General features: G+C 52.5%; 2 protein-coding genes across 5 annotated transcripts; both read right to left on the bottom strand.

The window, feature by feature from the left end:
* Positions 1 to 5,216: 5,216 nt before the first annotated feature.
* Positions 5,217 to 26,577, bottom strand: TMEM201 (transmembrane protein 201). 3 transcript variants are annotated; one of them, XM_036349470.1, is made up of 11 exons: positions 26,346 to 26,576; positions 20,292 to 20,412; positions 19,539 to 19,733; positions 18,253 to 18,429; positions 16,533 to 16,885; positions 15,548 to 15,751; positions 10,643 to 10,875; positions 9,147 to 9,218; positions 8,321 to 8,620; positions 7,799 to 7,933; positions 5,217 to 6,866 (listed from the first exon to the last, which is right to left on the bottom strand). In XM_036349470.1, exons 1-11 carry the CDS (start codon positions 26,456 to 26,458, stop codon positions 6,769 to 6,771), a joined length of 2,001 nt encoding a protein of 666 aa, XP_036205363.1. In that variant the 5' UTR covers positions 26,459 to 26,576; the 3' UTR covers positions 5,217 to 6,768. The 3 variants fall into 3 exon arrangements, with proteins under 3 accessions (XP_036205363.1, XP_036205362.1, XP_036205364.1); XM_036349469.1 differs by lacking the exon at positions 5,217 to 6,866 and adding an exon at positions 6,873 to 7,518 and having other exon boundaries at positions 26,346 to 26,577; XM_036349471.1 differs by lacking the exon at positions 5,217 to 6,866 and having other exon boundaries at positions 7,802 to 7,998.
* A 3,697-nt stretch (positions 26,578 to 30,274) lies between these two features.
* On the bottom strand, positions 30,275 to 58,802 carry SLC25A33 (solute carrier family 25 member 33). Of its 2 annotated transcripts, XM_036349701.1 has the most exons (8): positions 58,490 to 58,802; positions 56,233 to 56,289; positions 47,387 to 47,566; positions 36,828 to 36,905; positions 36,064 to 36,164; positions 34,481 to 34,547; positions 32,222 to 32,502; positions 30,275 to 30,758 (listed from the first exon to the last, which is right to left on the bottom strand). In XM_036349701.1, exons 1-8 carry the CDS (start codon positions 58,543 to 58,545, stop codon positions 30,556 to 30,558), a joined length of 1,023 nt encoding a protein of 340 aa, XP_036205594.1. In that variant the 5' UTR covers positions 58,546 to 58,802; the 3' UTR covers positions 30,275 to 30,555. The 2 variants fall into 2 exon arrangements, with proteins under 2 accessions (XP_036205594.1, XP_036205595.1); XM_036349702.1 differs by lacking the exon at positions 56,233 to 56,289 and having other exon boundaries at positions 58,490 to 58,800.
* Positions 58,803 to 69,720: the final 10,918 nt, after the last annotated feature.

Raw genomic sequence — 69,720 nt, 5'->3', positions numbered from 1 at the left:
CACCATCCCTATTTCATAGGTGATGACACCAGGCCCAGGGGGACTAAAGGGCCCGACTTGACGCGGGCAGTGGCTGAGCTGGGGTTTAAATCAGGAGGTGCTGTTAGCCTCTGTGCGCTGGCCTGCGCCCCCCACCCCCCGATCACAGTCACTATGTAACCAGCAGCTGTTACAGGGGCCTCACACCAAGCACCTTTACACTAGCGACTCGTTGAACCTTATAGCAGCCCTGAGAGGTAGAACACAGGCCCTGTTTTTCCAGGAGGAAACGGAGTCTCAGTGGAGTAATCAGTTCATCCCAGGCGAGCGGGTCAGTAACTGACTTGTAGAGGCCGAGTTCCAGCTGCGGCTCCACATCCACATGCTTTGCACTGGCAGCGAGCTTTTTCTGCACATCTCGTGTGCTCTGGAAACATACATACATACACACGTGTTACAAACTGTAAGTGCTGTGGACATGTATCCTGTGCACAGGATGCAGGGAATCCTGCTTTCACTCTCCCATCCTGACTGCCAGGAGTAATTTTTGCCAACAGTCGGGTGTGAGTTCCTTCGGGGCAGGACGGGCTAGGTAACTGAGAGGTGCAGTCAAGATGAACATGTGGGGCTCCCTGTTCAAAAAGTATTGAGCATTTCAAGACAGCCCTGCTGGGCGCTCAGTCGGTTGCAGCACTCTCCTGATGTGCCAAGGTTGGGGGTTCGATCCCTGATCAGGGCACATGCCGGGAGCCAGTCCATGCTTGCTGTTTCAAGGGACCTGGCATATATGGCATACTGTTCTTAATATGTTTGCTCACCTTCTTGGCACTATGTGTTTTAACCAAGATCTCTGAGAAAGGTTGTTTCCCCAGGTAGGGATTTTCCCCTGAAGTTAGGGAGGGAATAAAACCTCTTAACTAGTGCCAGGTGGGTAATTAATCACTTTAACTATGAACAATCATGCTTAAGCTACATAATCTTTACTCCCTGGAATGGAGATAAGAAACGCCCTAACCTTTGTAATAGAGATTGATAGGATTGAATCAACTGGTATAAATACAGATGTAATAAGACAGCAAGAGCCGAAACCGGTTTGGCTCAGTGGATAGAGCGTCGGCCTGCGGACTCAAAGGTCCCGGGTTCGATTCCGGTCAGGGGCATGTACCTGGGTTGTGGGCACATCCCCAGTGGGAGATGTGCAGGAGGCAGCTGATCGATGTTTCTCTCTCATCGATGTTTCTAGCTCTCTATATCTCTCACTTCCTCTCTGTAAAAAATCAATAAAAATATATTAAAAAAAAAAAAAAAAAGACAGCAAGAGACAGAACTTAGAAGAAGACAGAACCAGGAGAGACAGAACCTAGGCACAGAACCTACACAGAACGTTCTCTAGAGACAGAAGAACTTCGCTGGAGAGAACATGGCAAAAGTTCCTGGACAGAAACTGGCCTCAGAACCTAGAGACAGAACTTAGCGAGAGAACATGGCAAAAGATCCTGGACTGAACCTGACTACAGAAATTGGCAAGAGAACCTGACTAGAACCTGGTGACTGAACCTGGCTGGAGAACCTGGACAGAACCTGGCTGGAGAACCTAGCGAGGGAACTTGGCTACAGAACCTGACTGGAGAACCTGGAGAACCTAGCAAGAGAACATGGACACAGAACATAGCTGGAGATCCTAAGCAGAACCTCTCTGGAGATCCAGACCAGAACTTGGCTGGAGATCCTGGCTGGAGATCCTGGCTAGGCTGCTGATCAACTGAACGCTGTCTCCGTGTCCTTCCTTTTTCGCCGACTCCGTCTACGCCTTTGGGGACCCCTGGACCTGCTGGGGTTGGACCCCGGCAGGCACATACAGAAATCAATCAGATGCTTGAGTGGGTGGAACAACAATCACTCTCTCTCTCTCTCTCTTCCTCCCTCCCTTCCTGTCTCTAAAATCAATCAATATAATAATAAAAAAAAAAATAGTTAAAGCAACTGTCCCATGAAGCAGTGTTGTATCAGTCAGGACCCCTGATTCTGTAAGTTGCTTTGCAATAAGCTTTTATTTCAGCACAGACTTAGATTTACAGAAAAGGGCAGAGTTCCTGTGTGCCCCACATCTGGTCCCCCATTGCTACCCTCTCACATTATTACAGCATCTGTCCCAATGAGGGAACTGATGTTACTATTTTTTTTTTTTTAAATATATTTTATTGATTTTTTACAGAGAGGAAGGGAGAGAGATAGAGAGTTAGAAACATCGATGAGAGAGAAACATCGATCAGCTGCCTCCTGCACACTCCCCACTGGGGATGTGCCCGCAACCCAGGTACATGCCCTTGACCGGAATCGAACCTGGGACCTTTCAGTCCGCAGGCCGACGCTCTATCCACTGAGCCAAACCGGTTTCGGCTGATGTTACTATTAACGAAACTCTACAATAAGCTCTTGTTTTTGCATAGGGAAATATTTAGGAAATCCATGCTAATTGCATACATTCTAACACGTTTGTGTGTGGTGGGTGAAGTGCGATAAAACGTGTTTGAAGGCAACTTCAGGCTGCTGACTGGTTACTCAGCACGGAAGCAAGAAAGGGACGTGCTAACTTGATCTCTCCTATCCCGCTGGGCGGAGCCAGGGGTCGTGCGGGGACATTTACACAGGCCCTTTTGTAGAGCCATCAGCGAATGCAGCGCATAGCTGGGCGGGTTTGAGTGAAGGGGCCAAATGACAATGACATATTGAAGCCAGCTCCCCCCTTTACTGTTTATAAGGTCAAAATAGAGAATCCTTGTCCCCGTGCCCAACCACAATGAATCTGGAAGCTGCAAGTTCATGACAAGCTGTTAGTGTCTCTGAATAAAAAACAAAAACCAAATCTGCAGACAAAATCCCAGCCTAGCAGACGTCTCAGCAGCTGCGGGGAAGACCCGAGGCCACAGAGCTCTGCCCTGGGGTGGCTGCTCTGCACGACTCTGCCTTAAATCAACCTCAGCAAACCATCGCCTTACCTCAGCCCCGTAACTCCTCCTGCGTCTGGTCTACCACAGCAGCTCCCGGGGATGATCTGGCAATGAGACCTGCAGGCTGGGGCCGTGCAGCCTGGAGCTGTGCTAATGCGTATAATTGAGCTGATAGTTTGGAAATACCCACTAGTATTAGAAGGAAGAGTTAGATTCGCGTAGAGACATTTGTATAAAAGGCACCCAGCCCTGGTCCGGTGGCTCAGCTGGCTGGAGCATTGTCCCATGCACCAAAAGGTTGTGGTTCGATTCCCGGTCAGGGCACATGCCTAGGTTTTGGGTTTGGTCCCCAGTTGGGGCCTGTATGGGAGGCAACTGATGGATGTTTCTCTCTCACATCAATGTTTCTCTCTCCCACCCCCTCTCTCTTCCTCTCTCTCTAAAAGTCAGTAAAAACATACCCTTGGGTGAGGATTAAAAATTTTTTTTTCTTTGAAAGGCACCAAGTGGCTCAGCAACATGCCCACCTGTCACACAGGCGCCTGGTTCTGGCTAAGATGCCTTGGGCTAAGGAAGCCCCTTCATATTTGCACATTTATTAATTTCTTAATTTCCATGCATGATGCTAAGCGCCAATATGAATTCCGTTACGTAGGGGACACCACCACAGGAAATGCTGCTACACTTGGAGGTCTTCCACTCGGATCTTTCTTGCTTCTCCAAAAACTGAACTTTGTTTCAAAATAAGCCCACCCAAACACCAGAGAACGGTTTCCACCTTTCCATTGAGGGGCACAATGAAAGGACCCCAATAAATCCTCACCCACACCCTCAGCCTGAGCAGTTGGGCTACTTCACGCGCTGAGCCAGGCAGATGAACCCCGGGATGGCACCCCCATTGCTTTCCGTAAACTCAAAAGCTCATAGGGGAGGCTGCATGGTTTCTGCCCCAGGGGCGCTATCTGTGACATCAAATGTGCTTTTTCGGGAGTAAGAGCAGCTCTGACAGCTGGAGGTTCCCCCCCAAACCTCAGGGCTTGTCCTGGGAAACCAGCCATCTCCCCTCCGAGCTCCTTAGCCTTATTAATGGTCCTGATTTGGCTTGAGGGGCAGGACAAACACGCCAGGCTAGGCTGCAGCTTCACCCGGTTCCATCCGGGTCGAGTAAGGAGCCATCTCTGCCCCCCATTCGGTTCCCTCTTACAGCGCAGAGCCAGGGGGAGCCCTGGACCAGGGGACTTTGCAGTCACTGGGAGAGAGGGCTTCCAAGTGGGCTTCCTGTGGCCCCAGGTATCTAGGCCTCAGAGGACATCGCAAGGACCCTGTGGTCAGTGAACTCGGGTGTTTATGGCGCCCCCTGCAGGCAGCTTGGCCCTGCTCTTTACCATCTAACTCAAGGTCAGGTTTAGAGCCGACCACCCACCAGCCATCCTCCCCCAGGTGCTGGGCCAGAATGAGCCCCTCACATGTACTGGGGCTCCTGCATCGTGCTGTGGGTTAATGATTCTACCTTGGCCCTGGATGGCGGTCCTGGACTTGTTAACCCAAAGCCCATAGAAACGCAGGCCCAGGCTCACCCCAGAGGCTGTCCCTTGCCCCACCAGGGGTTGCAGGCTCAGCGAAAACTGGCTCATCACCTCTGAGGGCCTCCCCAGTGCCCACCGTGTCTGTGTCTGCTGCCTGGGCCAGCTGACCTTGGCCCAGCCATGAAGCCTGGGGGTCTGCCCTGGAGGGGCTGATGGGGAGCCCAGCTGCTGCCCCCCAGGCCACTCGAGTGGGCTCAGGAGAAAACAAGGCCTCTGACTGCCCTGGGGCCGCTGGCTGGGACAGGCCTGAGACAGCGGAGCACTTCCTGCCTCCCTCATGCTGTTCTGGGACCCTGGCCCTCCTGTTTGCGCTGATCTCCTGTTCAAATCCCTGAGCCTTTCTGGGGACACGGCCACACTGCACCTGCCACCCACACCATGGGCCGGGGACCCCGGAGCCCCGCGCTGAACAAACGTGACATCACTTCCACCTCAGCGGGCTCGGCCCCCACCGTGGGGTCCTCAGGGCCGAGCTGCAGAATGAAGACAAGAACAGTTCAGAGGCTGGTATCTTTTTGATTTTTTTTTGCTTTTGTAAAAATAAGGCTGGGTTTTTTTGTTTGAATGAAAACATTAAGTAAACCCCTCCCCACCAGCCTCTCCAGGTCTTGGTGAGGAGCTGGGACCCGGGGCCTGGGAGGGGCCAGGCCTGGGGGTGGGGTGGGCTCCGTGGGGGGCTTCCTCAGAGCCAGAGAGGAAGTGCCTTTGAGAATGGAGTTTGGCTTTATTAGGCAGAAAATAAAATTAAGACGCTGACACATGCCCCTGCACAAACGGAGGCCGAGTTGGAACTGTCTCAGCAGCTGGACTCAGGCCCTGGCGTGGCCCTCAGGTCCCCGATCCCTGTGTTCGGGGCGGGTCAGGGCAGGAGACAGTAGCTCTCAGGACGAGAGTGGGGGAAGGGAGAGGGAAGCCAGAGCAATTTCCTTCCCCACGTGGTAAAAAAAATTACTAAAAAAAGCACCCAAAGCTTAAAAAAACTAACCCTCCCTGGCTGGGAGGATGGGGGCATCCTGCTTCCCAGCAAAATGCCTCCCCTGGCAGAAATGTGTAGAAAAATAAAATTAAACTTTATCCCTGAATGGTGGAGCGAAGACCCCTCCTCCTGCCCGAGCCCCTATCACGTGTTGCAGAATTCATCCAGGCAGCCACTTCCTCCCCAAGCAGCACCAATGCCTGCACGGTCACATGCACGTACATGTGCAGTCACATACACACATGTGCTGCCCCACCCTCTGTCCAAGGCCCAGGGAAGCAGGGACTGGGGGTCTGACAGCCACAGCATCATGGAGGGTCGCTGTGCCATCCCGAGGTCCCTCCCCACTTCAGGGGTGGGCAGGACCCCGGACCAGGGTGAGGGGGAGCAATCGTGCAGTAGCGGCCGAAGGGCGATGGCAGGGACAGAGGGAACGGGGAGGGAACAAAGCCAGCCAAGGTGGCCTGAAGACTAGAGGCCACACTCGGCCCGTGGTGTCAGCAGAATGAAAGGAGGACGGGGGTCTCAGCCGTGGGAAGGAGCCGGGTTCATGGCGGTGGGGTGCGGTCTCATCTGTCACCTGCAGGCTGCCCTGGGCAGTCCCACGGCGCAACCAGCTGAGGGTTGAGCAAGGCCCTGTGGGCAGCATGGGAAGGACCCTGGGTAGTGTTCTCAGGGTTAGGGCTACTGCCCGAGGCCACCAGAGGTACTAAAACGGGTGCACGTGGGCAGAAGGGAGTTTGGGGCAAGATGCTTACACGAGTCCTGCAGGCCCAGCGGAGCCGGAGACCCAGGAATTCTGAGGTGCCCACGGGAGAGCGGAGGGCAGGCCTGGCCCGGCACTAGCAGGAAGGGGTAAGGTGGGGGCAGAGGAAGCTCATCCTCAAGGGGCCGGTGGAGGACAGGGGACACAGGGGCCATGCCTCCCGCCTCCCCCGGGGGATGGGGCACACGGTACAGAGATGTGCCCGTGGCCCATGGAACGGGGCCCAGGGCAGGGCTCCAGCTGCAGGTACAATGGTGGTGGCGGCCCCACAGGCAGGGCTGGACAGTGCAGCCCCCGGGGACCGTGGCTCTGTGGCAGCACCAAACACAACTGATGTCAGCAAGATGGACGGGCGGAGGGTGGCCTCACACGCCCCCCAGCCCCGCAGTCCATTCCGTTACGTGAGGAGAAGGCATTCTGAGGAAGAACTCAGTCCGGCGGGCAGGCGGCAGTGGCAGCAGCATGCACCTGGACTCTCTGGCTCTCCAGTGCAGGCGGCCGGGCCCGAGGTCAGCGCAGGCTCTGGTACAGGTAGGCCGAGGTGAAGAGGGCGTTGGCAGTCAAGCTCACGGCCAGGAGGCCCTGGACCAGGCAGGGGCCAAACCGACCTTGGAGAGAGTAGAGACACCCAGTCAAAGGCACGAAGGCCAGAAGGTGACCCGGGGTGGGGTCTCTGCGCCTGAGAGCGCCTGGCCCACCACAGGCGCAGCTCCTTCCTGGCCCCCGGAGGCCGCCCCACTCAGAAGGACACAGCAGCCCAGGTCACGGTCAAGGCCTGCCCCTACAGGTTCCTCCTTTCCTGAGTCTGTGCCTCAGGCAGCACTGGCTGGGGCGCCCTGTGCTTCACCGTGGTGATGGGGCTGTGACCTGGCGTTACACACAGAAAACAGGGCGTTAGGGGACTAGAAGCCCACGGGCCTCCAAGGTCAGCAGGCGACGGAGATCCCCCATCCTCTGTGCCCCAGCATGCCCTTGATGCTGCCGCGCTCATCCCCAGACCCCACCTGACTTGGGGGCAGCACCCAATCTTTCCAGGGAACCTCCCTGTGTCCATCTTCGCCATCCATGTGCCCCTCTCCCAGGGCAGTGCCAGGTGCTGACAGGACTGGATCTCTCAGCCGCCCCGGGGCCCACAGGCGGAGGAGGCAGGATGTGAACTGATGCCCGGCCCAGGCCAGCACCCTCCCGGGAGCGTCTGCGAAGATGAGGTCTCCTGGAGCACTTGAATGTGGCTGGTGCAGCTGAGGAACTCAGCGTTTGCTGTTACCAAATTTTCATGTTGTTAAGATTTAAATAGCCGCCCGTGACCATGTGACCCGAGGCTACTGTCACAGCGTGCAGACCCAGCCCTAACAGGGAGGGAGCCTGCGGAGCACGGACTGCATCCCGAGGTGCTGGGCGGGTTACCTGACCGCCCTCCGTCACTAGGGGGCCCTTCGAGGGTCTTTCTCTGTCAGGCCCCAGACAGAACGGGTGATTCTGGCTGACACCGAGGCCCCATGCTGCCCTGCCCTCCCCCCAAAACAACTCAGGCGCAGACCTCTCCAGGTGGTCTCCTCAGGGCACCCTTGGGTGGTGGTGTCCACCGCGCACGTGGACGACTGCGACGAGTCGTCCTCCTTCTTGATGGAGTGGCTGCTGCAGGCGCGGCCTCTCTCCCGCATGGACCTCATGTCTGCAGAGAAGGGGTGTCTCAGGGGGTGCTCACAGGCCACCCCAGGACAGGACAGTCAGACAATACTTGAGCAAAAAAAAAAAAAAAAAATCTGTTATCAGACACAGTCTGGCAGGGCATAATACGTCTCCGATCCATCCTAAGGAACAGACCAGCCTCAAGGTCAATTGCCAAACAAGAGAAGAATATCAGCCAACAGAGAGCAATGTCCTGGAGGGTTCAAGGTCATGAGAAGCCCAGCCAGGGGCCATGGAGCTGGGGAGAAGATCAAGGACAGGCCCTGTGCAGCCTCCTAACGGGGGTCCCCACCACTGCGCTGATCCCAGAGGCGCCCCCACAGCCCAGCTGGGCTCTCCTGCCCCCAGGGCAGGGGTCAGAGGGTCATACCCACGGTGTGCTTCGTGTCCTGCGCCGGCTGCCTATGTGGGACCTGGGGTGGCTCGATGCTGAAGTGGCTGCCGTTGAGGGGCAAGTGTTCATCGGAGCTGCTGGGGGTGCTGGGGGCCTCCCCGGGCGGCGACGGGAACAGCAGCAGCTTCTGCCCCTTCAGGTTGAGCCGGGCAGGGCTGATGAGGGGCCTGCGGTGGCGCAGGGAGCCGGCGCTGGAGGCCACCGAGCCGGCCACGGAGGGCGCCGGGGAAGGGAACGGGGACGAGGGGCAGCTCCCCAGCAGCAGAGAGTAGTAATCTGGAGGGTGGAGGTGACAGACACAGTGCCTTAGCGCAGGCGCCTGCGGCTGTGAGGGTGAGTCTGCACGTGCAGTTACAGTCAGCTTGACGGCTCTTCTGTTCCTGTGACCCCAGGAGAAAGGCCAGGCTGGGCAGAGCGGGGAGGAGCCTGCGTCCGCCAGGCCCACGGGCGGGAGAGGACCGCGGAACCTCAGCCATGTCCCCTCTGCCTCGCGATTTCTCTCCAAAGGCCTGGTACTGCCCTCAGCTGAGAGCAAGGCTGGGGCAGCAACCAACTCTCGAGGCTTAAGGTCCGCTCCCCCCGAGTGCGCATCCCCACGTGGTCACGGATGAGGACGAGAGCATTCCATCCAACCCTAACGATCCGCCCATTTCACAGGAGAAATGGAGGCACAGGGCTGTCAGTCACTTGCCCAGGCCTGCACACAGGGGCCTGCACACAGGGGGTGCCCCTGCCTGACCCTCTGGAAACCCCGGCCCACACGCTGCCCCACCTGAGGCAGCCTCCCCGTCACTCCTCTTACCTGAAACAGGAGCCTCCCCGGATGGAGACATCTGAGACGGCGGGCGGCTCCCGCTGAACAGATACCCTGAGTCTGGGCGGGAAGAAAGGGCACAGGTCAGGCCTGCCGAGCGCCCACCCTCCCGCCCCATGGCCTGCTCTGCCACATCCAGCCTTCGTCACTCACAGCTCTGCCTTTCACCGAGGGCCCTTTAACCCATGTCATTTTCTTTTTGAAGGATAAACCAGGACGCAGTGCCCACCCCTGCCGTCCGCAACTCTCTCCCTCCAGATGGTTCTGGAAGGTTCTGGGATCCGCACCACCGTGGGCCCAAACCCACCACTTCCCACCCCTGGCGGGCAGCTCCAGACAACAGTCACGTGGGGAAGGGCAGCCGTAGGCCCCCGTGGTCCCCCTGCCCCAGCTGCTGCGCACGAAGGGCCAGGAGGCCTGAGCTGGGCCGGGCCAGGGCTGTGACCCGCGCAGGGACTCGGGAACTCTGTTCATCAACGGCTTCCAGGCAGGAGCGCAGGCAGCAGCCCCTCCCCCAGCGCTCCGCCGTGAGGTTAGGAGAAATGCCCAGAGTCCAGGCCACGGCGCAATCCCACCTTCGCTCTGACCCGAGGCCTCGCCCAAACACCGTCCCTGTGGCCCACCCTCTACTGACCGGGACCCCACCGGCACCAATCCCCAGCTGGGTTCACCCCACCGCCCAGCAGCAGTGGGACCCCGGGCAAGTCACGAAGGAAACTGAGGCTCAGAGAGGTGTCTGACTGACCCACTTGGCAGAGCTGCTGAGCGGCTGAAATGAGATATGACTGCACGTCAGCAAGCCCTGGGGAACCAAGAGGTGTCTGCATTCTCAGAAGATGGGGTCCTGCTCAGGGCCCGCCCCCCCACCCAAGGGCAACCCCCAGCCTGCTCCAGGCAGCTCCCCCGGGGCTGAGGGTCACCACGGAGCACGCAGAGCTCTAGCAGGAAAACGGCTGAGTTCAGTCCCCTTTCCAGGACGGGCCTGTGGGGAAGGTGAAGAGCGAGACAGCGCTGGTGACCAGGCCCAGGTGCCGGTCACGGCAGGGCCCACGGCAGCAAGCACTCAGGACGGACTTGAACTGAATCCTGCCCTCTGTCCCCTGGACCACACGGAACGGCTGGGGCAAACTTCCAGCCCCAGGTGTGAAAACAGCAGGAGTAACAACAGGGCAAGAACAGGCGGAATAAACCCCGCGAAGGGCTCCAACGTTTACTGAGCGCCTGCTGGATGCACTGCCCTCCTGAGCACTTTAAATACATCCTCTCGCTTCTCTCTCACAACCACCGCGGGGCCGGTCCTACTACTGGTCTTATTTTCTTAAGGGAAACTGAGGCTCAGAGTGGGTAAGTCCCTGGGTGGAGGGCAGCTCCTTAGTGGATGAGGCAGGATTTGAACCCAGTTCCTCGGCCTGTACACAGCTGGAGTCCCGGTGCCCAGCTGTCCTCAGTCCCGCGTGGCCCGCCGATGCCCGAGTGCCTCTTACCTGCTCGGGTCAGAGAGGGTATGGTGCCCAGCGAGAGGGCCCGGCTGAGGCGGCCTGGCAGCGAGGAGGGCGAGGCCCGTCGGGGAGACCGGAACAGCTGCTGGTTGGTGAGGGGCAGGAAGCCGGGCGAGGTGGGGAGGAAGAGAGACGGTGAAGAGGCTGCGACGCTCGGGTAGGGGATGGCCAGGCCGGGGCACATGGGGAGGAGGCCGGCCGGGTCTCCGGGGAGGTACCTGCAAGAGGCCGCGGGCAGGGAGAGGTCAGCCTGGAGGGCCCGGGAGCGGCCTCCGCCAGCCGTCCCCTCGCCCTCGGCACAGGGGGCCCGAGTCGGGGTCCCAGAGGAGGCGTGCGTTAGTTGAAGCGGAAAGCAGTCCGACCATTCACACCATTAGGGTCGGGTGGCTGGGAGCTGCAGCGTGACCCACCGCCCCGCATGCCCCCTCCGATCCGTCACAGCAAACTAGCTCCACTACGAGTCTCGGTATTAAAGTGACACTGTCGCCCTTGCCAACCTCACGCCACCCCTTCGCCTGGAAGCAAAAATGCCCAGCCCCTTGCCAGGCTCCCATAGCGGCCAGTGGCCTGGGGCTCCTCCTGTCCTTCCTGCTAGGCCCAGAGCCTCCCGACGTGGCCAAGCTTGGGGCCCTGCTCCCTGGGCCTGACTCCGGGGGTCCGACTGCTGCCCCCTGGGCTCAAAAAACAGACATTAACCTCAAGTGTCTCGTAGAGCAGAGGGGGGTGGCCAGGCTGAGGGTCCCCAGGAAGAGACACGCAGGACACAAGCCAAACTTGAACTTGGAGAAGACCCGTAAGCGACCACAAGGCCGCCCAAAAGATGGAAGGTGACAGTGTCCCTTTAACTCGAGATGGTACAAATCACACAACAGGGCCTGGTGGCCCCAAGCCAGAATGTCAACCATGCTTCCGATTAAGGCAACCGATTACAGAGGCGGGACAGAGGCAGTTAATACATTAGTCTGCTCACTGTCTGGACGGAGATGCGGGAGGTCCGGCCTTACCTCGGTCCCCAGGGACAAAGGAGCCCACGGTCAGTGTGCCGACGGATGGGCAGGCTGGCCAGGCCCTGCAGCAGAGCCCAGGCAGCTAAGGGACCCCCCAGGCCCATCGCTAGCCAAGCTGCACCCCGAGGAGTTCCTCCTAGTTCTCACCCCGCCCCTTCAACAAGCTTTGAGGAAAGTGCAGGGTCAGCACTGCCCTCCTGGAGATCACGTGACCTTCTGAATGCTGTCCAGAGTGCCAGCAGGCTTCCTGAACTGCAGAACCCAAGGCAGGGAGCATGGGGAAATCAAGGCAGGAGCTCAAGCCAAGCCGCTCGCCCCAGCCTCCACCTGCCGACCTGTCCTGAAGCCTCCCCTCCACCCCCCAAAATAGAAGGTACGATTTTACGGTTTTGTGGCAGAAGGGGGAGCTTTAGGCATGTAGAGGCAGCAAAGGACGCCGGGACCTTTGGCAACATGCTCTGATGGGGCATAAAGCTGTTCCCTGCTGGGCCTGTGCCTCCAAGAGGATCCAGGTGTGTCCTGAGCCGCTGAGGAGCAGGGCGTGCCCAGGCCCCTCCAGCAGATGCAGAAGGACTCCCCCAGGCCCCTCCAGCAGATGCAGGACTCCCCCAGGGCTTCTTGCACCCCCTCACCCCCAAGGCAGAGAGGAGAGGGTCCGAGCCAGGCGACAGGTTTCCCAGGTGGTCAGCTGGCCCAGGACAAGCTGGGTCTTGCCAACGCTTTCCACGACCCCGCCCGGTGCCGAAGACCCGTCTCGCATGATCTGGCACAGGGGCTGTCCCGTCTCTGATGCCACTAAAAACGTTGGCATGGAGGGGGAGACAGTTCTTCGATCTGACCCTCTCAGCTAGCGGATCCTTGTAAGGTGCTGAGTGTGAGCTCTGGTCCCGAATGCAGCCCGGTTCCTGGGAGCCTCCTGTTAAAGGGCCCGTCTCGGCTGGCTCCCGAGAGCTTCAAATGAGCTGACACTTCCACTGGCCAGGCGCCCAGACCGCCCGCGCTCTGGAACCCTCTCCAGAGGCACCAGCCTGGGATCTGAGTCTACGTCCCCGGATAAAGGGGTCTGAGGAGGGCCGGGTGCTTGTACAGTGTCCCATCTGACAGGGAGGGACGTTGGCCTCTCTCAACCCAACCCCAGTCCACGCCAAGAGGGGAAGGAGCAAGCTGTTTAAGTAGCAGTTTGCTGAGATGGGGAAAACCCCACCCAGCAGGGCACACAAGGACAGCTGGGCCCTGTGTCCTTCCATTTCCACGTCGCCAGCTCCCAAGCCTGACTCCCGGGGCTCGCCTGTACCCCCAAGTCCCGCCCCTGGCACAGACGCCTCAGAAAGAAAAAACAAAAAAGACTCCATACCTGACGCCCACGGGTCAGAGCAGGGCCCCGGAGGCATTTATTTAAAATACAGCATCGAACACAACGTCCGGCCGGGAGCTGCGGTTACAGGGATTCGCGGGCCACTAGACAATCATCTGCAGCTCTGCACGACCAGGGACAGACGGCACGGCAACAGGCACGGACAGAGGGGCACGCTCCTCCCGGGCCGGTGCTGCGAGGCGGAGCGCTCCTGGGAGGAGCCTGCTGGGCCCGGGGTGGGGACCCAGACCCAGAGGGAGAAGACAGCGCGTGTACCTCCCTCAGGTCGTGGGGACAGAGGTCCCTGGCAGGGGTGACACACTCCCAGCTAATGAGCCACTATCTCAGTGGTGCCTGCACTTCCTCAGCTGCTGCCGCTAACGTCAGAAGGGGCTGGAATAGGCTCCAAGTAATGAAACTTTAGGGGACTGGTGGGTAATTAAAAAAGTCACCGACTCTAAAAAGGCCAGGAAGCCTTCCCGGCTGAGGCTCATTTCATGAGGGTCCTCCCATCCCTCCCGGGGCAGGCAGACATCTGCTCAGCGCGGGCTCCTGGCCAGCTAGGGAGCTGGTTGTGGTGATTATAAATAACTTAACTTAAATACACACACACACACAGATGTCCTGCTTCTCCTTGGCGCCAAGAAAAGCAGTCATTAGCTTCCTTGAGAACAAGAGGCTCCAGAGACGAGGGCCGCGCACAGCCCAGCACACCCCTGGCTCTCACTGCAGTGCCGCCTCCCCTGCTTCAGAAGGCTGGCTGGGAAGGGACAGGCGGACGCGCCAGCAGGACTAGGTCCTGGCTCTGCGTCCTCACTCCTCCTCCACTTCCCTCCACACGCAACAAGCGGGCAGGCCTGTCTGAGGCCACACAGCTGCTGGGGGCAGCTCCTGACTCCCTGGGCTCCTCACACATGGATGTGGAGGGGCACAGGATCAGTGGGGTGGGGCAGCCTCTTAGGACCCGTGAACATGAGGATGAGTGACAGCGGGCTCAGGTGCAGCTCTTGTGCCCCCGGGACCTCACTCAGGTCTGGCCAGGGCCTGTGCCCCCTGCCCCGCAGGCTCAGCTGGTCAGGGGCCCTTGCTGAATGGCCCTCATGCTGTGTCACCTGTTCCTGCCTTCCCTGGGCTCTGACGTGCAGAGTGGCAGGACACGGGACCTGGAGGGAGTGTGTGGCGCACTCTGAGGTTCGGCCTGGCTGTCCCCTCCCCCGACCCAGGAGCCGCCGAGGCCTCTGTGGACTCTGGTTGCCCCACAGGAAAGTAGAAATTGGGAGCCTCAGCACCCTCCGTGAGGACTCTAGGGGCCAGAGGAGTAGTGACTGTGACAGGCAAGAGAGTCATAAAATGACAATGACCTAGTGCCCTCATGGACCTGCACGTCCCTGGGCTGCTTACCCCGTGCTAGCCTTGGGCAACTAGATCTTTCCCAGGCATCCAATGGAGGGGAGAGAGAACTGGGGACGTCCCGGGCATCGATCGGGGCAGTGGCAGGGCCAGCCAGTCAGGGCAGCCCTGGCCTGGAAGCCTGAACCCTGCAGGGGCAGGTGGAGGGCCCAGCCATGAGGGTTGGGGTCCTGACTTTCCAGGGCAGAGCCAGGGGCTCCCAGGAGAGTGGGCAGGGTGTGCGTGCCCTATTCTGCCTGTGTGGCCCACAGCCGTGCCAAACAGATGAATACAGGACTCTCCAGACCCCCCAACCTGGGCAAGCTCCCACCATGGCTGCTGTCCAGAACCCTGCTGACCACAGCAGAAGCAGGATTTCCTACTGTTCACCTTGAGAAGACCCTTGCCCTACAAACTCATGATCAAGGCCAGTCTGGGCCCAAGAACTGGACCCGGAGAGAGGGGTTCAGGAAGGTCTGAGTGGGAATGGGGCAGTGGGCCCAGGGGGTGGCCCAGACGGTTTCCAGCAGGGCTGGCCGGGCACTGGGCAGGACCAAAGGGACTGACCAGAGAAAGGACATGGGGACGAGGCACGGGGCTCTCCTCTGGGCCCGCTCAGCAGCATCTGCCTGTGTCAAGATGCCCAAGGGGTCAGGCCATGTGGCAAGGGCTCAGCCTGCGGCCACCATCACCAGCCGGTGCCAGGAGCTCAGAGATGGGGCTGGTGCAAGAAGCAGACAGTAGCCTCATCCCATGGTGTCAGAGCCAGGCAGGGGCTGTGGCAGGATGGGATGCCTGGAGCTGCCAGGTGGAAGCCATAAGTCACAGGCAGCCTGTGTGGGTGTCACCAGTGCTCTAGCCTTGGGGCAACGAGAGAGTTTTTGGCCAGAGAGATGGTGGCACCCGAGAGTGCCCTAGGTTGGGGGAGGACTTACTGCTGTGGAAAGAAAAGGGGGCAGGCCCGACTCCTCAGGGAAGTGCAGGGCTGGGCCAGGACGGGGGCTTGAGGCTGGGCAGGGGTGAGAGTGAGGCAGGAAGAAAGAGGCAAGACAGAGAAGTGCCCTGCTCTGGGCTGGGGGCAAAGCTCTGGGGCTGTCTGTCCATCTGTCCTCCCCCCGCAATCACTGCTGCTTCTCTGACCTTCGGGGCCGGAACCTCCGTGGGCCCGTCGCCTTCCTTGTGGCCACGGCTGCCATCAAGCCCACCAGGCAGCACAGGGACATGGTGCTGAACTTGAGCGTGTCCAGCCAGCTCGGCGAGCTGGCCTGCAGGTACTGTTCGGCCAGGTGCAGACCCAGCAGCAGGGCCCACAGGCAGGTGCAGAAGGCGTCAATCCTGCGGAGCCTGAGGGAAAGCGGGGCTGTGTGAGGGCCCATCTCGGCAAGACTAGTCCCCTCACCCCGCTACTCGCTGCCCCTTCCCCCACCCCGTCCTGCTCAGAGGACAGAATCCAGAGCCAAGAGCACACGTGCCTCTCGACCCGCCTCCAGCACTTACGCGCTGCTCAGCTCTGAGCAGGTCAGGTTCCCTGAGCTGAATGTTCCAGCCTGTAAAACGGGGCTAAGAAACCTCCCCCAGCTCGGCCAGTGTTGCTCAGTGGTTGAGCACAGATCTATGAACCAGGAGGTCACGGTTCGATTCCCAGTCAGGGTACATGCCTGGGTTACAGGCTCCATCTCCAGTAGGAGGAGTGCAGGAGGCAGCGGATCAACGATTCTCTATCATTGATGTTTCTATCTCCCTCCCTCTCTGAAATAAATATATATTTAAAAAAAAGAAACCTCCCTCAGAGTCACTGAGATGACGTGGACACTAATCGGAACATGGAGGGAAATCAGGGGCCCAAGGGCACCCACTCGACTCTCCAACAGCCCACTAGGCTGGTGGTTATCAGGAGTCTGAGGTGGAGAAGCGAGGAAGTTTGGCCCTGGCGGCCCCAACCAGCAGCGGTCAGTGGGGGCCTGCTCTGAGTGCCGCTGCCCCCTCTAAGGCAAGTCATTTACTTTGTCTCGCCCACTGGACTCCCAGCTGCTGGGAGGAGGGACAGCTGTGTTTCCACTACACAATGGAGCCCAGTCCCGGCTGTGCGCGCAGCAGGCCCTCCTGGCTCCAGCCCCACACGCACCTGATGCGGCCGGCCAGCAGCATGGCCAGCAGGCAGGTGAGCAGGCCCAGCACCACAACGCCCATCTGGTGGCTCCGCCCGTAGGCCCAGGCCTCCTGCAGCTTCTCTGTCATGTGCTCCGGCAGCAGGCCCAGCAGTTGCCGCCAGCCCTCAGCCTCAGGGGCAGTGCCGTTGTCAGGAGCTGCCGAGCCATTGCCACCAGGGGGCAAAGCCGGGGGCAGGGTGACCCCCGGGGCAAAGGGGTCGCTGGTGCCATACAGCGTGGTGGCCAGCAGGAAGGCACAGGCCAGGAAGGCGAGGGCGCGGAGCACGATGACCTGGACAGGGGCCTTCACCGCGGACGAGCAGAAGCTCTGAGGGAGGGAGAAAGAGAGAGACTTGTCAGCGAGACGGCAAGAGCCACTGCCACTGTGCACTCTGTGCTCGGGGTCTGGCCAGGGCCCCAGAGCACTCGCTGAAGAACCCACCCCGGGCCTGATGATCCGAGATGCCGTCTTGGCCAGGCCCGAGATCCCTGGACCTTCTCGGCCGTCTCTAGGCTGACCGCCAGACCCACTGACCCGGCCCATGGCTGGCTCTTCACCCCACTGGGTGGGGAGGGGTTTATCACATTCTTTAAAGAAAGCTTTTTGATATTATGATGATCTTATTCTTTCTAATACATTTTTCATTGTTTTTGCCAAATTCTCACCATAAATTCCTACTGGAATCTCAACTGGAATTATAATAAACATATAAATAACTCTGGCCAAAGCTAAGTTTAAAAATATGGCAATAAGTTGTTCAGTGTAGGAACACGTGGTGAGGAGAAAAACCACAGGTCTGAGCGCCCTGCTGTGCAAACACGGGCTGCGGGCCGTGTGGTCAGGAACCAGCTGTGGACTAGAAACCACACGCCACTGGACACAAGGCACATCTGGGGACCTGAGGGGGTGGGTTATCTCTAAATCCACTCACCACTAAATCAGATCTTTAAAACCCAGAACATTCCACTAACTGAATACTGTGATAAAAAATTAATGAGTTTTTAGCTTGGCTGGCATGGCTTAGTGGTTGAGCGTCAACCTATGAACCAGGAAGTTATGGTTCGACTCCTGGTGGGGCACATGCCCAGGTTGCGGGCTCGATTCTCTGTGTGCAGAGGCTGATCTATGATTCTCTCTCATCATTGATGTTTGTATCTCTTGCTCCTTTTCTCTTCCTCTCTGAAATCAATCAATATATATTTTTAAAAAATTAATGACTTTTAACCAACTGGTTCCGGGTTCAAATGCTGGTGCCTTGGCACACGTGGTGTGGGGCCCTCTACAAGTTACTTCACCTCCCCGTTGGTTTCCTGGCTGTGAGTGGGCGTCGCGGAGCCTGAGTGCGGCCGCCACATGGTGCTCTGGGGAAATGCCAGGTGGGGGGAATGGATGCAGGTGAGGGGGACAGGTGCAGGTGAGGGAAAGTGCCCAGACACATCGGGGCTCAAGACCGCCAAGTATGCAAATGATGGGTGGACCCCAATACTGAGCCACTCTTCTGGGGACACCCTCTCCAGCTGCTGACAGAGGGGCTTGGGGACAGGGCCCCACAGGAAGATTGTTTCCCAGGGAGAAGGGTCTTGGCTCTGGAGAGCTGCCCACCAGTCAGTGGGCCCAGCCCTCTGTGAGGGGCTTTTCTGCACAAGCCCGAGGGCTGTGACGCCCCAAATGCCCCGACGACACACTTCTCAGACCTGCGTATGGCTCTGGTCGGCCTCCCGGCGCCGGAACTGGTGGCTGACCAGCAGGGCGCGCAGCTGGCGGTTCTGGTGCTTGAGGTAGTGCTCCACGGCCGCCTGGCACGGCCGGCACAGCTTGTAGATCTGCTCCAGGTGGTGCCGGTACACCTCGATCTCCTCGTCATACCTGCCCTGCGGGCCGGGGACAGGGGCTCAGGTTCTTGGGTTCACTTACAAGTGGGGTGACCATGGGCAAGCTGTCCCCACTCTGATCCTGCTTCCTCCACTGCCCAACAGGACAAACAGCACCCCGAGTGCGTGGCCACCAGGAGGAAGGGCTGGCCCAGAGCCCAGAGCCCAGGACGCAGCGGGACCCACAGGCACTCCGGCCAGTTCTACTCCAGAGGAGGCCGCAGAAGGGGGCTCTGGGCTGACGCTACCTGGACTGGAGCAGACAGACACTCAGAGGCAGGGCCGCCCACTGGTAAGCCCTGGGTCTAGAGAGCACGAGAGGCCCCTGGCTGGGCCGAGTGGGAGCTGCAGGGTCCTTGGGCTCCAGGAACAGCCTGAGGACAGTCCAACCCTCTCCTCTCCTCCCCTCCCCTCCCTGCCCCTCCCCCTAAGGATGCAGCAACACTCCTCTCCGTTTCCAGGGCCCCCAAACATCTGTCTGCAGGGGCCAGCAGGGTTATCGTTTGATCTTATCTTGCTGGGACCAAAAGCTGCCCTGGTTGCCAAGTCACACCTGCCTCCTTCTCCACCCCCCCACCCCCACCCCCATTCCCAGGCTGGGCCTTGGGAAAGCCAGCATCTCGGGCCTCAGCTCCTGAGGTCACAACCACCGGCCTGGGGGTGGGAAGGCAGGACCAGCTAGAGGACAGGTTGCTGGGCTCCACAGGCGGCCCGGGGGAGGTGAACGCCTAACACCCAGCCTCCCTCCCCTCCACCAACTCTGGAGCAGAGAGTCCGGCCGGCAGAGGGCAAGCCTGACTCAGAGGGACAGGGGCAGGGTGGGTCTGACAGGGCCCAGCTGGAGCCACCTGCCCCTGCCCAGGGACAAACCCCTTGGGACTGGCAGGCACTAGGTTTCCATGATGTTCCCAGGCTTGGAGCCAAGAGAGCAGGGACCACGAGGAGGGAGAACGGAGGCACGCTCCCATGAGATGACACACCCGGAGGGGGCCAGCACAGGTCAGGGTGGGGAGAGGCCCTGCAGGCACTGTCTGGAAAGCCCCGGGCATGCCCCCTTGCCCCCCCCAGCAGGCTCCTTCTCCTCGCCCTACTCCCCGTTCCGGCCTCACCTCATCCCGAGGCGAGAAGGCGGCCAGCTGCTTGATCTTGGTGGTCTGGTGGTGGCTGCACCTCCTGCACAGCAGCACCTGGCTGCTCACCCACTGCTGTGGCTGCGCAGGGGTGCGGGGGCTGGGCACGCTGCTCACCACGTGGTTCAGGTGCTCCAGGTACTGCGCGGGGATCGGCTTATTGTAGTCACCATTCTGGAGGGTGGGAGGGAGAGACAGAATCAGTGGGGAGCCCGACCCAAAGGGGGCTCTGCGTGAGGCCAGAGGCCCGGGGCGGTGAGACCCCAGTGGAGCAGCTTCGCGTGTCTCCATTCTCTCTTTCCATGCAACAATCAGCTGCTGTCCTCCACAGAATTTACTAGGAACCCCCACAGGCAAGCTGCCGAGTGCAGCCCCAGGGAGCGCAGCCCAGACCAGACCCACGTGTGGTGCAGGGGCCTGCAAACGAGGGCACGTAGGGGGCGCTGTGTCTATGAACCAGGTTCCTATAGTGATGGTGGCTTGGCAGAGCTGAGTCCTGGGGACAGGGACAGTGTGGTCCGCAAAGCCTAGAGCCTCCCTAGTTCTCTGCAGGGAGCCCGCTGACCCCTGGTCAAGTGCAAAGCAGAGAGTGGGCGTGAACATGAGCCAGAAAGATCCGGGGCTCAGCCCCAACCTGCCGACTTCGGTGGTGTGCCTCTGGGCAAGTCACCTGGGTCCCCCAGGCTGTGGGGAGGGGGCAGGACGGCTGGACAAGGGCTGGGGCCGCCGCACCTCCTGGAAGCCGTTGTACTGCTCGCAGTGGGGGCAGTCCCAGCAGTTGCGGTTCCCGTAGGGCACCACCGTGTCCTGGGCGCAGAACCAGCAGTTGACAGTGGTGTGTGTCGGCTTCGTCCTGAGCACAGGGAAGAGTCGAGTCAGCGAAGACCTCTGTGCCGGCGCCCAACGGGGACCAGGAAGGAGTGTGGGAGGCAGCACCGGGAGGACCAGCAAGGAGGCCACACGGGCCTGGGCTTCTCCTTGGCCCTCCAGGTCCCGCCACTCACCAGGTCCCTGGGCTCAGCATGCCCACGAGGCGACCCAGAGCTGCTGGCGTCCGGGGGCTCATGCTGGTCAGGCCACAAGCCCAGCCCTGGCTCCCTCCCTGTGAGGCCTGTTCCCAGGCTGCGGAAATGGTGCTCCCAGAGCCTCCAGGGAGGAGAAGGGGCGGGGATTAGAGCAGCTGTGGGCTGGGGCCAGCCCCTCCTGGCGGAGGGAACGCACAGACAGCACACATGCGGTGACAGGTGCTGCCTGCAGGGTAATCCCAGCCCAGAGACCAGGGATCTGTGCTTCGGGCCCCTCCCGCCACCTCGTTGGCTATGGGTGTGATGGGGGTGTGTGTGCAGCAACTGCCCAGCAAACCCCCGGTCCTCGGAATCTAGACACAAGCAGGTGACGGGAGGCAGCTGCTTGAGCCCTGGGGTCCTGGCCAGGCCACCTCCAGCTCTGGGGGTGCCATTCGGACCCGGCTGTAGTGAGGCCACAGCACACAGACGACTCTACTGCCCACAGGGTGGCACAGCCCCCAGCTTCCAGGAGCCACTGCTGGCGGTGAGCCCCGGAGTTCCCCCTCTCCCGCTCGGCCCTGCCTGTCCTCCCTCCATTCCTCCTGCCTCCCTGGGGCCACGTCTGCAAAGTGTGGGGTCACAGCATCTCGGGGATCGTGCATCACAAGGATCTAGCCCAGGGGTGGGCAAACTTTTTGACTCGAGGGCCACAAGGGGTTCTGAAACTGGACCGGAGGCCGGAACAAAAGCATGGATGGAGTGTTTGTGTGAACTAATATAAATTCAAAGTAAACATCATTACATAAAAGGGTACGGTCTTTTTTTTTTTTTTTTTATTCATTTCAAATGGGCCGGATCCGGCCCGCGGGCCGTGGGGTTTGCCCACGGCTGATCTAGCCACATGGGCCACACAAAGGTGCTTTGCCATGTGAAGGGCCAGCTCTGTCACTATCCTGCCCCTCGAGAGCAGCTCCCACTCCTGACGTGCAGCTGCCTCCTGCCCTCCCTGCCCCTGACCACGCGGGTACAACAGTTCTCCAAGCCTCAGTCTTACCACCTGTAACCGGGGAGTGCGTAACTGTGCCTGGCCAAAACGCCCCACAGGCTAGTTACAGGGGGTGGGCGGAGAGAGGAGGCGGCTCAGGGAAGTGCCCCCCAAGAAATCCCTCAAACCACTTCTCCCCCAAGCCAGAGACGGACAGAGGAGACGGAACCAGGGATTGCCCCTGTACTGCAGCCCGCAACCGGCCCAGCTCTGAAAGCCCTCACAATGGACAAGGGGCCGCTATGTCACAACCTGCCCACAGCAGAGGCAGGGCCCGGGGAGCAGCACTGCGGTCCCAGGTATGGCCTTTGGGGAAGTCATCCTGCCCATCTGGCCAGCGGGGTCATGACAATCCCTCCCCGAGGCCTAGGGAGCTAAGAGGGCCAGGTGGCCACGCACAGCACGCGAACAGCTTCGTGGGCTTCAGGCGAAGAGCCTGGCAGGAGGTGTGGACGCCCCTGCTCGCTGAGGTGCCAGCACTCGGCACCCCCAGGAACAAAGCCCTGGGCTTTCTGTTAATCAGCACCTGCTTCACAGGCTCCCCTGTAACTGTGCGGGGGGAGGGTGTCCCAGTGGTAACGATGCAGGCAGGTGACCTCTCATCTGCCCCTGGGACCCTCCAGCCCTTTCACCCCACAACCCCATCACCCCACACTGGCCTCGGGACTGCAGCCAAGCATAAGAGCTGGCAGCACGTTAATAAAGAGATGGGGAAGGGGTCAAAGACGCCAGCCCAGGGGACGGTGGCGGGGGCGCAGGAACTGCAGCCTCGGCCCTGGGAGCCAGCCTCGAAGCCCCTCCCACCCAGAAGCCACCATTTCCCCCAGGAACCTCCAGCTCCGTTGCTAGGGAAATGAGCCTGGCCTGGAAGCCGGTGGCAGGAAGGGAGGAGGGTTAGCCCTGGTCCCTGGGGACAGCGGCCCCAGCTCCGGTCACTCTCAGCCCTTGGTGATCCCTGCCCAGTGTGCGAGTGGGGGAGGGGCCACCGTGGCAGGTGGGGGTCCACAGGTCAAGGAGTCATCTCCCTCAGCGCCTCGGGGCTGTCCCTGGGGTCCGCAGGCCTGTGAGCCGCAGATGAGCTAGCAAAGCGATGGGAGCTGGGCGAATCGCAGCCCCCACACCAGCACTGGCCCCCCCTGCCTCAGACACGTGGGCGAACGGGAATGGTGTCCTCTGGGCTACACCCACCTCCACCTGGCCTGCTGTAAGACATCTGGGTCCATCTATTCCAGCCAGCTTAGCCCTGTCCCGCTCTTGCTCAGGGAAACGACCCCCCCGCCCCCATAAACCCCTCAACCCGCTCCTCCCCAAGCCAAAACCTCTGCCCCAGCAGGACTCTGGGGCCACCCACTCCCAGTGCAGAAGGTCTGATGTGACAAGACAGAACGAGGCAGTGCGGGGCCCAGCAGGTGGGCAGACGGGAGGCCTGGAGGTGCTCGCCCGGCTCCCACTACACTATCCCTGTGCTCAGCTCTTGGCTCTGGGGGGCCCAGGGGAGCCCGAAGCAGCGGGGGCAGGGGTCCCTCAGGAGCAGGGGCGGCAGCTCTGGACCGTCCTCCACAGGCCTGAACACACCCTGGGGAGGGAAGGTGGACACAGCATCACCCGCACCCCTCCCCCCCAATCACAGACGTTTAGTTAAAACAAAGCTCTCGACATCCCACCACTCCCTGCAGGTGGGCGTGTTCTAGGAGTGAGGCCCCACTGGGGCTGCAGCGCCAGGGCCTGGGCACTGCTGTGAGCCCACAGGTAGGAGACCAGCCTTGTCTGGGGGCTGCATCTGGGGAGGCCAATGTGCCAACTAGTTCCCACCAGGCCCTGAGGAGTGCCCAGCCTCCCCAGAAGGGGCCTGGAGAGTGGTCTCCCTGAGTCAGACTTGGTTCCCTTAGGGGGCAAGAGGTCATCCTCTGGCAGGGCCCCAGGAGGAGGGGAGTCCTTGCTGAAGCCCTAGTAGGCTTCTCGCTTGCTCCTCTGTGCCTTGAGTGAGCAACACATGTTGTCCTATCCAACAGGGAGAATCCAAGAAGTTGTCTCCTGGGCCCAGCATCAGAACGCCAGCCAGGACCCCAGGGGCCTCCGGGCAGAACAAGCCAAAGGCCACAGCAGCCCTGCCACACCGAGACAGAGCCCCAACCCGCCTCCCCGGGGCAGACCTCACGTTCACAAAGCTAGGTCCCCAGGGAGGGAGCCGGCCCACAGAGGCAGAAATGAGCCAGCTCTCCACTTCCGACCTGGACAAGGACGAGAATGGCGACCTCATGGGGCAGCTGGTGACAGATGCCACAGGAGAGAAGCCAAAAAGTGGAGCATCTGCTGTCACCCTAAAGAACAGGTCTGCTGGCCAGCAGGGCGACAGGAACAGATGGCATTCAAACAGGCGGGGCTGCTGGGCCGAGGGGGACCACCCAGCGTGCGCCCTGGGAGCCTGTCCCGCAGCCTGAGAGTCCCGCAGCCTGAGCGCGCAGCACAGGGAGAGCCTGGAGAGCGCTGGGCGGAAACAGGACTCTGGTGCCAGGACAAGGCTCTGCTGTTTAACCTGAAGATGCATCCCCTGGGCCTCCCAACAGGACAACGTGGAGAACCCAGGAAACCCCTTTGGGTTCTGTGGGTGGCCCCTGAGGTCACGAGCATGGGCGCACTGCAGAGCAGCAGGGGGGTGCGCCCAGGGGCAGGCTGCAGTGGGCTGCCCCTGTGCTGGTGCTGACAGCCACAGGCTGCCTGGGCCCGGAGCAGGCAGCTCGAGGCTGGGCCGGGAGCTGAAGCTGGCAGAGGCGGCTGCGGTTTAACAGCTGGGTGCCGAAGGGCAGGGAGCCTTCTTCCTTAGCTGTAGAAAGGGGGGAAAAGTGGGTCTGCCCCCCAGGTGGCCAGCACCAGTGGGAAAGCAAGGTTGGCCCTGCCTGAGGCTTGGAGCACCGCGGCCCTCCAGGCAGGGGCCCTCTCCTGGCGTCCTCTCTACCTCTGTGCTGGGCTCGCAACGCCCCCCCCCCCCCCCAATCACTTTCCAAACCCAATTCTCCTCGGGAGGGTCACCCAAAACCCATGCTGTGGCCAAAGCCCCCGCTCCTGTCACACGCTCTCCTCCCTGGGGGACAAGGGCTTGGCCTCAGGGGGCTGGTCTTGCGTCCATCAGGACAGCGGCCAGTGCTCGATGAGCACCTCAGAGCAGCCTGGGGAGAGCCGGTCCTTCTCAGGTCCCAAGGCCACCCCACGGCACCCCTCCTGCTGCTGGGGTCACAAGCCTCCCGGGACCCTCCCCAGTCCCCTCGCCCAGCATGCCCTTCTCTGCACCAGGCCCGGCCTCCGGCCTCGGGGACAGGGAAAGCTGTGGCCGGCAGTCTGAGAGCAGCCGAAGCACGCAGCACAGGAGCCCGCAGCACAGTCCAAAAGGCAGCCAGACTACGCACAAATGAGGCGCGGCCACGCTGGGGACAGTGCCCGGCCCAGGCTCTGCTCCCGGGTCACTGGGAGGCAGCAGCACCCAGGCTCTGCAACCCTGAGCAAAGCGCCTTGCCTGCTGTCCCCTCTGGTATGAAAGGACTCGTTTCAACCAGCTGGTCCCGCACGCCCTCCCGGCTTCCAGAACCCGGGCAGGAACTGGGAGACTGGAGATGTGGGTTGTCAGGGACCCCCTGAATTGGGGCTCCTTCAATGCCTGACTGCCCTGCCCTGGAGACTGCCCACCTCAGCCTGCACACAGCTGATGTCCCTCCCCCTCCAAGAGGCCTGTGCCTCAGTCACCCTCCCTCCTTCTCCCCTTGGGTGAGAAGTGGTACATGGTGGTGGTTAAATAAGAACAGTCCAGGTTCAAGTCCCAGCGCGGTCACTGGTGGGCAGGTGCCTTCGCTTCCTCGCCTAAGATCTGAGCTTCACACACCCCGCCCACCGCGCCCCCAGACTGTTCTCACAGCCCCCTTTTCTCCCCGTCTCGGGGGAAGGGGATCAGATGGAGGCACAGTCCGTGGGCCCCGCCGAAGCGCTCAGCCCGGAGCACGGGGTCCCTGCGACAGGCCCAGGCCGGCTCTGAATGGGGGTTGGCACGGTCTTTGAGCCTGGCCAGGGCTGGGGCAGGGGGCTGGAGCAGGGGTTGGGGATGCTGGCCTCGGGTCGGACCACCCTGACTCCTCTAGTTACCGGGTTTACTCAGTCCTCCTGCCCCTCAGCTTCTCTGGGGGGAGCAGGGGCCAGGGGGCTGCAATGGGCCAACGTGAGCTTAGACCCGAGACAGGAGCAGACCAGAACCACCTACAACCAGGCCACCCCCGCCTGCTCTCGGGGACCTGGGAGCGGGGATGAGGGCGGAAAGCAGTCAGAGCGGTCGGATCCCCGCGGAGGTCTCCCGCAAGGCTGGGGGGCCCGGGGGTGGTGGTGGTGGGGGTTCGGGGGCCCGGGGGGTGTGGTGGTGGGGGTTGGGGGGGGGGGGCTTGCAAATCCTGCGGCTCCCAGCACAGATCTCCTTGGAGAGGGAAGTTTATAACCCACGTGCGGGCTGCGCGCGCCCATCCCGCATTCCTGGAGTCCCCAACCCATTCCTCAGCCGCTTCCGGTCTTCTTTTGGGGGGTGGGGGCGTGCAGAGCGGGTCTCAGCACGTGGGCACAAGGCCTGGCCCCACGCAAAGCCGCGGCCTCGCCGGGCACGGGCAGGGAGGCGCCGTGAGGCCCGGAACCGCCGAGGCGGGAAGGCCGCGTGCGGAGGGCGGGGGCGGGGGCCGAGGCCGCACGGGCCCGCGCACTCACCTCCGCGCGATCCGGTAGAGCAGCACGCCGGCCGCGGCGCACGCCGTGACCCCCAGGCCGCCGGCCAGGCCTGCCGTGGGGCAGCGGGCCAGCAGCGCGCTCACTCCCTCCATGACTCCCCGCGGCCGGCGGCGGGCAGAGGCGGCGACGCCGAGGGCCGCGAGCGGATTACCGGGCGGCGGCGCGCACCTCCTCGCGCCGTGACCTCCGTCGCTTTGTAGCGGGTGCGGGCCCGCCCCCTGACTCGGCGCGCTCCCGCCGCGCAGCCAATCGGGGAGTGGGACGAGCCCGATGGGCGGGGCGCCGGGGGAAGCGGCGGCGGCCCGACAGTGCCCCCTGGCGGCCGGAGGTGGGAGGCGGCGCGGAGCCTTGCCCGGTGCGCTCGTCAGGCCCCTCCCGCACGTCGGGCTACTGACCACTGGGAAGGCTTTGCTCCCGCTGGTCCGGCCTCCCAACGCCTGGGCCAAGCCGGCCGCAGCGCGCAATGCTGTTTGCTGCAAGTTGCAGTTCTTTAAGCCACTTCCACTGAAGCCACTCCAACGGTCCAAATAATTTATAGAAACATGATTATGTTTATAGAAAGATAGTAGGAAGTAGAAGATGGGTAAACGAACTGCAGTTGCCTCCAGGTGGAATTAGTGGGTAAGATGCATATTTTTTAGCATTATGGATTTTCATTAAATCACTCATAACTAAAAAGAAACAAGTAGGAAATATTAGTACTTAATTACGTTTCACTGTCCCCACAACTTTTCCAGTGTTTGGGGGGTCATTACAGTTTAGTTGTGGACAGTGGTGGGTTGAGGGTTTCCTGCGGCCAGTTCATCTGTCCCACACCCTAGTTCTGTGCATTAAAGAGCTGCCTGTGGGGAGGGGAGGGAGCCCATAGGAAACCTGGGGCTGATTAGAGTCTGCAACGGGAGCTCCTCATTCTTGGGAGTGGGTGTCAGAGCAGGGCCTCAGGTTGCAGTCTCGCTGCCTTCACCAGCCTGGAGCGCAGAGGAAGGAACGAACAGCATGAAGCTGCCCTCTCCGTGTGCAGCACTCTCTTCCCAAGGAGGAGCCAGCGTCTGCAGAGGATCCCACTCACAGGAAGGGCTCCATCCTGGGCACTATGGTGCCAGTGCAGCTCTTCCGGGATAACGCCTGTGGACACGTGAACTGGACGGAATGCTTTGCTGGAACTTGGCTTCAGTCAGGTCATTCCACAGGCTCAGATGCCCCCGCTGCTTTGCATTCATCTACTGGACTAGCAGTCAGACCTACTACTTGTCAGCTTATTACTCACCACCTCCGAGACTTCAAGCAAGTCGTGTGAACCTCTGAGCCTTATTTTAAAATGTGGACGGTAATACCTGCCTCACAAGGTTGTCAGAACAAATTTAAATGAGAAAATACACAACATTTTGCAGTGCTTGGCACACACTGGGTCAGCAATAAGGGTTGTCTTTTATAAACATACTAGAGGCCCAATGCATGAAATTCGTGCAAGAGTAGGCCCTGCAGCCCCGGCTTTGTCCATAAGGTCATTCTGCTTTGCAGCCGTTCGGTTGATTTGCATATTATGCTTTTATTATTATAGATTGCTTAAACATAATAAAATTCCAATGACTAAGCTTGTAGAGGAGAAATCAATCAAGGGATTTTTCCATTAACAGTTCAGTGACATTTTCCGTTTAAAAATCCAGCCCTGGCCCAGCTGATGTGGCTGTGGTTGAGTGTTGACCTATGAACCAGGAGGTCACAGTTAGATTCCTGGTCAGAGCACATGCCTGGGTTGCAGGCTCAATCCCCCATGGGGGGCGTGCAGGAGGCAGCTGGTCAATGATCCTCTCTCATCACTGATTTTTCTATCTTTCTCTCCCTTCTTCTCTGAAATCAATAAAAATTACTTAAAAAAATCCAGCTTTGACCAGCCTGGCTCAGTGGTTGGTGTGTTGGCCTGCATACCATAGGGTCAAGGGTTTGATTCCCCCATCAGGGGCAGTCAGGGGCAAGTACCTGGGTTGCAGGTTAATCCTTCCCTTTGGGGTATGTGCAGGAGCCAACCAATCGATGTCTCTCTCACATGGATGTTTTCCTTTCTCTCTATCCCCTCCTCTCCCTTCCAATCTCTCTGAAAGATCAATGGAGAAAACATTTCTTACTCCTTGGGTGAGGATAGAAAGATAAATTGCCCAGCCGCCATGGCTCAGTGGTTGAGTGTCCACCTATGAACCTGGAGGTCATGATTCGATTTCCGGTCAGGACACATGCCTGCTTTGCGGGCTCCATCCCCAGAGTGGGGCGTGCAGGAGGCAGGTGATCAATGATTCTCTCTCACCATTGATGTTTCTCTCTCTCCCTCTCTTCTGAAATCAATAAAATATATTTTAAAAAAGCAAATGAAATAAAAATCCAAAAAGCCCCTTTATAGAGGAAGCATCCCTTTTTTCTGCCCATTCTCATCCTACCTTTGGGACGGAGTTTCTTGCATTTCAGCGCCCGGGGCAGAAGCAAGCAGAGAACCAACTTGTACTAGGTCAACATCAAATTTAATAATTCAAGAATGTCAGTGAAAATTATTTTGAAATAATTCTCTTACCTAATTTAGTGAATATTAAGCAATCTAATTTTCTTTAATGTATATTTTATTGATTTTTCAGAGAGGAAGGGAGAGGGACAGAGAGCTAGAAACATCAATGGGAGGGAAACATCGATCAGCTGCTCCCTGCACACTCCCCACCGGGGATGTGCCCGAAACCAAGGCACATGCCCTCGACCGGAATCGAACCCGGAACCCTGCAGTCCACAGGCTGACGCTCCATCCACCGAGCCAAACCAGCTGTGGCTAAGCAATCTAATTTTTAATGTTCACATTAGATAAAATCTTGAGGAAAAGTTCAGGTTTTAATATGAATATTCAAAGGCGTTGATAAATGCCACTATTACACAGTCGTTAAAATGAGGTTCTGGAATAGAAATCTCTTTACTGCCATGTGTTTTGGAAGCATGAAACATGCGTAGTTGTTGACAGTTGAATTATACTAGGGAGCTCAACACCACCGACAAACTTCATGACTCAAGGGAAACAAACTCAACTCAACTCAATACAATTAGAAACCATCCGCCTCTCATCCCTATCAGAGCGTCTGCCCCTGAATCGGAAGCTCCGTGCATCGGTTATTAGAGTCTTATCTTTCTAGTCATTCAGGCTGAAAACGAACCCAATGCTCAGCAAAGCCCGGTGAGAGAGCTAACGGGAGACAATGTCCCTTATTAAACTTCCTTATAAGATGGGAGGATGGGCTTATAATTCTGGTAATTTCTCATGTCTAGATTTAAAAAATATTTTTTTGAACTAGGGTATTTAAGCACCACCACCACCACCACCACCATTTCCGGGCACAATAAAAGTGAGCTAGCTCTTTAAGGAGCCGGCAATCAACCTTGGTCGCAGGAGCGGGGACCGAGAACAGGGCTCACCCATCACTGCCCACATTCCCGCCCATGGCCGGCCGCGCTCTGACACACCTGCAAGTACCTGGGCTTGACTGGGCTTGACTTCTGGAAACACATCCAGGAGCGAGGCCACCGGTAAACCGTTCTTTGAAACTCTCACATTTGGTGCAAACTGGGGATAGGGGATGGCTTCAGGAAAATGTATATAGTTTAAAATATTTAATGTCAGAAAGTTGTTTTTTAAAACGCAGCAGCCCGAAAACTTAGGAGTATCAATCTGTATGAGACTTGGAAATGTACAAAGAGAAAACAGCTGGGCCATCTGCTCTGGTCAGCCCGTGTCACCGACACGTGTCACCCCTACCTGCCGCGAGATTGGACATTCAGGTTAGAAAACACGTGCACTCTGACTTTAGCGGTGTCTGTGTTTCCAGCGTTACCATCCTATGTTTACAGCACCGTGAAGTGAAAGAGCACAAAAACCAAAGTTATACTTAAATTAAATAGCATGATTTAATTTACTTGCTGCTTAATCCTGAATCCTCTTAAATTAAAAAAAAACAACAAAAGTTAAAATTAACTATTAACGTTAATGAATTTAAACCTTCCAGAAAACATGAATCCAAAAGGAAATGTCCAACAGGTAACTGAGCCACATATTTTATGGCCTTTCCTGTATCGGCCTCGAACATTCTAAACATCAACGGGAAAAAAAATTCTGTATCGAGTTTTTCAGTTTTATTCTTCCGGAGCACAGTTTTCGGGCCTGTTACTGAGGACGGTCTTCCAACAGGTACACGATTAGCTCATAGGTGGACAGCACAATGGCTGTGTTTGGGATCTGCCGGATGAGCTGGGCAAAGAGTCCTCTATAGAAGGCAAGGTAGCCTTCTTCCCGGAAGACCAGCCGAGCGGTCTGGACAAAAGACTTGTACTTGGTGCCCTCCTCCCGCAGCCGTGTCCTGATCACTTCTGCAGAGAGAAACACACGCTTTATGTGACAGATAAATTGCATTTCCCGGTAATAGGAGGAGAATTCAAAGCACACAGCTTTATAATTATCAACGTATACCTCTGCCCACGTGCCACCTAAAATAATAAATTATGTTAAGATCTCAAGAGATGCCCTGGCCGGGTAGCTCAGTTGGTTAGAGTGTCATCATGATATGCCAAGGTTGCGTGTTTGATCCCGGTCTGGGCACATATAGGAAGCAACCAATGAATGCATAAGTAGGTGGATCAACAAACTGATGTTTCTTTCTCTCTCTCACCTCCCTTCCCCCTACTCTCTTAAAAAAAAAAAAAAAGCTTAGTTTGAGTGGGACTTGATTTTAAGATAGTTTATAGTTTTCAACTCCAATGAAGTAAATGCTGTAATTTCACCGAAAGTGAAAGTATGGAAAGTATTAAGTGTGGAAATATCGTCCACAGGACTTTCTTTTCATGTACTCCCCAACTTTCTCCTCCTCGAGTCCTCTGCTCCGTCCGGCTTAAACGCTGCCTCCTCCTTTTCCAAACCTTGGCCCACCTGGCCCTGCCTCACCTGGGTGCCCACACATGACACTGCCTGTCACCGCCTGCCAAGCAGACCTCTGCCACCCTGTCTCCCTATCCGGCAGCCGTCCGCCTCTTCTTCACGAGCCCCGAGGCCGCCAGTGCCCGGCACACACCGGGACTCCGCCACCTGTTACCGAGTTCACCACGTGCACCTGCCACAGCTGACAGCACAGCAGGCTTCTGAAAGCAAGGCTTGTTTTTCATGGCACAAAAAACAAAGCTATTATTTTAATAGTAGCTCAGAAGGACAGTAGGCCTATCATTCTTTTTAAAAATAAACTTAAAAGCCCTAGCTGGTTTGGTTCAGTGGATACAGCATTGGCCTGCGGACTGAAGGGTCCCCGGTTCAATTCCGGCCAAGGGCACATGCCTGGATTGCAGGCTCAGTCCCCAGTCGAAGGCAGCCACTCAATGATTCTCTCTCATCATTGATGTTTCTATCTCTCCCTCTCTCTCCATTCCTCTCTGAAATCAATAAAATATATTTTAAATAAATAAACTGAAAAATAAACTTTAAGTGGAAAATAAAATTCAAAGTGGAAGCTGAGAGATTTTAAGTTTGGTTCCTTTGTCATTTTTTTTTTTTTTTTTTTTTAAGTCAAGGATAAAATCCAGATTTTTGGCTTCTTGAAAACATCAGAAGTTCTACAACACAGGCCCACGTTCTGCACAGCAAGTTTTGGGAACTGGGGTTGAGTGACACTGAGTCCCTGCCACACACACACACGCCGAGGGGCGTGGGGGAGGCCAGGCCCACTTGGCTCGGGTCCCTCACTACTTGCAGGCATGTGCACTTCAGTCGGCTCCAGGGTCCAGGCACACTGACAAATGGCACAACCTGACGGCTGTCACTGCTCTGGGAGAAGGGTGGCACGTACCGTGAGGATAGGCGACACAAGAGGCACATCCCTTAGACACAGCAGCAGCTGCCATGAGTCCAAAAAAACTTGCGGAATTCTTCTCAGTCCCATTTGCAGAGGGGGTGAGTGGAGAGTCCTTCAGATACTTCTTCAGACTTTCATAAATAGCAAAGCAGATGACAGTTTCTGAGATCCCCGCATACGAGGCAGTTAATCCCCGATAGAAGCCACGAATGCCTTCCGTCTGGTACACGTGGCGCGCGCACTGGAGCGTGTTCATCTGCTTGCAGCCGCGCACCCTGTGACAGAGACCAAGAACAGGCCATCAGACCATGAGTGAGCGGGCTCCACAGACACTCGCCGGATGGAAGGCAATCAGTGGGCGACACGTGTCCTCCCCGCACGGAGGGCAGCTGTGCCCGGCTCACGGCGACGCCAGGTCCACAGGCTGGGCCACCCGGCCGGCCCACAGAGAATGTGCGCCCATATAGGAGTCACAAGAACATGCTCACAGCCTCTGGCCCGAGTTTGGAAAGAGCTTCGTGGAGGAAGACATTCCTCACAGAGAAAATCTAACCAACATGATCCAGTCCGTCCAAACACCGAAAGAGGCACCGGGCCAGAGAGGAACTGCCGTGCAGGCGGGAGGCGGGCAGTGCCGGGGGGAGGCGGGCAGTGCCGGGGGCAGGCGGGCAGTGCCGGGGGGGGGGCACGGGCAGTGCCGGGGGGAGGCGGGCAGTGCCGGCGGGAGGCGGGCAGTGCCGGGGGGGGGGCACGGGCAGTGCCGGGGGGAGGCGGGCAGTGCCGGGGGGAGGCGGGCAGTGCAGGCGGGAGGCGGGCAGTGCTGGGGGGGGAGGCGGGCAGTGCCGGCGGGAGGCGGGCAGTGCAGGCGGGAGGCGGGCAGTGCTGGGGGGGGAGGCGGGCAGTGCTGGGGGGGGAGGCGGGCAGTGCCGGGGGGAGGCGGGCAGTGCCGGGGGGGGGAGGCGGGCAGTGCTGGGGGGGGAGGCGGGCAGTGCCGGGGGGAGGCGGGCAGTGCCGGGGGGGGGCACGGGCAGTGCCGGGGGGAGGCGGGCAGTGCCGGGGGGAGGCGGGCAGTGCCGGGGGGAGGCGGGCAGTGCCGGCGGGAGGCGGGCAGTGCCGGGGGGGGGGGGGGCACGGGCAGTGCCGGAGGGGGGGGGGGGAGGCGGGCAGTGCCGGCGGGAGGCGGGCAGTGCCGGGGGGAGGCGGGCAGTGCCGGGGGGAGGCGGACTCGCTGGGATGTGAGGCACAGTTACAGATACGGTGCAGATGTGTTTTAAGACGACACTAAAGGAAAACCCGTCAGCCTTCGGCAGGATGGAGAGTGTGAGGGCGCTCTCAACCCTGAGGTAATCGAGATTCATCAAAGGATTCTAAGCAAATGATATGTTCAAAATTATTAGAACTGCTGCATCTCAGAAGGTTCTTTCAGGCAGGATGGGACGGGGAAAGGTGGAGTCAAAGGCCAATATCGAGGCCACTGTGGTCACTGGAGAGGAAGAACAGCCACAGCAGCCCCCCTGCCCTTGCAGGGGTTCCTGCTCTCTCCCCTGTCCTTTCTAGGAGCTTAAGTTGGACTGGATGAGCTGGAAGTTTCCAGTGCCCCACACAGTTACACAGGGCTCTTAGATCGAATCCTATCACAAACTTCACTTAGCATCACTACTCCTCTGAAATCACGGTAGTTATTGGGCCACGGCTTGACTTAATATATTAAGTAATCTTAATATATATCGTAATTTTAAAAAACATTAATAACTGCATTTCAGCAACTGGTTTCCATGGCTTCTACTATTCTAAAGGGTCTGCAGACTTCGCCGGACCACCAAAGGAATCTACAGGCTGCAACGGGTTTCAGGCAGAAACCAGAGTCCGAGGGCCTTGGAGAGAAAATGGCCCTTCCCAGGCCTGGAGGCATTCGCTGCTCTCCCTCATTGTAAGGCGCCTTCCCGCCTGAAAGAGAAGCATCTGGGGAGAGTCCCTAGCGCTGCAACTGGGGTGGGGCCCGCCAAGCGCAGGGACCCCCGATGGTCTGCGGAGGTCAGCACTGCACACCAGGGGCCACAGCTGAGCGAACTTGTGACCACCTCTGCTAGTCTTTGTCCCCACAATGCTTGACAGCACGACTCTCCAAGCAAAAGGAGCTGCTGTATGCTCACATTCAGAAAGAACAAGACTGTGTACTGCACTCCACAGGGAGCTGGGGGAGAAATATCCCCAAGAATTCTTATGTTAAGGAAGCAACAATCAATAACTTACTTCCGTTCTAGCTGCATCCGGGTTTTAACCATCCATATAGGATTCATTAGGGAATTTGTGACAAAAGCTGGAAGAAAAAACACACCAGAAAATGTCATCACTGAACACAGCCAATGCTGATTAAAGCTGTCTATTCCATCTGAAATCAGGCTTTCCATGGTTTCATAGCAAAAATGGACAGCAGGAAGCAGGACATTTCTGTATCGCACAGGAAGCTCCAGTCCCTAAAGTGTAGCTTCTATTGGCATGCTGGACCTCAAAGTCTCTCCAACTTCTGGAGCCCTGACTAGGGTTTCCAGCCTGTAGGTGGTGCTGTTGGTATTGCTGTCAATGTGATGCCCACGGTAAACATGAACCACGCTATAACTCAATTTATAAGCATCAGATCCAGAAATAATTTGTTTTTAAGGGAAGCTGCTGTCTTAATCCAAAAGGTTGCCTTTTATCAAACTTAAAATGAACTAAATCTCCATGTAACTGAATCCAAAGGCAGACATTTTAATAGCCACTAATGTTTCAGGAAAGTGAAGTTTTACCATCGATCTGTGTCCTACAAGAACCATTTGTTGGTGAGTCTCCCATCTCAACACGGCTCGTCACTTCGTAGTGACAGAGCGAAGCAGAGTCAGGCACAGCCAGTGACCCTCCTGTGACCTCGCCCTCCCCAGGCCCGGGCGAGGCTGAAACATGGCCGCAGGTTTGCTTTAGGTCCCAAGGGTTCTTCTAAGCGAATGCTGTCCAAGTTAAGCCTGATAACCAGTGTTTAGGTTACAGCCAACCCCTATCGGCCTCAAAGTGCAGGCTCCTCGGAGCTGCGCACTCAGCACACGCCTTTCTTGTTTAACATTGGTTCCGAGGGGTCCAGAGCAGCCTCTGTAACTCCTCAGAGGGGCTGCTGGTGCTTTATTTGAATAGAGAGGTGCACACACTTACAGGCTGGCAGAGGCGGAAATTCCTTATAGAATGCCAATTGAAGTTCTCTAGAATACCTTTCTAGTTAAACAGACATAAACATAAATCCGTGAGGCATGGCCCTCTCTCCGCAATCTACAAGTCCATGCTTTTGTGGCCAAGCATTTCCTGGGGGGAAACCCTGTTATAAGTTTCCTATAGTGAGCAGGATGACTCCCTCATGAGGCACGCTCTCTGGCCTGTTCCGGTCCCACTAAAAGCCCACCAGCCCCGACCCTCATCGTAGAGCCCAGGGATTAGCACAGAGTGCCAGCTGTGCACAGGGTGTGCTGGGCACCAGGAGTCATAAGAAAAGGAGCTTGAACTTTAGAAAGCAATGTCATGAAACAGACATGAAAAGCACATGAAAATTCCTTGGGAAGAAGCACTGAACCGAATTAGCATGCGTGGAACATGTACATGTTGAGGCAGAATAAAAAGCTTTAGTGGCCAAAGAGATAGGAACAGGCTACAAACTGATCTTAAACATGTTATTTTATCGGCTCTAACATAAAGCCGATAAACAAAAATGATTTCAGATGGAGAAAAGGCAGAGAGCTCATTTCTAATTCCTAGAAAAGGCTGCTGGGCACAACACATGCTTTCTCCACCCACGGGTAACGGTAACGTACCTGCAGAGCCAGCTGAGAAAATGTGCACAATGTTGCTGTTAGGCACGAAAATGCCATTGAACTGCTCTTTGGCTTTGGAGTAACATGCAAAGTACACAGCCCTGTCAGAACAAAGGGAGAACATGATAAAGACATCGGCACACACTGCCAATAGGATGTCCCTCCGCAACCTCTGAGACGTCAGGTAAATAATATGGGCAAGAAGTTACCACGTAACAAAAGCTCGGCCTCATCTGTGCTAAACCCAAACCTGCTACAGGCGCCTTCAGAAGGTCCTGCTCGCCCCCCAGAGAGTATACGGTGGAGGGAAGAGTCCAACATAACAGAGGAAAATGAGACTTTGGTAATATGCGTGCGAAGTCCATTTATATTCTTCATTCTGTTGGTGCCAATCCTTTGAGCACCAACATATACTGTAACATTTAAAATTTGTAGTATTTCTAAAATATACCACACTTGTCCTGCCTCACACCAAAATGAGCATGTGATTGGGGGAGGGGCAATGCTGCTGACCACACCCACTCACTTAGAGAAGATCCAGGGATGAGAGCAGACTCGTTTTCAACTCAGTACAATAACTAGAATCTCTTTCTCACCATGAACTAAAGACACACCAACAGTTCTCACTATTCCCATTTGTCAGGTTTGTTTAGGCAAATCCTGCACAGAAGAGACTGGCCACCTAGCAGTATGGCCCTTCCGTGGGAAAGGACTCAGGACATTACATTTGTATGAAGGGAGCCAGCTGAAAGTTCAATGCTTACCTTGATGGTGCAACTCCAACCAAATTTGGACCCAAGCCTCTAAAAAGTGACTTTGGTCCCTCCTTCTCCAAGATTGACCTGAATAATACAAAAAAGATCTAGATTAAAATCCTCAGGCAAGGCCTATGCAAAGCAAGTGTCAGCCTTCCGTTAGCGCCTTGCATAAAGAATAATAGGTTGTTGCACGGCCGACGTGGTTTGGTGGCTGAGTGTCCACCTATGAACCAAGAGGTCACAGTTTGATTCCCAGTCAGAGCACATGCGCGGGTGGCAGGCTTGACCCCAGTCAGGGTGTGCAGGAAGCAGCCGATCAATGATTCTCTCTCATCATTGATGTTCCTCTCTCTTCCCTTCCTCTCTGAAATCAATAAAAATATTAAAAAATTTAAAAAAGGTTAATAAATTGTTTACAAGACCCCAGGCTACTTTACGATTATATTACAACACAGAATCGGAAGGCTGAAGAACACAGCTGCAGTAACAGTGAAAATCTGCGCTTCGGCAGCATCAGTCTGACATGTTTGCAAGAAGCTTTTTCCTTGTTCACGCAGGAGCAAGACACTCCAGGTTTGTACGAGGAGACCCTGTAGGCACAACGAGCACTGGCGAAGGGGCTGACCCCGGGACAAGGCCCCACTATAACAAGGTCCCTGAGAAACACGTTCAGAGAGGTCTCTGGATGGGACTTCTTCTGGATTTACTCCTTATTTAGAGTAACCCCATCGTCTCGATGTTTACTTATTGTGGGCAAGCCCTAAACAGATGTAAGGAATAGAAAAGGCTAATAATTTCATGGGCTGGATGGAAAAGCCTCGTACCTCAAGTCCAAAGAGAATACTGTGCCTGCTTTTTCTTTTTAATGTTTTTCATTGTGGTAACATATATGTAACATAAATTTTTACCATTTTAACCATTTTAAAATGTACAGTTCAGGGGCATTAAGTGCATGCACACTGTTGTGCAACCATCGCCAGCATCTGCCTCTAGAACTTTTTCATTTTCTCAACTAAAATTCCATACCCACGGAACACGAACCCTCCATGCCACCCCTCCCCCAGCGCTGGGCACCCACCATTCTACTTCTGTCTCTCTGAACCCGAGTGCTCTAGGGCCTCATGGAATCACACAGTATTTGTTCTTTTGCGACTGGCACATTTCACTTAGCATAATGGCTCAAGGTTCACCCATGATGCAGTACGTGCCAGAATTTCCTTCTTTGTAAAAACTGAGTAACATTCCATTCTATAAATGGGCCACGTTTTGTTTATCCATTTATCTGTCAATCGACATTTGGGTTGCTTGCCACCTTTTGGCTACTGGGAAAATGCTGACATAAATGTCCAAATATCTATTCAAGTCTCTATATCCAGAGATGGAATTGCTGGATCATATGGTAATTCTAGGCTTAATTTTTTGAGAATTGGCCATACTATCAACCACAGCAGCTGCACCATTTTACATTCCTATCAACAACACACATGGGCTCCAACTTTTCCATATACTTGCCAACATGCTTTAAAAAATAACTGTTAAATATAGTTTCTGATCAACAGTGACTGACAATCCTAAAAGCATTAGAACATTCTTTAGAAGCATATTCCCCACTGCAACATAATTCTTTAAGTTAGTTAAGTTTCTTCTTCTTCTTTTTTTTTTAAAAAAATGTATTTTTATTGATTTCAGAGAGGAGAGGAGAGGAGAGGGAGAGAGAATCCTTTCCAGTTGCTTCCTGCACGGCTCCTACTGGGGATTGAGCCCCCAACCCTGGCATGTGTACTGACGGGGAATCGAACTGTGGCCTCCTGGTTCAGGTCAGTGCTCAACCACTGAGCCACTCCGACTGGGCAAATGTACTCTTTTCAATGGCTCGGTTTTCATGGTATCCAAGAGAATTTACATTGTTAAATTAGAGTCCTCTCTAATTCAATCTCCTTTTCTGAGAATTTACTTGGTAATTAGTACTTCCAATTTGACAGCATTCTAAGTTGGCCAAGCTCAGAAATAATCACATTGTTTTCAAAAGAGTTTATATACTGTTTTACCTTCATTATGACACTGAAGGTAAGATAAAAAGACATCTTTCACTTCATGGAAAAGATATTCCTATAAAACTAACAAAATGAATCCTGTCAATTCTAACTCTACCAACTTCAACTTTTCACACAGAGAAAAGGTTTCCAAAACGAACCTGAAATTTTTGGTGCAAAAGAGCTTAAGCTGATGTTTTAGTCCTTGGCATGCTAGTAACGTTCAAGTTTTCTCCATTTGTAGTTTTCGCTCCTGTTCTTTCCTTCCTCAGAGCAGTGTAATTTTCATGATCTAGATTCCTAGCCTTTCCTCTCCATGTTTTTTGATGTTTATAAAATAGTTCAATTGCTTGATGAGAAAGAATATTTATACCTTTAAGAGCTTTCTTAAAAAGCAGCAGGCTAGCAATTAGAAAAGAAAAAAAGAAATAAAAGGTATCTAGATTGGAAAGTAATCTGTCTCTTTTCACAAACATATTATATATAGAAATACTAAAGAATCCACTAACAATTACTATAATAAACTAGTTCAGCAAGGTTGTAGGATACAAGATCAATGTACACACACACAAAAAATGCCCAAACAATTGTATGTCTATACAGAAGCAATGAATAATCTAAGCATGGGAATAAACAGCTATTCCACTTACAGCAGCATCAAAAGAATGAAATACTTATCTATAGAGAGACAAAATAGACGGGTAGTTGCCAGGGGATGGCGGAGGAGGAATGGGGAATGACTGCTCATGGGTACGTGTTTCTTCCTGGTGTGATGAAATTGTTTAGAATGAAGATGTGGTGATGGTCATGTAACTCTAAATATACTAAAACCCACTGAACTGTATACTTTAGGAGGACAAATTGTTATGCTTCTGAATAATATCTCAATAAAGCTACTATACTTCAAAATATTAGGGAGACAATAGTTATATTTTCTAACCATAAAATATTTTCCTTGCTGGCAGGTAGAAACTCAGACCCTTTAAGTTAGGGGTGGGGAATGTCTGGCCCACGGGTGAAATCATTTGGTCTGGCCCTGCAAAGGCACTAGGGGTGAGATAATTAAATGTTTGACCCAATATAGCGGGCTAATTTTTAAGGTGGTAATTTTGTATGGCCCACGAATGTTGTTCTATCCAAATGGCCCTTGGCAGAAAAGGTTCCCCACCCCTGCTTTAAGTGATCCCAAGACACAGTTGTTTGTGTGGTCCAGAATAAAGCCTCTGGCCACCTACGTGTCACACAAAGGAACTCTGTTGGACGCACTAGACAACCAGGGAGGCCTATCTCACTACAGGACAGTAGATGGCAAGGTCAAAGCAATGTATTTAAAGTAAGACCTAGCCATAATAATGGAATGTTATTCGACAGTAACTACAAGGGAAAGAAGCCAGACACGAGGCCATAAACACACTGCATGACTTCATGTATATGCAAAGTCCAGAGGAGACACCCCTAGAGACAGGAGGTAGGTTAGTGGTTGATTGCCTAGCGCTGGGACCTGGGGTGGGGAATGGGGAGTGACTGCAATGGGTGAGGGCCTTCTTAGGGGAATGACATGTTTTAAAATCACATCGTTGTGACAGTTGCGCAAACTATGTGAGCATGCTAAAAACAGTCAACTGTCTGCTTTACATGGGTAAGTTGTATGTGAATTACATATTAGTAAGCTGTTTAAAAAACCCTGCAGGGAGAAAAAGAAAGAAAGGCTCACTAAAAAAGACAGATCAGCAGGAACAGAGTTTTAAACAAAATTTAGTTCTTGTGGTAAATCAATCATTTACAAAAGATAACTGAGAAAAGTGAAATATAGACTGCAGATGAGTTAAAAAAAAAGCAGTATATTAAGCCCTGGACGGTGTTGCTCAGTGGTTAGAGTGTTGGCCCGCACACCAAAGGGTCTCAGGTTCAATTCCCAGTCAAAGGCATATACCTGGGTTGCGGGTTCACTCGCTGACCCTGGTAGGGGTGCGTGCGAGGCAACCAGTCGATGTGTCTCTCTCACATTGATGTTTCTCTTTGTCTCTCTACCTGACACCTCCCTCCCCCCCTCCCAACAAACACACACACACACACACACACACACACACACACACACACACTCTCTCTCTCTCTCTCTCTCACTCTGAAAAAGCAACAGAAAAAATATCCTCACGTGAGGATTAACAATAACAGCAACAAAAAATAGTATATCAGTATTAAATTTCTTGAATTTGAAAACCGCTGTGGTTTTAAGATAATACCTTTATTCTTAGAAAATAAATGCGGAAGAATTAAGGGAAAAGGGGCACAATGTGAACCTATTTTCAAATGGTTCAGAAAAAATATGGATGTATACAGGACAAAATGCCAACACAAATGTGGCAATATGTTAAAAATCTGTGACTCAAGATTAAGAGTATATATAGCAAGTTACTGGTACCATTCCTATAACTTTTCTACAAGTTTGAAATTATTTCAGAAAAAACTTCTGTAATAAAAATAAGTTATAGGCAAGCCATAGGTTACAAAAATATTGAACTCATGATTATAGCCCAATGTTACGGGAACAAGGGCTGGGTAAAGGCAATTGTAGGTTCTGTAAATCAAACCCCCAAGTGAAGGTCATGGAGTTGCAGTGAGTTTTCACACTAGCCAAAAACAAGTCACTGGGCCCTTAGCAGAGGCATGAGAATTAGTTTTTTCAATTTTAAATACTTAACTTCTATCTTTCTTACCACAGGCCTGATTTAAAAAGCTCTGCTCTCTGAGCAAAATCTTTTCTTAAATAACACCTGCAAGTGACCTACACCTTCTAGCCTGTAAGACTGTCAAATGGTCAGAATACCCAAAATGTTTCAACTTTAGATTCTATCTGTGGTTCCCATTAATGAACACTGTGCAGCCAGCCCATGGGTCATTTAAACACGGTTCCGGGACTCTCTGGCTCCAGGAAGCCTGAGCCTCGCATCTATAATGCAGCAGGGAACACCAGTCCTCAAGTGACCAGGGCCTCTTCAGAACTGGGCAGGCTGTCGCCATAGTGACACATTAACAGTGGGCAAGAAGTCAAGCCTATTACATAATTCAAACTTCTAACCTGCTGGCTGTGTACAAAACTCTTCTGGAACAATCAAGTGCCTACTATAAATGGTACACTTCACCTCAAAATACAGCAGCAGGACCCAGGCCGATTTTCCCACAGTCATAGGAACTGCCACTTAGGCAGAAATGCAGAGAGAAACGGGGCCTTATTTGGAGCATTTCATCTTCACTGGTTGTAGACCACGATCCAAGAAAAGATCTCACCTGAACACTCAGTTTTCTTTTTATAACATAGACTGGATCACTAATATATTACATTTCAGATCAAAAAGGCACCTGAGTAAAAAATTACCTGAGTGATGGAAAAAACAGGAGGAGCTCTGATTTTTTTAAAAAAAGCCTGGCTGGCATGGCTCAGGGGTTGAGCACTGACCTATGAACCAGGAGGTCAAGGTTCAATTCAGGTCAGGGCACATGCCCGGGTTGTGGGCTCCACCCCCAGTGTGGGGCGTGCAGGAGGCAGCTGATTAGTGATTCTCTCATCATTGATGTTTCTATCTCTCTCCCTTTCCCTTCATCTCTGAAATCAATAAAAATATATTAAAAAAAACACACACAGATTAAGTTATAAGACTTTAAAGCAGACACATGAAATAAACGGATATATTATTCCCCTTTGGTGAATTTAACAGTGAGAGCCTTTTTAAGTAACCATCTTCAAAATATAAAGGTTAATGGTGCTGCAAGGGAGAAAATGGATTCTCTAGCGGGTTACCCTGTGATGCAAATGCTGACTTGCATTTTGAAAAATAAACTTCCTGTAAACAAGTTCTGTTAAGCCTTTTAAAGTAGTACTTCCTGAAAGAGTAAGACTAAGAAGCAGCAACCTAACCAGCATCCCTGCCCCTGCTAGGAGAAGAGAGATGGCTGCAACCAGGCGGTGGCAGAGTGCCAAGCAGGGCCCTTCTGCCAGCGCCAAGACAGTGCTGCTCCTGCTGGCAGTCTGCCAGGCAGTGCGGGTGACAGACCACTGCTGGGACTTTGTGGCAGGAAGACGCGCGTTTCCCCTGGAGCGAGGGTGCTTTCTTTAGGAGAGAATTGTGTAATATGATAGTCCCCTTTTTGCCTTGGCTACCAAGAAACTCAGTTATAAACCTTGTATTTAAAAAGTACAGGAAGTATTACAATAGCAGCCAATATTTATTTACATATTGAGCCCTTTATATGTGATATTTTACTGATGTGCCCAAATGCATCCATTCATGCTATTTGTACTAAATGCTTACTGTGTGCCAGGCAGCTTTCTAGGGGGTTGGGGACACCTCCATGATCAAAACAAATCAAAGTCCCTGATGCAGAGGAACTTCCATTCTGGTGGAGACGGGGAGAGAAAATAAACAATACTAACAAGTAAGCTACACTCTGTGTTGGATGGAGGTAAGTGCTGGGGATAAAAACAAGGCAGGAAGGAGGGACGGAGCATGAGGGAGACTCAGTTTTAAATAGCACAGTCACTGCAAGGCCTTCCGCTAAGGTGACAACTGGGAGCCAGCCATGCAGATAAGGTCAGGTACCAAGGCCCTGAGGCGGAATGTGCCAATGTTCCTGGCCTTTAAAAGGAACAGCTGAAGGGGAGGAGGAGAAACATCAGCGAAGCAATGGGAGCGGCGCAGCTGTGTGGAGGCCGCAGGGACAGAGGACAGGCAGTCCCTGGAGGGATCTGAGCGAGGATCTGGGTTGAGTTGACAGAGGATGGGAGGGGAGCAGGCCTCAGGCCAGACCAGTGAGGAGCTCATGCAGTCACACAGGTGAGACCTGGTGGCTTCCATCAGGTGTGGGTGCTGACAAGCAGGGGCAAGGGTCAGATGCTGTGCATATTCTGAAGGCAGAGGGGACAGAACTGGCTGTGGGTGTGAGAAATAAGATCCAAGGATGACTGAGGCGTTAGGTCTGTGGAGTGGGAAGCCGGAGTTGCTTCGAGACTCTGGGAGCAGCGGGTTGGGAGCTCAGTTCTGCACAAGTTCTGCTTTGGGTGCCATCGCACAGCCAGGAGGAGCTGTCAAACAGGCAGCAGGACTGCAGCTGAGCAGAGGCCGGGTCTGAGCCCTGGGCCTCCAACCAGAGGCTGCTAGTCCGCGGTGGGGGGAAGGAGGGTGGTCCCAGCATCTCTGAGTGACCTTGGGCTCCAGTAGAAGCCGAGCCCCACTAGGGCACTTGGGATTATTTACTGCTTTCAAGTCTTCCTTTGAAATAGGCGAATAGACATTAAAAATGGCCTTGAGCCCAGTCGGCATGGCTCAGTGGTTGAGCGTCCGTCGACTTATAAACCAGGAGGTCAGGGTTCGATTCCTGGTCAAGGCACACGCCCTGGTTGTGGGCTCCATGTAGGGCATGCAGGAGGCAACCGATCAATGACTCACTCATCACTGATGTTTCTATCCCTTTCTCCCTCTCCCTTCCTCTTTGAAATCAATAAAAATATATTTAAAAAAAGAAAAAGGCCTTTGAGTAAGTTGTATAACTCCAATTTGTGTTTCCTCATCTATAAAATGGGGTGATATCCCACCTGAGCGCTAATCTCATAGGGCTGGTGTGAAAAATCAATAAAGTAATACTATATAAAAGTGGCAATTTCCAATAGAAACCTATTAAGTATCAGCTGAGAATCTTAATAATGTACATAGATCAAGCCGATGAAATAAAGCTTTAATAAAATGCTTTTGAATAAAAAAATGCCACTTTACAAACCCTTTTAACAAAATATCGTAACAAGAATTTTACTTAAAACCCCATTATTTATATTTTCATGTGGATATAGAATAAATGGTTTTAAAAGTACTCAAGTGTTAAGTGGTGTCTCGTTATTGTGTAGCTGTGGCTACTTTAACCAATGACTGCGGTGAAACGGGTGGCCATGCAGTGTGCTGTGCACTGTTCTTGGGCTTCAAAAGACAGGAAGCTTTTTTTTAAAATCTGTTTTATTGATTTTTTTACAGAGAGGAAGGGAGAGAGATAGAGAGTTAGAAACATCGATCAGCCGCCTCTGCACACCCCCCACTGGGGATGTGCCCGCAACCAAGGCACATGCCCCTGACTGGAATCGAACCCGGGACCCCCTAGTCCGCAGGCTGACACTCCATCCACCGAGCCAAACCGGTCAGGCAAGACAGGAAGCTTTTTAAATTTGATTTACATTTTAACAAACAATGGTCCTAACTGGGGAGAGAAAATACATAGAGAGAGAGAGAGAGAGAGAGAGAGAGAGAGAGAGAGAGAGAGAGAGGGATTTGTTGGAGCTAGAGAGACAGCAGAGATATATGTAGAACATGCAAAAACCTGAGCTACAGAAAGCCCCTTACCTGATTAACCTACAGGCCTGGCCCAGTGACACCCACAACTTTTGGGTAACGTGTCCCAGTTACAGTAAGCCTATAAACCCACCAGTCATGAGTTATCTGCAAGCATGCAAGAGGAAGTTCATGGAGGATGTTAGTAAAGCTGGCAAATCACCCGTCTTTCCTTTTGTCCAAAGCGCTTACGCTCTCCAGACGGTGCCATCTGAGACTCCCCCTGCCCACGCGTGTACAAAGACAGACAGGATGGGGATGCTTTCACAGCCGTGTCTTCTGGAGGATGTGGGGCTGTCCCTCTCCTTCCTGAGGTCCGAGTGGGCCTCCCATCAGTGGCCCGTCCCTAACCTGCTGCTCTGTGCCTCCGCCCGCCCCAGGGTTTAATCTGAAAAGTGGGTTCTGGGTGTTGGGTGCCAGCCTCTTCCTCTTGCTGGGCTTCTGATTCTTCACTGGGGACCTTGCCCTCAGCAGCTGGTCTTGCGTTCAGTTTTGCTCGATAAGCTTGGATGCAGCTCATCCACGTTTGGCATGGAGGCCTGCGTGCCCTGCAAGCAGGCTTTACAAACAAAAGGTGCCTAAAAATAAACCCAGTGCTTTCCAACGCACTCTCCTTATCTGAACTGGGACTGCACTCTGTCCAAAGTGCTCCGCATGCGGTTATTCAGAAAGAGCGCTTCCACTTTACTGCATCTTTCTCGAACACTTCCCAGCTGACGCCTACACCGATAAACGGCAATGTCTTTCTTGGGCTCACCCTCTTCCAGAGGTAAGTCTCAGATATCAGGTGTAGTGAAATCCAACTATCATTTACAGGACATCTCTCTTTTTAAAAAAATATTTTTATTGATTTTTACAGAGAGAGGGAGGGAGAAAGAGAAACATCAGTGTGAGAGTGGAACATCAATTAGCAGCCTCCTGCACGGCCCCCTTCCTGGGGATCAAGCCCGTCCCCTAGGCATGTGCCCCGATTGGGAATGGAACCAGCAACCTTTCGGTGCACAGGACAACGCCCAACGAAGCGAGCAACACTGGTCAGGCTGAACATCTCCCCGAAGCACAGCCCACGGTAAATTCAGAGACCATCAAGAGGTCTTGATTTCTGGTTCTAAGTATAGATACCAGTAAGTCAAATTCAACTTATGAACCTTTAGCTACTTCATTAGCAAATGAGATATTTTTAATGTAGTAAAAAGAATAAATTAGGCAGGTAGCCAAGGTATGAAACAAAATTTCTTTTAAAAATATATTTTTAGCCCTGACCGGTTTGGCTCAGTGGATAGAGCGTCAGGCTCTGGACTGAAAGGTCTCGGGTTTGATTTTGGTTGAGGGCATGTACCTTGGTTGCAGGCTTGATCCCCAGTAGGGGGCGTGCAGAAGGCAGCTGACCGATGTTTCTAACTCTCTATCCCTCTCCCTTCCTCTCTGTAAAAAGTCAATAAAAACATATATATACATATATATATAAATTGATTTCAGAGAGGAAGGGAGAGGGAGAGAGAAAGAAACATCAATGATGAGAGAGGATCATTGACTGGCTGCCTCCTGTACATACCCTACTGGGTGGGGATGGAGCCCGCACCGCAACTTGGGCATGTGCCCTTGACCGGAATTGAACCTGGGACCCTTCAGTCCGCAGGCCGATGCTCTATCCACTGACCCAAACCAACTAGGGCGAAACAAACATTTTAAAAACCATTTTACTAAGTATCTATTGAAACTTTTCTATAAGTATGCAAGTATTTCCAAATAAAAAGTAAAAAATTAAAACATTTTGTTTCCAGATTACTTCCCCTTCAAATATTCAAAACCTTTCTCTTGTGAAATTTAAAAGTTTTAATTTCATTCTATCACGCCATAGCTTCCTGCTAGCCCTCAGATTTTGAGCAAGAACACTTTGATGCAACAATTTGAACATGATATTTTAGTTTGCTTTGTAGGTTTGCTTTAACTGTCCCTGGATGGTGACCGCATGCACACTGGGTGCCCAGCTGCCAAGGGAGCAAGGTCAGAGTTCAAAGGTATTGGTACAGAAACCTAATTCTTAGGTTTGGAATTAGGCTGTGCAAACAAGAGATCCATCTGATAGGCTTAATAAACATTTGGTATTGACATTGGGGGCGGGGGTGTGGCAGGAGTCCAGGCTGGGGACTGAACTTACTTCAGAACCTGTAGAAGTCCAGGCGTCACTGATGTTGGTCTCACCACTCCAGCTCCATCAATGGCCCCCAGGTGGACCTGAGGGTAATAGACTGTCCGCAGAGCTAATTTCGAAGACTGCAGTCTTGTCTTAATGACTTCGAGTGGACAAGTGAAAATAGCACCAACCGTGCCCCCGCACCTGTAAGAAAAGAAATCACAACAGGATCAGAAAAGCCATGCCATTCTCTACGCAAGCAAAATGTGAAATTTATATTTTCTTTATTTAAAAAAAGAGCCCGGCCGGTTGAGACCAGATTGAGTGTTGGCCTATGAACCAGGAGGTCACAATTCGATTCCCGGTCAGGGCACATGCCCAGGTTGCGGGCTCGATCCCCAGTGTAGGGCATGCAGGAGGCAGCCAACCAATGATTCTCTCTCATCATTGATGTTTCTATCTCTCTCTCCCTCTCCCTTCCTCTCTCCAAAATCAATAAAAATATTTTTTTTAAAAAGAGACTTATGTTCATTTCATAATTAGAACATACGGGAGGTAAAAACAAATGATAGTTGAAATCACAGCAGCGAATGAGATAACCATTGTCACTGTCAGCACATCCTGTAGGGCTTTTCCGTACCGGCTCTTCAATCCCCAGTTGTCTAGATGTTGTGAATGTCAATATATACGTACACTTACGTCATCTGTAATGGCCGAATACTATTCTTCTATATTGATGTATAATATATTAACCAACTTCCTACTGTTAGACATTAATGTCATTTCCAATTTCACTACCCTGTTGCAATGAATATTTTAGAAAATGCATCTTTTCAGCCAAACAAAATAGTTCTTCAGGCACTGCTCCTATTTGAAAATCATTGTCTACTACAATGGACTTTTAATAAAGTCTAATTTGGACTCCATTGAAAGTTAGGCTAAAGCTTACTTTTAACGACCAATCAATTCATCCTGTTTTCCTTAGTCACAGTCTGAGTCAGGGAACTCCTTTACAATATTTCATACCAAAATATTACCTGTATTAAAATTTTAAGTATTTTTCTTCAAGACAACTCACTTATCCTAAAATATCTCCTCCCATCTTTTCTTAAACAATACCCATGAAACTGCGCTCTTAAGGGCTGGTGAGAATTAACAATGTCACATACTATCGAAAGCCGCCCCGCACCACCAACCACGCAGGTTCTACCCCTCGGAAAACATGAAAGCTCAGGGCCTGTGTCTATTCAACTTTGTTTCCCTGGCAGCAGGACTCCCAAGTTCACACACAATATTTCCTAAGCAAAGGAATTATTAAACTGACGTTTCAAGGAGGGTGTCTTTGATGGGATCTACATGTTTGAACACAGGACTTCCTCCGGCCTGCTATCACAGGTGACTGTCCCAGGAGCATCTCGCTAGGGGGCAGTAGTGCCTGGCACACTAGAAACCATGCAGCCAGTATCTCTGAGGGGACAAGTGGTGACAGGAACAGAAGGTCTGCCCGGCTCACAGAATATTAAGTTAGGAAATGTGGCTGCGAAGCCAGCACCTAGCACGGCGCCTGAGTAAGGAACGGGGTAAAGCCCCGTGTAGTATTTTAAAATCAAGAGCCTGCAGTCCCACAGAGCGAGCTGGAAGCTAGCGGTTTAAATGCTGGCATTTCTACTATGGAGTGAATGACTACCTCATGGTAAGCATGCAATCCTCCAACAATCCTTCAAGGTAGGAACTCTTTAGCCTCAAATCACCCCAAGGAATTGAAATGTCAGAAAAAAAGAGAGTAAAGGATTGGGGGTGGGGCAGCCATTCTGGGCTCTTTAGGCAAACCTGCTTTAAAGTCATGACGACAATACACCGTCACGATAAAACAAACCGTTTATATACACAGTGTCTTCTGAACTGTGAGCCAAAGCCCATCAACCACAAAGCAAGGCAGGGGATCGGTCAGAACGGGCGGGAGGCCGGCAGGAAGGGCTCCATGTATGAACCGGCCAGCATTTACCCCTCAGGGACTAGGGGCAAATATATAGAGGGGAACCTAGGTCTTAGTGAGGTCACAAAGCAGCTCAGTATCTAGTCTGAAACCCAAACCCAGGCCCTGTGTCCACAGCCTGGTTCGTCCCCCTGCGCTCAGGTTTCTCTCTGGGAGCACTGTGGGAAGAGGGTAGTGCAGACAGCGCTGCCAGCTCACGTACGCTGTTTCACTCTTCCTCAAAATGGAAAACTGTTGATCAGACAAGTAGGACTTCAAAACTCTAATGTGTCCTTTTGTATCAAGAAAAATTGTGAGCCGAAACCGGTTTGGCTCAATGGATAGAGCGTCGGCCTGCGGACTGAAAGGTCCCGGGTTCGATTCCGGTCAAGGGCATGTTCCTGGGTTGCGGGCACATCTCCAGTAGGGGGTGTGCAGGAGGCAGCTGGTCGATGTTTCTCTCTCATCGATGTTTCTGACTCTCTATCTCTCTCCCTTCCTCTCTGTAAAAAATCAATAAAATATATTAAAAAAAAAATTGTGAGCCCAACTGAATGCTGTTCTATAATAACTGGCTCTAAAGAAAATACGATATAATGGGGAGTGTTTTAAAAAATACCTTCCTAACCATGTCTATTTACACAAAATAATTACTCTTATCTATTACCATAAACACGTGCTTAAAAGGTATATTTTAAAACATTAGAACATTTACATGCTACAAAATCAGATAAAGGAATAGCTGAAACCTATTTATGCTCAATAACATGATTCCATGTCACCAAAAACAAACAAACAAAAAAACCAACATAAAACAGCTTCTGAGAAACTCTTTCATCAGAAAGCCAACAAGTTTGAATGAGGCACAGGTCAACCACCTCTGCTTTGCCCGCAGGTCAGCTGCCCTCCTTATCTGGCCAACTGTCATCCAAACCTATGCCACTGATCAAAGGATGACCTTCGGGGAGGTGTGCTTGCCCAACTAGGCAAATGTCCTACTATCAACCAGGCGGTGGACTCTTTGGGGATGGCAAGCCACACTCACTACCAGTCACTGGCATGGGTTGCACACTGTGCCCATGGCAGGGTGGTGGTGGTGACAGGCCCCGCCCGCCCGGCCTTCTAGACCACTAACCAGGGGACCAAGTAAGGCGCTCTAAACAATGTTACTATCAGAAGTAAGTCCCTTCTTACCCACCAGGAAAAAACTCAGATGAAAAAATGTCCAAAGGATATTCTAAATCGTTAAGCTGTGGTATAATAATCCTCTTAGAAGAACCTGATATTCAATTGAAATGTCCAAAGAAGTCTTCCTGAAACTTAAACCTTTCATAGCAAAATTCTGTATCTTTCAGCTCAACTTCTTTTTCTTTCTTCATGAGCCAACACATACAAGACAATCATTTGAACCAAAATGCTGACTTCTCCAGACTGGCTTTCCAAAATTTTCTAAAAATATTTCATCATGTTGGCTACAGAGCACTTAAGAGTACAACAAATTACACTCTTTGTGGAAGAGTTCCTGTCATTCTCAGTTGTTTGATACAAAGAAGCCCTTCAGCGTCGCTAGCTTGGATGAAGGCCCACCCACCGCTGGCAGGAGTCCTCTTCCGGAGGCCCAGCTCACAAAAGGCAGAGGCAGCAGCCTCCCATCGCTGCTTCGCAGCGGTGCTCTACTGAATGCCCCTTCCTGCCTATGAATCACAGGCAGGTTCCATGACTTCCTGGCAACTTTTAGCCCCAACACTGGGAACGCCCATATGGGTTCCACCAGTAGTCCCTCCCCCAATCACCTTCAGCCTTACTTGGCCTGGCAACCCTTCAAACAGCACTAGGTCCTCTCCTTCCTCTGGTCCTCATGCTCCTGGCCACCAAGCCACTGGGGCCCTAGTACCCTCCCGTGCCGGCCACAAGGCGACAAGACTGGCACTGGGGAGGAAGTCACCGGAGTCCTCCTCATCCTGGTGGCCTAGGCTAATGCAGCAGCAGCCTCCCGCCTGCAGGTAGCCTCTGCCATGGAGCAGGCGACCTCTCAGCCTCACCAGCCCCTCAATGCATGGAGCCCAGACCCCTAGGGCAGGGGTGGGGACAGGGAGAGACGGTGACAGGAAAAGCCTCTCAACACCACATCCCACAGCTATAACCTTCCTGCTCTGCACACACAAGCCAGTGGAACAGCTGGTGCAGGCGGGCGGACCCTGCCCCCTCTCTGGGTCTCAGAGCAGGCTTCTTGGGGTCCAGCCCAGGGCCTGGAAGCCGATGCTCGGCCAACCGGCAGAGTCACATTCAGCATCCACTCACACAGTGACACAGTGTGGGCATCAGGAAACAGACTAATCCTGATGAGATACCAATACTTTAGACCTAATATCCAAAGTGGGGGACATCCTTAAGAGGCCCACAGACATACAGGAAGGAAGTAGTACAGAGAGAAATAGTTCCGTTACATTAACCATTATCATCTCTACCTTTAATTTCTATTTTGTGCATGTTTTTTAATATATATATGTATATATATAGTGCATGTTTCATACATACATACATACACACACACACACACACACATATATATATAAATAAAAGAGTAATAAACATACATGGGGATATGCACAAACATGTTAATCATAGGGCCGTGTGATCAAAGTCTAAAGACCACTATTCTAGGCCAGTGGTTCTCAATTGGAACAATGTGCCCCCATCCTGTGACATCTGGCCATGCCTGGAGACATTTTTGGATGTTGACATTGGGGGAAGGGGTATTAGCATCTAGTGCAGCTGTGGGCAAACTACGGCCAGGCCGGATCTAGCCCGTTTGAAATGAATAAAACTAAAAAAAAAAAAAAAAAAAGACCGTACCCTTTTATGTAATGATGTTTACTTTGAATTTATATTAGTTCACACAAACACTCCATCCATGCTTTTGTTCTGGCCCTCCGGTCCAGTTTATGAACCCATTGTGGCCCTCGAGTCAAAAAGTTTGCCCACCCCTGAATTCTAGTGGATGTCAGGAGGCGGCTACAATGCACAGGACAGCCCTGCCCCATCCCAAGCAAATAAGCATCTGGCTGAGGTTGGAGAGCAATAAAATGGACAAGATATTCGAAGGCAGTGTAAGTAGCGTGGAGGCCACTGCTGCTTGTCTCCCAGCATCCATGCCCTCTTCCTGTCTTAAGAAAATTGATCCCAGATGTCTTAAGCCAGACAGTCTGGATGCAAGTGAACCATTTCTAGGTTTAGCCCCGACCCAATCAACGCTGCCACGTGTTCGGCAACGGGCACCCGATTCAGCCCAAGCAGCATAGTTCCCCTGGGAGCAGTGACTGGTTTAGAGGCCGGTGCATGTCCAGGTTGGTCCAGAGTTAAGCTCCAGCCAGACTTGTTCAATGGTGGGGAAACATTGGGAGTTGCTGTTAGCCATGCTGTGTTCATGTAAGGACCAACCCTGGAGTCAAGAAGGTATTTCTAGAAGGCAGAGCAGTCATCGCTGGTCCCAGTGACGCTGTCGAGCTATTTAGGTAAGTCCTCACCACGCCTAGCTTTCTCTATAATTCAATAACCAAGCCAGTAGGAACTGACATTATTATTTACAACTGAAAGCCTCCTAAATGAGCCTAGTCAAAAAGCCTTACACCCAAGCTTTTCAAGGACAGGTGGGCGGGCAGGTGGAGGGCCTCGAGTTTGACATGCTTGGCTTAAAGGGTTTTACTCTTATCAGCAATCTTCCAAAAGGCAGTTAGGGCTGTGTTTCTCCTAGGCTAGGTTTCTAGCAGCCAGGAGGAACTCCCTGGATGTTCATTTAATTCGCCCCTAAGGTAGTGCTCTAGTCACTGGCATCAAAGTCCAGAGGCATTCTCTGGGATATCCCATTCAGCAAAACCACCCAAAGACTCTGCACAGGGCAGCACAAAGACCAGGAGAGCCACCGTCGCTCTCTGGAGCCTACCTGCCCAGTCTCCTAAACACTCATCACCTGGATTTTTCTGGGCCTTTTCCCTCTTTTACTACTTGTTTCTTTTTCTATAAAGACATTCCTCCTCCCATTCTCTCTGTCTTCCTGCCCAGAACTGAAGTCTTATAGATAGGTTTAACTGTTTGTCTTTTTACCCACATAGGCCTGTCTTGATCCCCACCCCCCCCCCCCACACCCCGCCCTACCCTGTGAATTAGCTCCTCTCCAGTTTATAGCAGAACAAAGCTAGACTGTTAGTACATATATAGCTTTATGCGATCAGAGACATAAAAATTTTAAATTACGCACACAAATGTTTACTCTTTAACTCTGAATTTCAAGTAACAAGTACCATTTTTAAAAACTGGATATTTTCAATAAGACCTCTGTTTTCTACACATACACGGACATTTTTAGGCACTATAGTCAAGACCAATACACTCTTTATTATAATCACCACCAGACTGATAGGAAACTGGGTTTCAGACTCACCGTTTTTCATGACTATGATACGGACTCTACCCACAAAAGATCTGGCAGGCCCTGTGACTCCAACCTCTGGAGCTTTCTTTGTAGTTTCCCCTTTCATCTGCTATCTCTATAGTCACTTCTTAAAAAACACTAGTACTTCTTTACATAGAATTTTCTGGCATAAGGCTTAGATGATTTTGATTATGCAAATTCTGTATTCATTCAGTCAAAGCAAAATGCATAGTTTTTGATGCTAGTTCCTGTCTTCTATCTCATGCTTAGAGCATCATCCCTAGGTTGCGGGTTCGATCGCAGGACAGATCACATACAAGACTCAACCAACAAATGCATAAATAAGTGGAACAACAAATCGATGTTTCTCTCTCTCTCTCCCTCTAAACTCAATCAATAAAAAAAAAAAATACATGTTACCTATGCCAATATTGTTTCAGCAAATCTTAATATAGAACCATGTTCACAATTCACAAATAAAGTACTTCTCTGAATTTGAGACAATTTAACAAGCCACATCAATCTATACTCCCAGGCATGACCCACAATACTCTTTATTCACTTAATCAGTCATTAAACAAGTGTCCATTAAGCATCTATAACATGTGGGACACTGTACTTGGGATGTACCAGTGAAGAAAACAGACATGGCTACTATCCTCAGGAAGCTAAATTCTAGCAGCAATCTTTTCATCCGAACACCACGGAGCTTTTAAAAGTGTTTATTGTAGATATGAAATACTTCGGATGAAATCAATGTATAGTCTTAGCATACTTATATGAGCCATATACAAAATATGTGCACATTATATTTGTCTTATCAGAAGTTCTTTAAGCATTTGAAATAAGTCTTGCATCTTCTCTACATTGTCCCCCTAACAAGTATATTAACACATGCCCAACACTTCAAAAGTAACCATTAGCCTGTACAGATTAAACTTGTAGGCGAAAGCATAGTACAGGAGTATACTAGGTGACAGCTGTCCATAACGGGGGAGGGGAGGAGGGGGAAATACTAAATTTTGAAAATATCTTATATATTTAAACATACCATAGTGGCATTAAGATATATTTTAAAGCCTCTATAAGTATGTTTGATGACCAAAAAAATCATGGCATAAAAATAAAACCTAAAGCATATAATCCAGGCCATTAGCCTCGAGAGCTAATGACAGCTTAGTCTATTTCAGGTGCCAAGAGCATTTCCTAATCGCACCCGGATGTTACTGCTTGCTCAGCAGGGGAAGGGCATCCCTAATCCTACATGTGCACCAGAGCCCCGTCATCAGGCAGGGAAAATGTAAGGGATTTTCTCAACAGACTGAAGGCCTAGACAAGGGAGAGACTGTTACTGTTTCTCTTAATGAGATGTTAAGTTTAAATAGTAGAAAAGGAATGATAGGTTTTGCTATGTAATAACAATAAAATCTGTGTGAGGACATTTTGTGTTTTGATACTACTACCCAGATTTTGAGATAGGAGGAAAGAAAGCAGAAAACAGTAAAATCCCTGACCATACTAAAAGTCAACATCGAATGAATGAGGTCCATTTACACAGAAGTCATCACCCTAAGAGATGGTTTTATGAACGTGCTGGTAGATAGCAAAAGCCTTAAAAATGGCCCGGCCAGTGTGGCTTACCGGTTGAGTGTCAAACCAGGAACCAAGAGGTCACTGGTCGGAATCCTGGTCAGGGCACATGCCCAGGATGCAGGCTCGATTCCCAGTAAGGGTGTGTGCAGGAGGCAGCTGATTAATTATGTTTCTCATCAATGTTTCTATCTTTCTATCCCTCACCCTTCCCTTCCCCTCTCTCTAAAAATCAATACAAACACATTAAAAAAAATATCCAAAGGAAATCATCAAAGAACTACACATCTACACATAAGGATGTCCAGTTATTTATATCGGCAAACAAACAAACAAACAAACAAACAAACAGCAATGAGAGATGAGAAGTTATGTAATCCGAGGAAGTTAGGTAGCCCTGTCATAAATTACTGTAGCATCCTCACTGAACTCGTCATGGGCTTGGAATTGGTTTGCCTCTTCGTTGCAACCACTGGACAGTAAGTCTCCACTAAAGGTACACGTGGAGAGTTCACTACCATTAAAATGTAATATATTACGAGGAAGAAAGCAATTCTGAAAATATGAGCCTATTTTAAAATTAACTAAAGAATTACATCTGGTCCAGATACACGCACAGAACCTTTTTTAATGTGCTTACTTCTCGCCCTAACCGGTTTGGCCCAGTGGATAGATAGAGCGTCGGTCTGCAGATGGAAAGGTCCCAGGTTCGATTCCTGTCAAAGGCATGTACCTTGGTTGCAGGCACATCCCCAGTGTGGGGTGTGCAGGAGGCAGCTGATTGGTGTTTCTAACTCTCTATCACTCTCCCTTCCACTCTGTAAAAAATCAATAAAGTATATTTAAAAATAAATAAATAAATAAAGTGCTTACTTCTCGGTGTTGGTTTGTGGGTGGTTTTTCTTCCAGTTCTTTTCTTGAAAGGCAACACTATGTTAAAAAGATGATTTGCAGCTTAACGTCGGGCTATTTTCACCTTTGCAAAGAACCCAAGAAACTGCCTTTTAAAAAAGAAATAATTAAACCTGAAAGACTAATGTGTTGTTTTGGGTGTAGCTTTTATTTTCGAGGATCTAAAATTAATTTTATCCATTCACAAGCCTGTAATACCTGATATAATATTTACTCAATATCATTAATTAGGGATAGCATTAAACTTGTTAGATGTTAGTTTCCAATGGCTATTCAATAAAAGGAGACATGTGACATTTAAAGAGCTGGGGCTGACTTCTTTTCAAAGGAAATGAGCTTAGTTCTTTGGAAAGATGCCAGCTGAACAACATGGAAACTAGTTACTTCCAGCAAAGCAGCATGTCATCCACTGGACCAAGCTGGGGGTTGACTGACTGTAACTGTATATATAATATACCTATTCAACACCTGGCTCCTATAATGTTCTTCCCTAAAAGAAATGCATTTTAGGCTAGAGGGAAGGAATCAAAATCCATTTAGTGACTCTGAAAGCCTCCTTTTGGAAGATTTCTTGCTTTCTTGAGTGTCTTAGGGAACCCTGAAGTGCTGCTAGTGAAGGAACTAAATCCTGTTAAATTCAGGGCTGCAGGCACTACCCTAATGAACTCTCTAAATGTTAATCAGTTTTCCTCCATCACAAGGCTGGCGCTTCGGTAGGAGAATCAGCAGCCAGAGGGCACTGTGAAGGGCGTGCAGGGAGATTCACCCAGACAGGGTGATCCATTACGCGGCAAGCCTCGCGGAGACTGCTCCAGACGGGCAACCCTCCAGTGTGAAATGCAAAGGATTTTTAAGAGACCACCTCACTAAAAACAATAAATTGAAATCACAGTATAACATCATTAGAAAGAATGATCCTTCTTGGCTTTAATAATATGGCCGGCTTGTTTAAAATTCTCCAGAATGCCCCATGAACACTTTGTCATAATTTAAGAATTGCTGCCTGCCCCTCTCCCCAAGCTGAAATATCAATGGGAAGAAAACATCAATGGGGAGATGACGTGAAAGGATGAGAGGGAATGATAGGGAAGAGATGACTGTTTTGGTTGGAAAAACATAAGACACTGCCTGAGCACCTACAATAAGTACACAGAACTAAGAACCCTCTCGCCATAGTTATTTTCACAGGTAAGTTCTCAACCATCATTTGTCTGTAACAAGGAACATATCTAGGCCGAAGTCTAAGCTGCAACTAACACCCTCAAGTCAAGATGACCATCCAGAATAAGTCCCATTTTATACAGAATGCCCTGTCCTTCACAACTGCTGCGGCAGGCCTGCGAGGTCCTCAAGTAAGACTCAAGGACGCAAAGCCACCGGCTGTGATGAAAGAAAACAATAACTAATAATACTCAGAACCATTTACTGATCTATTTTCTGAAGAAACAAACAAATCAGCTCCCCTAAGAACACCGTGATCACCCAACCTCCTTAACAATGCGTTGCCTCCACTGAAAACCAGCAGCGGCAGCGTGATGATCAAACCAAGCACGCGGCTCTCAAAACAGAACGACTCACCTTGGACGCGTCTACCCGCAGGAAAGAAGCATTTCAACACGCTTTCCGGGCCTTACTTTCTCCCGGGGGTGGGGGTGGGGTCCCCCAATAGACTCCCACAGGTTGCTGGCTGCATCTCGGTCGCCAGCGCTTCCCAGGCCCTTGCGGATACCCAACACCTACAGCCCACCCGACTGTCTGAACTCGGCCCGAGCTACCCCGCGGAGCTCCGGGGCCAACCCGAGCATCCATCTGACCCCCAGGCCCTGGGTGGGGGGGATCCAGGCAGAGGGGCTGCAAGGGCGGCTGGCAGGGAGGACGCAGGGCGGCCGAGACACGGTGAGCAGGCAGGACCGCCCCGAGCGGCACTCGTCACACCAGCCGGTAATTGTTTAAAAGGACTAATGGCCGGAGACGCCACGGGGAGGGGGAGGGGCGTGGGGACGCGGCAGGCTCCGGGCAAAGCCACGCTAGGGGGAAGCGGGCCCCGGGAGGGAAAAAGGCCGACGCCTCCCGGGCCTCCTCGCCGCCCCGACGCCGGGGCTTCCTCCTCGGGGAGCCGGCGCTTCGGCCTGGGGAGGGCCGGTCACCGGCCAGGGCGCACCGAGGGCGCGGGACGGGCCCAGAGAGCCGCGGGGTGGGGTCGAGCCGGGACGCTCACCCGCCGGCGAAGAGGTGGAGCAGCGTGTTCTCCTTCTGCTGCGAGCCGGTCGCCATGGCCGCGCCGGTGCCGCGGCCCGCCGCCGCCGATGCCGCAGGCGCGAGGCGGCTCAAAGGATGCGCGAGGCGGCCCGCTCCGCTAGCCCCGCTGTCCTCAGGCGTCCGCCGGCGCCGTCCCCATGCGGGCGCGTCCCCACGACCCGCTCCCTCGGTCCGCGCACCCCGCGGCGTGGCCGCCGGCCCTTCACCCGCCTCTGCGGCAGGAGGCCGGCGTCCAGTGGAACCCCACCGCGCGGCCGTCACGTGGCGGGGGCCGGGTCCGACGTCACGCGGCGGCGCGCGCAGGGGCGGTGAATGGCGGGGGTGTGGACCGGAATCTCTGCTCCCATTGGTCGACGGGCGGATGTGGGCGGGGCTAGCGCACAGCCGGGGCGGGGTTCCGCTTGGAGCGCGAGACGGGGCGGGGCCAGCCTGGGCCCTCGCGGTGGAGGGAGAACCGGCTTCAGCAGCCTGGTGCTTGCTCGCAGGCTGAGAACCTGGGCCTGGCTGGTTGGGGAGGCCCTGGCCTTTTTACCTTTTTAGTCTATATTTTCCTTTACTTTGTGATGCTCACGATGTGCAAAAAGGTATATAAGTTACATATGACATCTCACAGCTCTGTACTCACCACCCAGTTTAGGGAAAAAAACCACGATCAAAAGCACTAAAACCCCCAGTGTACCCCTAGTATAATTTTGTATATTTCTTATTTTTCTAGAAATAGCATTACATGCTGCAATACGCTTTCTGGCCTATCGTTTCTGATCATCTCCAGACTGCTTCTCTGCTTGTGTGTCCTTGGGTCAGCGTCCAACTCAGCCTGGCATCTTCTCACCACCAGGTGAGAAGGCCTTTCCCTGGCTACCACTCTATCATATGCCTCCGTGTAATTTCCTCGTGTAGGTTCCTGCGGCTACTTTGCTGATCAATTTGGTTAAGTTGTCCTTTGGCCAGTGGAATGTCAGCTTCAGGAGTGCAGGGACCTTGTTTCATTTGCTCGCAGTTGCTCCTGACAAAGTATCCGAGGCTAGTAACACCCAAAAAACTAGTGAGTCAATGTCCCTAACTGAACTCATCATTCCCGGCCTCTTTTATTTCCTGTCCTGGAAATATGACGACACCACCATCTACACGGCCACCAATGCCAGAAACTTTCATGTTACCTTGAACTCCTCTCTCTTTCTCTGTCTCTCTCCTCTCCCAACAGTCCATCAGTCTCCTGGCACTTCTATCTCCTAAAATTCTCCCAAAGCGCCACCCCTTCTCTGTGTTCCTTCCACGGCTGCTGCGGATTCCAGTCAAAGCAGTACCTTGACCAGACAGAGCTGCTAGACGTCCTGTGTGTAAACACACAGAGAGCTTAAGTAGAAAGGGAATGTGTGCAAACACAGGAGCTGGGGATTTGATTGCTGGGACTCTTTAAAAACAACTCCCGGGGGCAGTCATCCAAAATACAAATACAATGAGCACTCCATATTAAAACCATTACTCCCAGGCCTAGGAAGGGAAAGCCGTACAGCACTCCACATACGGGAAAAGGAAGGAAAGAAGGCAGGCCGTGAGAAAAGGTGACTCCGACGCTTTCTGGGTCTCCCAAGTCCCTTGCTCTGGTTGCTTAGGAAGTCATGTAGGTTTTAGCTGAAGATTTATGAGGCAGAAGGAAAGAGGAGGAGAAAGTAATGCGACCCCGTTAGCCAGGAGGGAGCTGTGCCCCACCTGGTAAAATTCGAACCCCAAGGAGACACTGCTGTCCTTGGATGCTCTCTCATAGGGGTGATTGAGGCTGGGACCCAGGCCTCTGATGCCAAGGCAGCACCCAGCCTCCTGCCTTCTTCCCGGGTGTGTGTGTGGGGGGGTGGGGGGGGGAGGGGACTGCTAGTCTAGGGCTGAGCTAGACACATAAACAGGCCTCCCCACCTGCTTGTTCATAGCTGTGCTGCCTTTGGGTTGGAGTTTCTCCAAGGTCTTTCGTTGTTGTTATCTTGTTGAGTACTCACAATGTGTGTAGCCTGCTGTTTTCGTGGATAAGCAGGGTAGATTTGCTCAAGGTCACACAGCTAACTAGTGGCTGATGCAACAGTCGTTCATGCCTCCGTGCTTTGGGACATGCTGTTGCCTAGGAAGCGCCCTTCCGCTGCGGGCCAGCCAGAGGAAGCTCTCCGATTCATCCATCCATTCATCCACCCATTCAGCACATATTTCTTTCTTTCTTTTTTTAATATATTTTTATTGATTTTTTTACAGAGAGGAAGGGAGAGAGATAGAGAGTTAGAAACATCGATGAGAGAGAAACATCTATCAGCTGCCTCCTGCACATCTCCCACTGGGGATGTGCCCGCAACCCAGGTACATGCACTTGACCGGAATCAAACCTGGGACCTTTCAGTCTGCAGGCCGACGCTCTATCCACTGAGCCAAACTGGTTTCGGCAGAGAGTTAGAAACATCAATGAGAGAGAAACATCAATCAGCTGCCTCCTGCACACTCCCTAACTGGGGACGTGCCCACAACCCAGGTACATGCCCTTGACCGGAATCGAACCTGGGACCCTTCAGTCCGCAGGCCGACGCTCTATCCACTGAGCCAAACCGGTTAGGGCAACATATTTCTTGAGCGTTTACTCTGTTCCAGTCAGTGTTCTAGGCTCTGAGGATACAGCAGGGATTAAAACGGGTAAAAATATTTAGCAAAAACGGTAGCAATCAGACCCAGCAATAGGTGAAAGGGATGGTATCTCACGGTCAAATGAGATCTGCCCCAGGAATGGGAGGTTGGTTTCACATCCCAAAATCAACAAGTTTCAGCATATGGTGTGTATTGCTTTAATATGATTTCCAATCCACCTGTTTATGACAAAGAAAAAAAAAGTGGCTTTGATATAAGAATGAAGTCAGTCGTGCCAGGATGTCATCGTTTTACATCTGTTGTCATTGATAAGCAGTCAGCAGCCTAGCTACTGGGGTCCCCCTGGGAGCTTATCCATTAGAACGTGTGGAGAAGCAGCTATGGCAAGGGGACATTTAGACGATAAAATACTGAGAACTTGGGAGGGCTTTCTGAGAGTTTCAGTTTGGACGGAGGGACTCCTGCTAATACAAAAATGTCCAGAAGACCCCGGGCACCTGTCCTGTCTGGGTGAGGTTCTCCTGGAAGACAGTGGGAATACATATCTCAGCTCCAGGTGAAAGAGATCAGGCCGCCCACCAACGCCTGCATCTTTGTTCCCTAGCAACATGCCCTAGCAACCCAGGACTTGCACTTTTGAGCTGGCAGCAGGAAATCAGCTCTTTGGTTGGTTGCCATCGCTCTCAGTGCCTACTCACATCAAAAGGTACACCTCTGTTGAAATTTGGACTCTATTCCTTCGCCTCCCCTTGCCGGGAACAATAGTGTGATTAATCTGTCATTTGTTTGCAATAAGTAATTTCTCTATTTGACTTACTAAGAGATATCCTGTATACGATTGGCTTGTGAAATTATTATAATTCTCACAGCAAACCTGTGCTAAAGAGATTGCTGGCAAAGATAAAACTTAGTTTCTAAATCATGCTTTTGCAGCCTCCCAAAGCAAAAACAAAAACAAAGCAGCATATTAACAGAATAAAGGAGAAAAACCAGATGACCATGTCAATAGATGCAGAAAAAGCATTTGACAAAATTGAAAACCTATCTTTTAAAAAAGTTCTCAGCAAACTGAGAATAGGAAGGAATTATACTACCTGATAAAGGGTGCCTATAACAAACCTACAGCTAACATCATATTTTTTAAAAATATATTTTATTGATTTTTTTACAGAACAGTAGGGAGAGGGATAGAGAGTTAGAAACATTGACCAGCTGCCTCCTGCACACTCCCTACTGGGGATGTGCCCACAACCAAGGTACATGCCCTTGACTGGAATCGAACCTGGGACCCTTGAGTCTGCAGGCTGACACTGTATCCACTGAGCCAAACCAGTTAGGGCAGTAGCATCATATTTAATGGTAAGAGACTGCCTGCCTGCTTCCTTAAGGTTGGCAACAAGAAAAAGCATCTGGCCCTAACTGGTTTGGCTCAGTGGATAGAGCGTTGGCCTGTGGACTGAAGGGTCCTGGGTTCGATTCTGGTCAAGGGCACATGCCCAGGTTGCAGGCTCGATCCCCAGTGGGGGACGTGCAGGAGGCAGTTAATCGATTCTGTCTCATCATTGATGTTTCTATCTCTTTCTCCCTCTTCCTTCCTCTCTGAAATCAATAAAAAATATTTAAAAAAGAAAAAGCATCTGCTCTTATTCAACATGGTTCGAGTGGTACCAGTCAGCGCAATAACGCATGAGAAAGAAATAAAAGTCAAAGCCCTGGCCGGGTAGCTCAGTTGGTTACAGCTTCATCCTGATATGTCAAGGTTGTAGATTTGATTCCCAGTCAGGGCACATACAAGAAACAACCAATGACTGCATAAATAAGTAGCCGAAGCCGGTTTGGCTCAGTGGATGGAGTGTCGGCCTGCGGACTGAAGGGTCCCAGGTTCGATTCTGGTCAAGGACATGTACCTGGGTTGCGGGCACGTCCCCAGTGGGAGATGTGCAGGAGGCAACTGATCGATGTTTCGCTCTCATCGATGTTTCTAACTCTCTATTTCTCTCCCTTCCTCTCTGTAAAGGTTCAATAAAATATATTTTAAAAAAAAAAAGTGGAACAACAAATCAATGTTTCTCTCTCTCTCTCTCCTTTCCCTGCTCCCCCCTCTCTAAAAAGTAAAAAAGAAAGTCAGAAAGGAAGAAGTAAAACTGTCTTTAGGTGCCTAGAGCTGGAACTGATTGGGGAAGGGCCTTTCTACAAAAAGACTAGAACTTCTTAGGGTGATGATCTGCATCCTCATCAGTGTTCCCGGAGAGCCACCTGAGTTGGAGGGAGCTCTCCCTTCCTTGGCCGTCATCACTCTCTTGAGAAAGAATTCAGATGAGTGACTGTAAACAGTGTTGAAGCAAAACAAGTGAATTTCTGAAGAAAACAAAACAAGCAAATTTATTAAGAATACTAGAGGCCCAGTGCACGAATTTGTGCACCAGTTGGGGGCCCCTCGGCCGGGCCTGCACCCTCTTGCAATCTGGGACCCCTCTGGGGATGTTGGACTGCAGATTTCAACCCAATCACCGCAGGTCAGGCTGAGAGACCCCACCAGTGCATGAATCCATGCACCGGGCCTCTAGTATGCATATAAGATCTTTGGTTAATCTCTTCCCACCCTCCCCCTTCCCCACTTCCCTCTGAGATCCATCAGTCTGTTCCATGTTTCCATGCCTGTGCATTGAGCGTGTGCCCCCTGGTGGTCAGTGCACATCATAGCTACTGGTCGAACGGTTGAACGGTTGCTTAGGCTTTTATATATATAGATACTTGGTTAAAGCACAAGCGGGGCAACTCAGCTAGTCTGAGTGCCCTGCCTGGTGGAGGTTCAAGGGTTTTATGCATGTCCTCCCTCTAGGTTTCAAGGTTCCCCTGCTGGATATATTGGCAAGGGACTAGATTTCAAGGTCCCCTTTTTACATTGTTGTGGCTTTTCCCAGGATTTGTGAGAAAGTAGCAATTTTATCCTGGCAAGTCCCAACACTGCTGACTTCTTTGCTCAGTGGGTGAGATAAACTCCCATTTCTTCATCCCCTGCTCCTTCTTCTCATCCTGCCCTAGAAGCTATCTATACTGCTTAACAATCAGAATATACATAGATTAGTCAAAATTCATTAAAAGTTATACTTAAAGTGGCTACATTTTATTGTATGTGAATTATATCTCAACAGAGTTGATTAGAAAGAAAACAAAAAGCAAGGCAGACTCCATATCCTATATAACAAAAGGCTAATATGCAAATTGTTCCCATGGGCGGGAGTTAGACTGACTGGCGTTAGTGTGCGTTGGCCACCGGGGGGCAGCGTGGAAGATGGTGGGTGTTGGAGATGTGGTGCTGGCACATGGTGGGTGTCTGTGACATGGCGCTGGCAACAGGCAGCAGTGGAGGTGCTGCCGCCTCGATGGGCCCCGATGAGAGCGGGACCATGGTGGGATGGTAGAGCAAGTGAGCGGGTGGTGCCAGGCCAAGGCGGTGCGAGCGGGGGTGGGGGGATGGGGGGGTGGGGAGGGTGGTGATCGCCCCACCAGTCATCCCACAGACCGGCCCTGATCACTGGCCAGGCCTAGGGGACCATGCCCATGCCCGAATTATATAAATATAAACAATAGTATAAATATAAACAATATATATCAAGTTTGGCAATAGGTCAGGGCTTGGACAGATAGTTATACACAGAAATCCCCTTGGTGTTGCTGAGTCACCAACCAGGGGACCACTCCCAGGCTTGATGGGGTAGAGAGGAGTGGCTTCTTTGTTTTTTGTAACCATTCAAATTCTAAAAGACCCCCAGGTTTCTGCTGACCGGTTGCCAGTTTCTGCCAGCTTTCTTTCTCTGACTATTGGCTGTCCAACTTCTAATTGCTTCTTCGATGCTGTTTTCCTGCAATAGCTGCTGGGGTTTCACATCTTGCAGAACCTTGTACGGAGCAGTTCAGCTTTGCAGGGAGCCTGAGGCTGCAGCAGGGCGGTTTCTCCCTGGGAGGCCCCACCTAGAGTGAAAGCACACACAAGGCCTTTGTCTGCTCAGGGCCGGGAGGGCCGCAGGGCAGGTGGTGTGGTTGAGAGCAAAGGACAGATCCCAGCTGCTCTCTCTCCTTTGCTTTCTCCTTAACAGATCCAACCAGAGCCGAGTTTCAGCTACAGCCTTTTTCTGTTTTTGTTAATCCTCCCTCGAGGATATTTTTCCCATTGATTTTTAGAGAGAGTGGAAGGGACAGGGGAGGGGGAGACAGGGACAGAGAGGGAGAGAGAGAGAGAGGGAGAAAGAGAGGGGGAGGGAGAGAGAGTGGTAAGAGAAGGATGGGGGGAGAGAGAGAGGTGAGAGAGATACATTGATTGGTTGTCTCCCACATGTACCCACCTGGGATGGGGGATTGAATCTGCAATCCAGGTACGTGCCCTTGACCAGGAATTGGGAATTGAACCCCTGACCCTCTGGTATGCAGGCTGATACTCTAACCACCGAACCACACCGGCCAGGACCTGCTTTTTTTGTTTTGTTTTGTTTTATTGGAGAAAAGTAGAACCCCACGTACAAAGGGAAGAGAGCACAAAAATTCAACTGATAGCTCTAGCCAGTTGGCATAGTGGATAGAGCGTTGGCCTGCGGACTGAAGGGTCCTGGGTTTGATTCCGGTCAAGGGCACATGTCCAGGTTGCAGGCTCGATCCCCAGTAGGGGGCATGCAGGAGGCAGCTGATCAATGATTCTCATCATTGATGTTTCTATCTCTCCCTCTCCCTTCCTCTCTGAAATCTATAAAAATATACATATATTTTTAAAATTCAACTGATACAGAACAATGACTGAAAAGTCACAAGGATCCAATGTTGTTTGAAATTACTTTCCAATTTCTTAGACAGCTCCTTTCAGGAAAAACAGAAATGTTTATTCGGGTTTTTAAAAAAAATCAGAACTGCTTTAATGTACTGGGGATGGAGCCCAAAACCTGGGCATGCGCCCTGACTAGGAATTGAACCAGTGACCTCTTGGTTTCTGGGTTGATGCTCAACCACTGAGCCACACTGGCCAGGCTGCTTTAATGCTTTTTGCAGCTGTATGTTTCTTTGGCTATTGGAGCCATTAGGAAGGATACCTGGATCCTAGCAGAGACTTGGTTCTGGTGTCCGCTATGGGTTGTTCTCACGATCCCCAGTGTGGGGCATGCAGGAGGCAGCCGACCAATGATTCTCTCTCATCATTGATGTTCCTCTCTCTACCTCTCCCTTCCTCTCTGAAATCAATAAAAATATATTTTTAAAAAAAAGAAAGAGAAAGAGAGAGGCCCAGACTTGTGTTTCCAATATATTTTGACTAATGCTTGCAACTTGAGGGTCACTCAGTATTAACCGATGACACTTGTACCTGGACTCTCTGGCTGCCCAGGGCAGACGATGCCCTTTTCCATGTCTCCTCCTTCCCTCCCACTCTCTCTTTTGTCCCAGCTTCTGAGAGGCAGTACAGCATAGGGCTCTCCTGCCAAATGGCCAAGTTACTGAATCTCCCCCTGCCTCAGTTTCCCCACCTGTACAACCGGGCGAGTTATGGTACCTACTTCAGAGTGAGGATTGTTGATAATAAATCTGCTGACACTTACCACGTGCCAGGCACTGTTCTAAGTCCTTCTGCGACTCTCCCGCTGGAACGGTGATTGCGTCCCTGTTTTCTGTGCCAGGGAGAAGGCACACAGCTGGCCTGGCTGGTAAGCGGTGGAGCTGGGATTTGAACAGAGGGAATGCCTTGGCAGAGGGCATGTGCTTCCTCACCCAGCTGCAGTCTGAGGACTCTTAACGGGCTTAGGGCCCTGCCCATGGCCAGTACTGGACACAGAGTCGACTCTGTGTGTGTGTGTGTGTGTGTGTGTGTGTGTGTGTGTGTGTGTTTAAACAGGGTTCTCATCAGTAGCTATTAGAATCCACCAAAATGCACAAGAACTCTTGTTTCCAAAGTGGAAAAACAGACTGGGCTGGAGAGAAAGGTGAAGGACATGCGTAATCCTAAAAGAAGGATGGCTGTCATTTATTGAGCACCTGCTGTATGCCAGTTGGGGGTGGCGAGTGCTATAAGCACAATCTCGTATCCAAAGCCCCAGTGTGTTTCACAAGTCAGCGTTGTTCTGATGATGGCAGAGACATCAAATGGTGTACACACCTCATCAGGACAGCCCTGGCCCAGGGCAGCGCTCCGTCATCAAGCACATACGCTTTTGAACAGTCATGCTGTGTGGGATTTCAAAACACACTGTAGCCCTGGCGGGCGTGGCTCAGTGGATGGAGCATTGGCCTGTGACTGAAGGGTCCCGAGTTCGATTCTGGTCAGGGGCACGTGCCCAGGTTTCTGGCTTGATCCCCAGTGTGGGGCGTGCAGGAGGCAGCTGATCAATGATTCTCTCTCATCATTGACGTTTCTCTCTCTCTCTCTCTCTCTCCCTCTCCCTTCCTCTCTGAAATCAACAAAAAAATATTTTAAAAATATAATAAAAACACCGTGTAAATAGCCTCACAGTCAGGCAAGGTGAAGGGTTGCCACCAAATGAGGTGCAGCCGGTCCGGTTCTCTGCCAGTTTTCAGGGCTTTGGGAGAGGGAACCGCGGGTGAGGGATTGCGGCGTGGTGGTTCATTTCCTTCTGCCGTCACCCCTGGGAGGTGGGTCTTCTCTTGCCCAGCTGGCCAGGCCGAGTGCGTGGCCTGAGGCCGCAGAGCCATGATGGTCATGACGAGAAGAACATGCACCGTAGCCCGGTCCAGGCTTATCTCATTTAATCCCCCCAACAACCATGGCCTCTCAGTGTTCTCCTTCTACAGATGAACAAACTGAGTTTAGGAGAAGCTAAGCCAGCCCCGCTGCCTGCGGAATGAGCACGCTTCACCGCCACGCTGGGGCAGAGTTAATCACACCCACCCCAGAGTCAGGCCACGTGGGTGCACATTCCAGAACCTTGGGCAAGTCACTTAACACCTCTGAGGAGAAGGGCTAATGGTACCTGCCTCCCAGGGTGTGGTGGGGGTGAGGTCAAGTCACTGTGTAATAATGAGGCTGATTGTGATGCTTTTGGCTTCCCCGCCCCTCACTAGGGTTTAAGCCACATGGATTGGTGGGAGGTGATTGGGCCGTTGGCAAGGCCATTGGGCAAGAGGCCTGGAGAAGTGGGGTCTGGGTTCTTGTCCACAGAGTGTGGCCCTGAGCTGGGGAGATGCCCGTTGTTCTTCTCAGCCTGGTACCCAACGCTGATGCTCTGAACGTGAGGGATGCTGGGTCAGGGGCATCAGCATGGAGGTGCCCACCCCAAAAGGAGAGGCAATGGTGTCTGGACCCACAGCAGCCTCCAACTGCTGAGGGGCTGGGGCAGACACCATTCATTCATTCATTCATTCATTCATTCATGCAACAAATACTGATTTGCCCCCTACTCTGCTGCCCCCTACTCCGGGGCAGTCAGAGCCAGCGAACTTTATAGGGTCCTGCATACGTGGAGCTTCAGTTTTGTGTAGAAGAAAGTGCAACAAGCTCTAAAAGAGAGGGGAGCAGGATGGGGGCCCCGTGCGCTGGGAGCCCTGGGCTTGTCAGCGTCCGCGTCACCCCAGTCGTGCCTGCGGGATTTTGAGAAGTGACAGCTCTCTGGCTTCCTGTAAGACAGCCCGGGAGTCGGGGACAAACAGGGTTGTCTGTGAAATGGCACAGCTTCAGGCTGGGAGGGGCCCCTTTGCAGTGGGCTGTTTTCTGGGCTCGCTCTCCCGGCGAGGCAGAACCAAGGCCCCTTTCAAAGGATTGGGAAGAATTCGTTAGCTCAGGCTCCTGCCCTCCCAGAGGAGCTGGCTCAGGCTGCAGGCCTGGCCATGCCACAGTGTAAGTGGGGCAGAGCTCAGGCTGCCGCTCTGGGCCCAGCACAAGGGGGAGGGGACATGCGTGCAAAGGGGACCCAGAGTCCGAGCTAACCTTTTTCACAGAGCCCGTGCTTGTAAAGGGTGTCCCAAAATTCACGCAAGATTTGAATTTTGTGTGAGCATTAACAACAGCAGCAACAAAAAAGAAAAGCCTAATTTTACTTGGTTTATTGAATCAGATTCTAATATTTGTTGCCCTTTGATTTCAATCCTTTCAATTTGATAAGCATTACCAAGTACCAATTATGGCCCAGGAGCAGGGACAATGAAGACCACGGCTTTGCGTATGTGCCAGCAAAGCCGTGGAGGCCATTTACCCGATGTGCTATTCCATACATAACCCTATACTATATACTTTATGAATCAATAAAAAATTTACAATTTTTAATTATAAACCTGTGTTTTCTATCAAAATGACTTCTTGCGTGAATTTTGGGACACCCTATAGTAACTCACTCAACTGTCCCAACGACCCTCCAGGTGGAGACCATTATAACCGTCCCCATTTTACAGATGAGGAGACTGAGGTGCAGCGGCCTTGGCTCCAGCGTCTGTGCTCTGGCCCCTCCCGGACTGGATCAGAGGCCCTCAGTCAGCGGTTCTCAACCTGTGGGTCGCGACCATCGGAAAACACATATATCAAATATTTATATTACGATTCATTTCAGTAGCAAATTACAATTATGAAGTAGCAACGAA

Source organism: Myotis myotis, unplaced genomic scaffold (assembly GCF_014108235.1).
Source record: "Myotis myotis isolate mMyoMyo1 unplaced genomic scaffold, mMyoMyo1.p scaffold_m19_p_2, whole genome shotgun sequence".
Classification (NCBI taxonomy): Eukaryota; Metazoa; Chordata; class Mammalia; order Chiroptera; family Vespertilionidae; genus Myotis; species Myotis myotis.
The sequence above is the reverse complement of the archived record's forward strand: the minus strand, read 5'-3'. Positions and strand labels throughout refer to the sequence as shown.

Coding starts and splice junctions, on each gene's coding strand:
- TMEM201 (XM_036349469.1), bottom strand. CDS start 26,458: ATGGAGGGAGTGAGCGCGCTGCTGGCCCGCTGCCCCACGGCAGGCCTG. Junction 15,752..16,532: donor CTGCTGGCCGGCCGCATCAG/GTGCGTGTGGGG, acceptor GCTTTCCCTCAG/GCTCCGCAGGATTGACGCCT. Junction 10,876..15,547: donor CGGAGGTTCCGGCCCCGAAG/GTCAGAGAAGCA, acceptor GGCCTCTTGCAG/GTACCTCCCCGGAGACCCGG.
- SLC25A33 (XM_036349701.1), bottom strand. CDS start 58,545: ATGGCGACCGGCTCGCAGCAGAAGGAGAACACGCTGCTCCACCTCTTC. Junction 47,567..56,232: donor CCACAAACCAACACCGAGAA/GTAAGCACTTTA, acceptor CTTTTCTTACAG/GTGCGGGGGCACGGTTGGTG. Junction 34,548..36,063: donor TTTCTCAGCTGGCTCTGCAG/GTACGTTACCGT, acceptor TTTTTCTTCCAG/CTTTTGTCACAAATTCCCTA.